This window comes from Salvelinus alpinus, chromosome 27 (assembly GCF_045679555.1).
Source record: "Salvelinus alpinus chromosome 27, SLU_Salpinus.1, whole genome shotgun sequence".
Taxonomy (NCBI): domain Eukaryota; kingdom Metazoa; phylum Chordata; class Actinopteri; order Salmoniformes; family Salmonidae; genus Salvelinus; species Salvelinus alpinus.
This window is the reverse complement of record NC_092112.1, coordinates 1,709,728-1,780,767: the sequence shown is the minus strand read 5'-3', so window position 1 is coordinate 1,780,767 and position 71,040 is coordinate 1,709,728.

Genomic DNA, 71,040 nt, shown 5'->3' with positions numbered 1-71,040 from the left:
TGGTAGTGGGGTGGTAGATGTCTAGTCTCCCTTATGGCTCTAATCTGATAGTGGGGTGGTAGATGTCTAGTCTCCCTTATGACTCTAATCTGATAGTGGTAGTGGGGTGGTAGATGTCTAGTCTCCCTTATGGCTCTAATCTGATAGTGGGGTGGTAGATGTCTAGTCTCCATTATGGCTCTAATCTGATAGTGGTAGTGGGGTGGTAGATGTCTAGGCTCCCTTATGGCTCGAAACTGATAGTGGTAGATGTCTAGTCTCCCTTATGGCTCTAATCTGATAATTGGGTGGTAGATGTCTAGTCTCCATTATGGCTCTAATCTGATAGTGGTAGTGGGGTGGTAGATGTCTAGTCTCCCTTATGACTCTAATCTGATAGTGGTAGTGGGGTGGTAGATGTCTAGTCTCCCGTTTGGCTCTAATCTGATAGTGGGGTGGTAGATGTCTAGTCTCCTTTATGACTCTAATCTGATAGTGGTAGTGGGGTGGTAGATGTCTAGTCTCCCTTATGACTCTAATCTGATAGTGGTAGTGGGGTGGTAGATGTCTAGTCTCCTTTATGACTCTAATCTGATAGTGGTAGTGGGGTGGTAGATGTCTAGGCTCCCTTATGGTTCTAATCTGATAGTGGGGTGGTAGATGTCTAGTCTCCATTATGGCTCTAATCTGATAGTGGTAGTGGGGTGGTAGATGTCTAGGCTCCCTTATGGCTCGAAACTGATAGTGGTAGATGTCTAGTCTCCCTTATGGCTCTAATCTGATAATGGGGTGGTAGATGTCTAGTCTCCATTATGGCTCTAATCTGATAGTGGTAGTGGGGTGGTAGATGTCTAGTCTCCCTTATGGCTCGAAACTGATAGTGGTAGTGGGGTGGTAGATGTCTAGTCTCCCGTTTGGCTCTAATCTGATAGTGGGGTGGTAGATGTCTAGTCTCCTTTATGACTCTAATCTGATAGTGGTAGTGGGGTGGTAGATGTCTAGTCTCCCTTATGGCTCTAATCTGATAGTGGTAGTGGGGTGGTAGATGTCTAGTCTCCCTTATGGCTCTAATCTGATAGTGGTAGTGGGGTGGTAGATGTCTAGTCTCCCTTATGGCTCTAATCTGACAGCGGTAGTGGGGTGGTAGATGTCTAGTCTCCCTTATGGCTCTAATCTGATAGTGGTAGTGAGGTGGTAGATGTCTAGTCTCCCTTATGGCTCTAATCTGATAGTGGTAGATGTCTAGACTCCCTTATGGCTCTAATCTGATAGTGGGGTGGTAGATGTCTAGTCTCCCTTATGACTCTAATCTGATAGTGGTAGTGGGGTGGTAGATGTCTAGTCTCCATTATGGCTCTAATCTGATAGTGGTAGTGGGGTGGTAGATGTCTAGGCTCCCTTATGGCTCGAAACTGATAGTGGTAGATGTCTAGTCTCCCTTATGGCTCTAATCTGATAATTGGGTGGTAGATGTCTAGTCTCCATTATGGCTCTAATCTGATAGTGGTAGTGGGGTGGTAGATGTCTAGTCTCCCTTATGACTCTAATCTGATAGTGGTAGTGGGGTGGTAGATGTCTAGTCTCCCGTTTGGCTCTAATCTGATAGTGGGGTGGTAGATGTCTAGTCTCCTTTATGACTCTAATCTGATAGTGGTAGTGGGGTGGTAGATGTCTAGTCTCCCTTATGACTCTAATCTGATAGTGGTAGTGGGGTGGTAGATGTCTAGGCTCCCTTATGGTTCTAATCTGATAGTGGGGTGGTAGATGTCTAGTCTCCATTATGGCTCTAATCTGATAGTGGTAGTGGGGTGGTAGATGTCTAGGCTCCCTTATGGCTCGAAACTGATAGTGGTAGATGTCTAGTCTCCCTTATGGCTCTAATCTGATAATGGGGTGGTAGATGTCTAGTCTCCATTATGGCTCTAATCTGATAGTGGTAGTGGGGTGGTAGATGTCTAGTCTCCCTTATGGCTCGAAACTGATAGTGGTAGTGGGGTGGTAGAAGTCTAGTCTCCCTTATGGCTCTAATCTGATAGTGGTAGTGGGGTGGTAGATGTCTAGTCTCCCTTATGGCTCTAATCTGATAGTGGTAGTGGGGTGGTAGATGTCTAGTCTCCCTTATGGCTCTAATCTGATAGTGGTAGTGGGGTGGTAGATGTCTAGTCTCCCTTATGGCTCTAATCTGACAGCGGTAGTGGGGTGGTAGATGTCTAGTCTCCCTTATGGCTCTAATCTGATAGTGGTAGTGAGGTGGTAGATGTCTAGTCTCCCTTATGGCTCTAATCTGATAGTGGTAGATGTCTAGTCTCCCTTATGGCTCTAATCTGATAGTGGGGTGGTAGATGTCTAGTCTCCCTTATGACTCTAATCTGATAGTGGTAGTGGGGTGGTAGATGTCTAGTCTCCCTTATGGATCTAATCTGATAGTGGGGTGGTAGATGTCTAGTCTCCATTATGGCTCTAATCTGATAGTGGTAGTGGGGTGGTAGATGTCTAGTCTCCCTTATGGCTCCAATCTGATAGTGGGGTGGTAGATGTCTAGTCTCCTTTATGACTCTAATCTGATAGTGGTAGTGGGGTGGTAGATGTCTAGTCTCCCTTATGACTCTAATCTGATAGTGGTAGTGGGGTGGTAGATGTCTAGTCTCCCTTATGGTTCTAATCTGATAGTGGGGTGGTAGATGTCTAGTCTCCCTTATGACTCTAATCTGATAGTGGTAGTGGGGTGGTAGATGTCTAGTCTCCCTTATGGCTCTAATCTGATAGTGGGGTGGTAGATGTCTAGTCTCCATTATGGCTCTAATCTGATAGTGGTAGTGGGGTGGTAGATGTCTAGGCTCCCTTATGGCTCGAAACTGATAGTGGTAGATGTCTAGTCTCCCTTATGGCTCTAATCTGATAATGGGGTGGTAGATGTCTAGTCTCCATTATGGCTCTAATCTGATAGTGGTAGTGGGGTGGTAGATGTCTAGTCTCCCTTATGACTCTAATCTGATAGTGGTAGTGGGGTGGTAGATGTCTAGTCTCCCGTTTGGCTCTAATCTGATAGTGGGGTGGTAGATGTCTAGTCTCCTTTATGACTCTAATCTGATAGTGGTAGTGGGGTGGTAGATGTCTAGTCTCCCTTATGACTCTAATCTGATAGTGGTAGTGGGGTGGTAGATGTCTAGTCTCCTTTATGACTCTAATCTGATAGTGGTAGTGGGGTGGTAGATGTCTAGGCTCCCTTATGGTTCTAATCTGATAGTGGGGTGGTAGATGTCTAGTCTCCATTATGGCTCTAATCTGATAGTGGTAGTGGGGTGGTAGATGTCTAGGCTCCCTTATGGCTCGAAACTGATAGTGGTAGATGTCTAGTCTCCCTTATGGCTCTAATCTGATAATGGGGTGGTAGATGTCTAGTCTCCATTATGGCTCTAATCTGATAGTGGTAGTGGGGTGGTAGATGTCTAGTCTCCCTTATGGCTCGAAACTGATAGTGGTAGTGGGGTGGTAGATGTCTAGTCTCCCTTATGGCTCTAATCTGATAGTGGTAGTGGGGTGGTAGATGTCTAGTCTCCCTTATGGCTCTAATCTGATAGTGGTAGTGGGGTGGTAGATGTCTAGTCTCCCTTATGGCTCTAATCTGATAGTGGTAGTGGGGTGGTAGATGTCTAGTCTCCCTTATGGCTCTAATCTGACAGCGGTAGTGGGGTGGTAGATGTCTAGTCTCCCTTATGGCTCTAATCTGATAGTGGTAGTGAGGTGGTAGATGTCTAGTCTCCCTTATGGCTCTAATCTGACAGCGGTAGTGGGGTGGTAAATGTCTAGTCTCCCTTATGGCTCTAATCTGACAGCGGTAGTGGGGTGGTAGATGTCTAGTCTCCCTTATGGCTCTAATCTGATAGTGGGGTGGTAGATGTCTAGTCTCCTTTATGACTCTAATCTGATAGTGGTAGTGGGGTGGTAGATGTCTAGTCTACCTTATGACTCTAATCTGATAGTGGTAGTGGGGTGGTAGATGTCTAGTCTCCCTTATGGCTCTAATCTGATAGTGGTAGTGGGGTGGTAGATGTCTAGTCCCTTTATGACTCTATTCTGTTAGTGGTAGATGGGTGGTAGATGTCTAGTCTCCCTTATGGCTCTAATCTGATAGTGGTAGTGGGGTGGTAGATGTCTAGTCTCCCTTATGGCTCTAATCTGACAGCGGTAGTGGGGTGGTAGATGTCTAGTCTCCCTTATGGCTCTAATCTGATAGTGGTAGATGTCTAGTCTCCCTTATGGCTCTAATCTGATAGTGGGGTGGTAGATGTCTAGTCTCCCTCATGGCTCTAATCTGATAGTGGTAGTGGGGTGGTAGATGTCTAGTCTCCCTTATGGCTCTAATCTGATAGTGGGGTGGTAGATGTCTAGTCTCCCTTATGGCTCTAATCTGATAGTGGGGTGGTAGATGTCTAGTCTCCCTTATGGCTCTAATCTGATAGTGGTAGAGGGGTGGTAGATGTCTAGTCTCCCTTATGACTCTAATCTGATAGTGGTAGTGGGTTGGTAGATGTGTAGTCTCCCTTATGGCTCTAATATGATAGTGGTAGTGGGGTGGTAGATGTCTAGTCTCATTTATGACTCTAATCTGTTAGTGGTAGTGGGGTGGTAGATGTCTAGTCTCCCTTATGGCTCTAATCTGATAGTGGTAGTGGGGTGGTAGATGTCTAGTCTCCCTTATGGCTCTAATTTGATAGTGGTAGTGGGGTGGTAGATGTCTAGTCTCCCATATGGCTCTAATCTGACAGCGGTAGTGGGGTGGTGGATGTCTAGTCTCCCTTATGGCTCTAATCTGATAGTGGGGTGGTAGATGTCTAGTCTCCTTTATGACTCTAATCTGATAGTGGTAGTGGGGTGGTAGATGTCTAGTCTACCTTATGACTCTAATCTGATAGTGGTAGTGGGGTGGTAGATGTCTAGTCTCCCTTATGGCTCTAATCTGATAGTGGTAGTGGGGTGGTAGATGTCTACTCCCTTTATGACTCTAATCTGTTAGTGGTAGTGGGGTGGTAGATGTCTAGTCTCCCTTATGGCTCTAATCTGATAGTGGTAGTGGGGTGGTAGATGTCTAGTCTCCCTTATGGCTCTAATCTGACAGCGGTAGTGGGGTGGTAGATGTCTAGTCTCCCTTATGGCTCTAATCTGATAGTGGTAGATGTCTAGTCTCCCTTATGGCTCTAATCTGATAGTGGGGTGGTAGATGTCTAGTCTCCCGTATGGCTCTAATCTGATAGTGGTAGTGGGGTGGTAGATGTCTAGTCTCCCTTATGGCTCTAATCTGATAGTGGGGTGGTAGATGTCTAGTCTCCCTTATGGCTCTAATCTGATAGTGGTAGATGTCTAGTCTCCCTTATCAATCAATCAATCAATTTTATTTTATATAGCCCTTCGTACATCAGCTAATATCTCGAAGTGCTGTACAGACACCCAGCCTAAAACCCCAAACAGCTAGTAATGCAGGTGTAGAAGCACGGTGGCTAGGAAAAACTCCCTAGAAAGGCCAAAACCTAGGAAGAAACCTAGAGAGGAACCAGGCTATGAGGGGTGGCCAGTCCTCTTCTGGCTGTGCCGGGTGGAGATTATAACAGAACTATGCCAAGATGTTCAAAAATGTTCATAAGTGACAAGCATGGTCAAATAATAATCATGAATAATTTTCAGTTGGCTTTTCATAGCCGATCATCAAGAGTTGAAAAACAACAGGTCTGGGACAGGTGGCGGTTCCATAACCGCAGGCAGAACAGCTGAAACTGGAATAGCAGCAAGGCCAGGCGGACTGGGGACAGCAAGGAGTCACCACGGGCGGCAGTCCCGACGCATGGTCCTAGGGCCCAGGTCCTCCGAGAGAAAGAAAGAGAGAAGGAGAAAATTAGAGAGAGCCAAGATTTTCAAAATTTCCATAAATGACAAGCATGGTCAAATAATAATCAGGAATAAATCTCAGTTGGCTTTTCATAGCCGATCATTAAGAGTTGAAAACAGCAGGTCTGGGACAGGTAGGGGTTCCATAACCGCAGGCAGAACAGTTGAAACTGGAATAGCAGCAAGGCCAGGCGGACTGGGGACAGCAAGGAGTCACCACGGCCGGTAGTCCCGACGTATGGTCCTAGGGCTCAGGTCCTCCGAGAGAAAGAAAGAGAGAAGGAGAAAATTAGAGAGAGCCAAGATTTTCAAAATGTTCATAAATGACAAGCATGGTCAAATAATAATCAGGAATAAATCTCAGTTTGCTTTTCATAGCCGATCATTAAGAGTTGAAAACAGCAGGTCTGGGACAGGTAGGGGTTCCGTAACCACAGGCAGAACAGTTGAAACTGGAATAGCAGCAAGGCCAGGCGGACTGGGGACAGCAAGGTGTCATCATGCCCGGTAGTCCTGACGTATGGTCCTAGGGCTCAGGTTCTCAGAGAGAAAGAGAGAACGAGAGAATTAGAGAGAGCATACTTAAATTCACACAGGACACTGGATAAGACAGGAGAAGTACTCCAGGTAACCAACTGACCCTAGCCCCCCGACACAAACTACTGCAGCATAAATACTGGAGGCTGAGACAGGAGCGGTCAGGAGACACTGTGGCCCCATCCGAAGAAACCCCCGGACAGGGCCAAATAGGATGGATATAACCCCACCCACTTTGCCAAAGCACAGCCCCCGCACCACTAGAGGGAAATCCTCAACCACCAACTTACAATCCTGAGACAAGGCCGAGTATAGCCCACAAAGGTCTCCACCACAGCACAAACCAAGGGGGGGCGCCAACCCAGACAGGAAGATCACGTCAGTAACTCAACCCACTCAAGTGACGCACCCCTCCTAGGGACGGCATGAAAGAGCACCAGCAAGCCAGTGACTCAGCCCCTGTAACAGGGTTAGAGGCAGAGAATCCCAGTGGAGAGAGGGGAACCGGCCTGGCAGAGACAGCAAGGGCGGTTCGTTGCTCCAGAGCCTTTCCGTTCACCTTCACACTCCTGGGCCAGGCTACACTCAATCATATGACCTACTGAAGAGATAAGTCTTCAGTAAAGACTTAAAGGTTGAGACCGAGTCTGCGTCTCTCACATGGGTAGGCAGACTGTTCCATAAAAATGGAGATCTATAGGAGAAAGCCCTGCCTCCCGCTGTTTGCTTAGAAATTCTAGGGACAATTAGGAGGCCTGCGTCTTGTGACCGTAGCGTACGTATTGGTATGTACGGCAGGACCAACTCGGAAAGATAGGTAGGAGCAAGCCCATGTAACGCTTTATAGGTTAACAGTAAAACCTTGAAATCAGCCCTTGCCTTAACAGGAAGCCAGTGTAGGGAAGCTAGCACTGGAGTAATATGATCAAATTTCTTGGTTCTAGTCAGGATTCTAGCAGCCGTATTTAGCACTAACTGAAGTTTATTTAGTGCTTTATCCGGGTAGCCGGAAAGTAGAGCATTGCAGTAGTCTAACCTAGAAGTAACAAATGCATGGATTAATTTTTCTGCATCATTTTTGGACAGAAAATTTCAGATTTTTGCAATGTTACGTAGATGGAAAAAAGCTGTCCTTGAAACAGTCTTGATATGTTCGTCAAAAGAGAGATCAGGGTCAAGAGTAACGCCGAGGTCCTTCACAGTTTTATTTGAGACGACTTTACAACCATCAAGATGAATTGTCAGATTTAACAGAAGATCTCTTTGTTTCTTGGGACCTAGAACAAGCATCTCTGTTTTGTCCGAGTTTAAAAGTAGAAAGTTTTCAGCCATCCACTTCCTTATGTCTGAAACACAGGCTTCTAGCGAGGGCAATTTTGGGGCTTCACCATGTTTCATTGAAATGTACAGCTGTGTGTCATCCGCATAGCAGTGAAAGTTAACATTATGTTTTCGAATAACATCCCCAAGAGGTAAAATATATAGTGAAAACAATAGTGGTCCTAAAACGGAACCTTGAGGAACACCGAAATGTACAGTTGATTTGTCAGAGGACAGACCATTCACAGAGACAAACTGATATCTTTCCGACAGGTAAGATCTAAACCAGGCCAGAACTTGTCCGTGTAGACCAATTTGGGTTTCCAGTCTCTCCAAAAGAATGTGGTGATCGATGGTGTCAAAGGCAGCACTAAGGTCTAGTAGCACGAGGACAGATGCAGAGCCTCGGTCTGACGCCATTAAAAGGTCATTTACCACCTTCACAAGTGCAGTCTCAGTGCTATGATGGGGTCTAAAACCAGACTGAAGCATTTCGTATACATTATTTGTCTTCAGAAAGGCAGTGAGTTGCTGCGCAACAGCTTTTTCTAAAATCTTTGAGAGGAATGGAAGATTCGATATAGGCCGATAGTTTTTTATATTTTCCGGGTCAAGGTTTGGCTTTTTCAAGAGAGGCTTTATCACTGCCACTTTTAGTGAGTTTGGTACACATCCGGTGGATAGAGAGCTGTTTATTATGTTCAACATAGGAGGGCCAAGCACAGGAAGCAGCTCCTTCAGCAGTTTAGTAGGAATAGGATCCAGTATGCAGCTTGAAGGTTTAGAGGCCATGATTATTTTCATCATTGTGTCAAGAGATATAGTACTAAAACACTTAAGTGTCTCTCCCGATCCCAGGCCCTCGCAGAGCTGTGCAGATCCAGGACAGCTAAGCCCTGGAGGAATACGCAGATTCAAAGAGGAGTCCGTAATTTGCTTTCTAATGGTCATGATCTTTTCCTCAAAGAAGTTCATGAATTTATTACTGCTGAAGTGAAAGCCATCCTCTCTTGGGGAATGCTGCTTTTTAGTTAGTTTCGCAACAGTATCAAAAAGAAATTTTGGATTGTTCTTATTTTCCTCGATTAAGTTGGAAAAGTAGGATGAGCGAGCAGCAGTGAGGGCTCTTCGGTACTGCACGGTACTGTCTTTCCAAGCTAGTCGGAAGACTTCCAGTTTGGTGTGGCGCCATTTCCGTTCCAATTTCCTGGAAGCTTGCTTCAAAGCTCGGGTATTTTCTGTATACCAGGGAGCTAGTTTCTTATGACAAATGTTTTTCGTTTTTAGGGGTGCAACTGCATCTAGGGTATTGCGCAAGGTTAAATTGAGTTCCTCAGTTAGGTGGTTAACTGATTTTTGTCCTCTGACGTCCTTGGGTAGGCAGAAGGAGTCTGGAAGGGCATCAAGGAATTTTTGTGTTGTCTGAGAATTTATAGCACGACTTTTGATGCTCCTTGGTTGGGGTCTGAGCAGATTATTTGTTGCGATTGCAAACGTAATAAAATGGTGGTCCGATAGTCCAGGATTATGTGGAAAAACATTAAGATCTACAACATTTATTCCATGGGACAAAACTAGGTCCAGAGTATGACTGTGGCAGTGAGTAGGTCCAGAGACATGTTGGACAAAACCCACTGAGTCGATAATGGCTCCGAAAGACTTTTGGAGTGGGTCTGTGGACTTCTCCATGTGAATATTAAAATCACCAAAAATTAGAATATGATCTGCTATGACTACAAGGTCTGATAGGAATTCAGGAAACTCAGAGAGGAACGCTGTATATGGCCCAGGAGGCCTGTAAACAGTAGCTATAAAAAGTGATTGAGTAGGCTGCATAGATTTCATGACTAGAAGCTCAAAAGACGAAAACGCCATTTTTTTTTTTGTAAATTGAAATTTGCTATCGTAAATGTTAGCAACACCTCCGCCTTTGCGGGATGTACGGGGGATATGGTCACTAGTGTAACCAGGAGGTGAGGCCTCATTTAACACAGTAAATTCATCAGGCTTAAGCCATGTTTCAGTCAGGCCAATCACATCAAGATTATGATCAGTGATTAGTTCATTGACTATGACTGCCTTTGAAGTGAGGGATCTAACATTAAGTAACCCTATTTTGAGATGTGAGGTATCACGATCTCTTTCAATGATGGCAGGAATGGAGGAGGTCTTTATCCTAATAAGATTGCTAAGGCGAACACCGCCATGTTTAGTTTTGCCCAACCTAGGTCGAGGCACAGACACAGTCTCAATGGGTATGGCTGAGCTGACTACACTGACTGTGCTATTGGCAGACTCCACTAAGCTGGCAGGTTGGCTAACAGCCTGCTGCCTGGCCTGCACCCTATTTCATTGTGGGGCTAGAGGAGTTAGAGCCCTGTCTATGTTGGTAGATAAGATGAGAGCACCCCTCCAGCTAGGATGGAGTCCGTCACTCCTCAGCAGGTCAGGCTTGGTCCTGTTTGTGGGTGAGTCCCAGAAAGAGGGCCAATTATCTACAAATTCTATCTTTTGGGAGGGGCAGAAAACAGTTTTCAACCAGCGATTGAGTGCTGAGACTCTGCTGTAGAGCTCGTCACTCCCCCTAACTGGGAGGGGGCCAGAGACAATTACTCGATGCCGACACATCTTTCTAGCTGATTTACACGCTGAAGCTATGTTGCACTTGGTGACCTCTGACTGTTTCATCCTAACATCGTTGGTGCCGACGTGGATAACAATATCTCTATACTCTCTACACTCGCCAGATTTAGCTTTAGCCAGCACCATCTTTAGATTAGCCTTAACGTCGGTAGCCCTGCCCCCTGGTAAACAGTGTATGATCGCTGGGTGATTCGCTTTAAGTCTAATACTGCGGGTAATGGAGTCGCCAATGACTAGGGTTTTCAATTTGTCAGAGCTAATGGTGGGAGCCTTCGGCGTCTCAGACCCCGTAACGGGAGGAGTAGAGACAAGAGAAGACTCAGACTCAGACTCCGACTCGCTACATAATGGGGAGAACCGGTTGAAAGTTTCTGTCGGCTGAATGAGCGACACCGGTTGAGCATTCCAACAGCATTTCCCTCCAGAAGCCATGAGAAAGTTGTCCGGCTGCGGGGACTGTGCGGGGGGATTTATACTAACGTTACTATCTGTACTTACTGGTGGCACAGACGCTGTTTCTTCCTTTCCTACACTGAAATTACCCTTGCCTAACGATTGCGTCTGAAGCTGGGCTTGTAGCACAGCTATTCTCGCCGTAAGGCGATCGTTCTCCTGTATATTATGAGTACAGCGACTGCAATTAGAAGACATCATGTTAATGTTACTACTTAGCTTCGGCTGTTGAAGGTGTTGACGAACCATGTCCAGATAAAGCGTCCGGAGTGAAAAAGTTGAATGAGGGAAAAAAGTTGCGATGGAAAAAAACTAAAAATATAAACGGTAATTAAAAACAAAAACAAAACAAAAAAACGTAAAGTTGTCAGCTAGCAAAGTAAAGTTGGCAGCAAAACGCACAGCAACAAAACGCACAGCAACACGTCTGCAGATTCAACAGGAAGTGACGCAATCTCCCTCTAGTCTCCCTTATGGCTCTAATCTGATAGTGGTAGTGGGGTGGTAGATGTCTAGTCTCCTTTATGACTCTAATCTGTTAGTGGTAGTGGGGTGGTAGATGTCTAGTCTCCCTTATGGCTCTAATCTGACAGCGGTAGTGGGGTGGTAGATGTCTAGTCACCCTTATGGCTCTAATCTGATAGTGGCAGATGTCTAGTCTCCCTTATGGCTCTAATCTGATAGTGGGGTGGTAGATGTCTAGTCTCCCTTATGACTCTAATCTGATAGTGGTAGTGGGGTGGTAGATGTCTAGTCTCCCTTATGGATCTAATCTGATAGTGGGGTGGTAGATGTCTAGTCTCCATTATGGCTCTAATCTGATAGTGGTAGTGGGGTGGTAGATGTCTAGTCTCCCTTATGGCTCTAATCTGATAGTGGTAGTGGGGTGGTAGATGTCTAGTCTCCCTTATGGCTCCAATCTGATAGTGGGGTGGTAGATGTCTAGTCTCCTTTATGGCTCTAATCTGATAGTGGTAGTGGGGTGGTAGATGTCTAGTCTCCCTTATGACTCTAATCTGATAGTGGTAGTGGGGTGGTAGATGTCTAGTCTCCCTTATGGCTCTAATCTGACAGCGGTAGTGGGGTGGTAGATGTCTAGTCTCCCTTATGGCTCTAATCTGATAGTGGTAGTGGGGTGGTAGATGTCTAGCCTCCCTTATGGCTCTAATCTGATAGTGGTAGTGGGGTGGTAGATGTCTAGTCTCCCTTATGGCTCTAATCTGACAGCGGTAGTGGGGTGGTAGATGTCTAGTCTCCCTTATGGCTCTAATCTGATTGTGGTAGATGTCTAGTCTCCCTTATGGCTCTAATCTGATAGTGGTGGTGGGGTGGTAGATGGCTAGTCTCCCTTATGGCTCTAATCTGATAGTGGTAGTGGGGTGGTAGATGTCTAGTCTCCTTTATGACTCTAATCTGTTAGTGGTAGTGGGGTGGTAGATGTCTACTCTCCCTTATGGCTCTAATCTGATAGTGGTAGTGGGGTGGTAGATGTCTAGTCTCCCTTATGGCTCTAATCTGATAGTGGTAGTGGGGTGGTAGATGTCTAGTCTCCCTTATGGCTCTAATCTGACAGCGGTAGTGGGGTGGTAGATGTCTAGTCTCCCTTATGACTCTAATCTGATAGTGGCAGTGGGGTGGTAGATGTCTAGTCTCCCTTATGGCTCTAATCTGATAGTGGGGTGGTAGATGTCTAGTCTCCATTATGGCTCTAATCTGATAGTGGTAGTGGGGTGGTAGATGTCTAGTCTCCCTTATGGCTCTAATCTGATAGTGGTAGATGTCTAGTCTCCCTTATGGCTCTAATCTGATAGTGGTAGTGAGGTGTTAGATATCTAGTCTCCCTTATGGCTCTAATCTGATAGTGGTAGTGGGGTGGTAGATGTCTAGTCTCCTTTATGACTCTAATCTGTTAGTGGTAGTGGGGTGGTAGATGTCTAGTCTCCCTTATGGCTCTAATCTGACAGCGGTAGTGGGGTGGTAGATGTCTAGTCTCCCTTATGGCTCTAATCTGATAGTGGTAGATGTCTAGTCTCCCTTATGGCTCTAATCTGATAGTGGGGTGGTAGATGTCTAGTCTCCCTTATGACTCTAATCTGATAGTGGTAGTGGGGTGGTAGATGTCTAGTCTCCCTTATGGCTCTAATCTGATAGTGGTAGTGGGGTGTTAGATATCTAGTCTCCCTTATAGCTCTAATCTGATAGTGGTAGTGGGGTGGTAGATGTCTATTCTCCCTTATGGCTCTAATCTGATAGTGGGGTGGTAGATGTCTAGTCTCCCTTATGACTCTAATCTGATAGTGGTAGTGGGGTGGTAGATGTCTAGTCTCCCTTATGGCTCTAATCTGATAGTGGGGTGGTAGATGTCTAGTCTCCATTATGGCTCTAATCTGATAGTGGTAGTGGGGTGGTAGATGTCTATTCTCCCTTATGACTCTAATCTGATAGTGGTAGTGGGGTGGTAGATGTCTAGTCTCCCTTATGGCTCTAATCTGATAGTGGTAGTGGGGTGGTAGATGTCTAGGCTCGCTTATGGCTCTAATCTGATAGTGGGGTGGTAGATGTCTAGTCTCCCTTATGACTCTAATCTGATAGTGGTAGTGGGGTGGTAGACGTCTAGTCTCCCTTATGGCTCTAATCTGATAGTGGGGTGGTAGATGTCTAGTCTCCCTTGTGGCTCGAAACTGATAGTGGTAGTGGGGTGGTAGATGTCTAGTCTCCCTTATGGCTCTAATCTGATAGTGGTAGATGTCTAGTCTCCCTTATGGCTCTAATCTGATCGTGTGGTGGAAGATGTCTAGGCTCCCTTATGGCTCTAATCTGATAGTGGGGTGGTAGATGTCTAGTCTCCCTTATGGCTCTAATCTGATAGTGGGGTGGTAGATGTCTAGTCTCCTTTATGACTCTAATCTGATAGTGGTAGTGGGGTGGTCGATGTCTAGTCTCCCTTATGGCTCTAATCTGATAGTGGTAGTGGGGTGGTAGATGTCTAGTCTCCCTTATGGCTCTAATCTGACAGCGGTAATGGGGTGGTAGATGTCTAGTCTCCCTTATGGCTCTAATCTGATAGTGGTAGTGGGGTGGTAGATGTCTAGTCTCCCTTATGGCTCTAATCTGACAGCGGTAGTGGGGTGGTAGATGTCTAGTCTCCCTTATGGCTCTAATCTGATAGTGGTAGTGGGGTGGTAGATGTCTATTCTCCCTTATGGCTCTAATCTGATAGTGGTAGTGGGGTGGTAGATGTCTAGTCTCCCTTATGGCTCTAATCTGACAGTGGTAGTGGGGTGGTAGATGTCTAGTCTCCCTTATGGCTCTAATCTGATAGTGGTAGATGTCTAGTCTCCCTTATGGCTCTAATCTGATAGTGGTAGTGGGGTGGTAGATGGCTAGTCTCCCTTATGGCTCTAATCTGATAGTGGTAATGGGGTGGTAGATGTCTAGTCTCCTTTATGACTCTAATCTGATAGTGGGGTGGTAGATGTCTAGTCTCCATTATGGCTCTAATCTGATAGTGGTAGTGGGGTGGTAGATGTCTAGTCTCCCTTATGGCTCGAAACTGATGTTGGTAGTGGGGTGGTAGATGTCTAGTCTCCCTTATGGCTCTAATCTGATAGTGGGGTGGTAGATGTCTAGTCTCCCTTATGACTCTAATCTGATAGTGGTAGTGGGGTGGTAGATGTCTAGTCTCCCTTATGGCTCTAATCTGATAGTGGTAGTGGGGTGGTAGATGTCTAGGCTCGCTTATGGCTCTAATCTGATAGTGGGGTGGTAGATGTCTAGTCTCCCTTATGACTCTAATCTGATAGTGGTAGTGGGGTGGTAGACGTCTAGTCTCCCTTATGGCTCTAATCTGATAGTGGGGTGGTAGATGTCTAGTCTCCCTTGTGGCTCGAAACTGATAGTGGTAGTGGGGTGGTAGATGTCTAGTCTCCCTTATGGCTCTAATCTGATAGTGGTAGATGTCTAGTCTCCCTTATGGCTCTAATCTGATCGTGTGGTGGAAGATGTCTAGGCTCCCTTATGGCTCTAATCTGATAGTGGGGTGGTAGATGTCTAGTCTCCCTTATGGCTCTAATCTGATAGTGGGGTGGTAGATGTCTAGTCTCCTTTATGACTCTAATCTGTTAGTGGTAGTGGGGTGGTCGATGTCTAGTCTCCCTTATGGCTCTAATCTGATAGTGGTAGTGGGGTGGTAGATGTCTAGTCTCCCTTATGGCTCTAATCTGACAGCGGTAGTGGGGTGGTAGATGTCTAGTCTCCCTTATGGCTCTAATCTGATAGTGGTAGTGGGGTGGTAGATGTCTAGTCTCCCTTATGGCTCTAATCTGACAGCGGTAGTGGGGTGGTAGATGTCTAGTCTCCCTTATGGCTCTAATCTGATAGTGGTAGTGGGATGGTAGATGTCTATTCTCCCTTATGGCTCTAATCTGATAGTGGTAGTGGGGTGGTAGATGTCTAGTCTCCCTTATGGCTCTAATCTGACAGTGGTAGTGGGGTGGTAGATGTCTAGTCTCCCTTATGGCTCTAATCTGATAGTGGTAGATGTCTAGTCTCCCTTATGGCTCTAATCTGATAGTGGTAGTGGGGTGGTAGATGGCTAGTCTCCCTTATGGCTCTAATCTGATAGTGGTAATGGGGTGGTAGATGTCTAGTCTCCTTTATGACTCTAATCTGATAGTGGGGTGGTAGATGTCTAGTCTCCATTATGGCTCTAATCTGATAGTGGTAGTGGGGTGGTAGATATCTAGTCTCCCTTATGGCTCGAAACTGATGTTGGTAGTGGGGTGGTAGATGTCTAGTCTCCCTTATGGCTCTAATCTGATAGTGGTAGTGGGGTGGTAGATGTCTAGTCTCCCTTATGGCTCTAATCTGATAGTGGCAGTGGGGTGGTAGATGTCTAGTCTCCCTTATGGCTCTAATCTGATAGTGGGGTGGTATATGTCTAGTCTCCATTATGGCTCTAATCTGATAGTGGTAGTGGGGTGGTAGATGTCTAGTCTACCTTATGGCTCGAAACTGATAGTGGTAGTGGGGTGGTAGATGTCTAGTCTCCCTTATGGCTCTAATCTGATAGTGGTAGATGTCTAGTCTACCTTATGGCTCTAATCTGATAGTGGTAGTGAGGTGTTAGATATCTAGTCTCCCTTATGGCTCTAATCTGATAGTGGTAGTGGGGTGGTAGATGTCTAGTCTCCTTTATGACTCTAATCTGTTAGTGGTAGTGGGGTGGTAGATGTCTAGTCTCCCTTATGGCTCTAATCTGACAGCGGTAGTGGGGTGGTAGATGTCTAGTCACCCTTATGGCTCTAATCTGATAGTGGCAGATGTCTAGTCTCCCTTATGGCTCTAATCTGATAGTGGAGTGGTAGATGTCTAGTCTCCCTTATGGCTCTAATCTGATAGTGGTAGTGGGGTGGTAGATGTCTAGTCTCCCTTATGGCTCTAATCTGATAGTGGTAGGTGGTAGATGTCTAGTCTCCCTTATGGCTCTAATCTGATAGTGGTAGTGGGGTGGTAGATGTCTAGTCTCCCTTATGGCTCGAAACTGATAGTGGTAGTGGGGTGGTAGATGTCTAGTCTCCCTTATGGCTCCAATCTGATAGTGGGGTAGTAGATGTCTAGTCTCCTTTATGACTCTAATCTGATAGTGGTAGTGGGGTGGTAGATGTCTAGTCTCCCTTATGACTCTAATCTGATAGTGGTAGTGGGGTGGTAGATGTCTAGTCTCCCTTATGGCTCTAATCTGATAGTGGTAGTGAGGTGGTAGATGTCTAGTCTCCCTTATGGCTCTAATCTGATAGTGGTAGATGTCTAGTCTCCCTTATGGCTCTAATCTGATAGTGGGGTGGTAGATGTCTAGTCTCCCTTATGACTCTAATCTGATAGTGGTAGTGGGGTGGTAGATGTCTAGTCTCCCTTATGGCTCTAATCTGATAGTGGGGTGGTAGATGTCTAGTCTCCATTATGGCTCTAATCTGATAGTGGTAGTGGGGTGGTAGATGTCTAGTCTCCCTTATGGCTCTAATCTGATAGTGGTAGTGGGGTGGTAGATGTCTAGTCTCCCCTATGGCTCTAATCTGATAGTGGTAGTGGGGTGGTAGATGTCTAGTCTCCCTTATGGCTCTAATCTGATAGTGGTAGTGGGGTGGTAGATGTCTAGTCTCCCTTATGGCTCGAAACTGATAGTGGTAGTGGGGTGGTAGATGTCTAGTCTCCCTTATGGCTCTAATCTGATAGTGGTAGTGGGGTGGTAGATGTCTAGTCTCCCTTATGGCTCTAATCTGATAGTGGTAGTGGGGTGGTAGATGTCTAGTCTCCCTTATGGCTCTAATCTGATAGTGGTAGTGGGGTGGTAGATGTCTAGTCTCCCTTATGGCTCTAATCTGATAGTGGTAGTGGGGTGGTAGATGTCTAGTCTCCCTTATGGCTATAATCTGATAGTGGTAGTGAGGTGGTAGATGTCTAGTCTCCCTTATGGCTCTAATCTGATAGTGGTAGATGTCTATTCTCCCTTATGGCTCTAATCTGATAGTGGGGTGGTAGATGTCTAGTCTCCCTTATGACTCTAATCTGATAGTGGTAGTGGGGTGGTAGATGTCTAGTCTACCTTATGGCTCGAAACTGATAGTGGTAGTGGGGTGGTAGATGTCTAGTCTCCCTTATGGCTCTAATCTGATAGTGGTAGATGTCTAGTCTACCTTATGGCTCTAATCTGATAGTGGTAGTGAGGTGTTAGATATCTAGTCTCCCTTATGGCTCTAATCTGATAGTGGTAGTGGGGTGGTAGATGTCTAGTCTCCTTTATGACTCTAATCTGTTAGTGGTAGTGGGGTGGTAGATGTCTAGTCTCCCTTATGGCTCTAATCTGACAGCGGTAGTGGGGTGGTAGATGTCTAGTCACCCTTATGGCTCTAATCTGATAGTGGCAGATGTCTAGTCTCCCTTATGGCTCTAATCTGATAGTGGAGTGGTAGATGTCTAGTCTCCCTTATGACTCTAATCTGATAGTGGTAGTGGGGTGGTAGATGTCTAGTCTCCCTTATGGATCTAATCTGATAGTGGGGTGGTAGATGTCTAGTCTCCATTATGGCTCTAATCTGATAGTGGTAGTGGGGTGGTAGATGTCTAGTCTCCCTTATGGCTCGAAACTGATAGTGGTAGTGGGGTGGTAGATGTCTAGTCTCCCTTATGGCTCCAATCTGATAGTGGGGTAGTAGATGTCTAGTCTCCTTTATGACTCTAATCTGATAGTGGTAGTGGGGTGGTAGATGTCTAGTCTCCCTTATGGCTCTAATCTGATAGTGGTAGTGAGGTGGTAGATGTCTAGTCTCCCTTATGGCTCTAATCTGATAGTGGTAGATGTCTAGTCTCCCTTATGGCTCTAATCTGATAGTGGGGTGGTAGATGTCTAGTCTCCCTTATGACTCTAATCTGATAGTGGTAGTGGGGTGGTAGATGTCTAGTCTCCCTTATGGCTCTAATCTGATAGTGGGGTGGTAGATGTCTAGTCTCCATTATGGCTCTAATCTGATAGTGGTAGTGGGGTGGTAGATGTCTAGTCTCCCTTATGACTCTAATCTGATAGTGGTAGTGTGGTGGTAGATGTCTAGTCTCCCCTATGGCTCTAATCTGATAGTGGGGTGGTAGATGTCTAGTCTCCATTATGGCTCTAATCTGATAGTGGTAGTGGGGTGGTAGATGTCTAGTCTCCCTTATGCCTCGAAACTGATAGTGGTAGTGGGGTGGTAGATGTCTAGTCTCCCTTATGGCTCTAATCTGATAGTGGTAGTGGGGTGGTAGATGTCTAGTCTCCCTTATGGCTCTAATCTGATAGTGGTAGTGGGGTGGTAGATGTCTAGTCTCCCTTATGGCTCTAATCTGATAGTGGTAGTGGGGTGGTAGATGTCTAGTCTCCCTTATGGCTCTAATCTGACAGCGGTAGTGGGGTGGTAGATGTCTAGTCTCCCTTATGGCTATAATCTGATAGTGGTAGTGAGGTGGTAGATGTCTAGTCTCCCTTGTGGCTCTAATCTGATAGTGGTAGATGTCTATTCTCCCTTATGGCTCTAATCTGATAGTGGGGTGGTAGATGTCTAGTCTCCCTTATGACTCTAATCTGATAGTGGTAGTGGGGTGGTAGATGTCTAGTCTCCCTTATGGCTCTAATCTGATAGTGGGGTGGTAGATGTCTAGTCTCCATTATGGCTCTAATCTGATAGTGGTAGTGGGGTGGTAGATGTCTAGTCTCCCTTATGGCTCTAATCTGATAGTGGTAGTGGGGTGGTAGATGTCTAGTCTCCCTTATGGCTCTAATCTGACAGCGGTAGTGGGGTGGTAGATGTCTAGTCTCCCTTATGGCTCTAATCTGATAGTGGGGTGGTAGATGTCTAGTCTCCCTTATGGCTCTAATCTGATAGTGGTAGTGGGGTGGTAGATGTTTAGTCTCCCTTATGGCTCTAATCTGATAGTGGTAGTGGGGTGGTAGATGTCTAGTCTCCCTTATGGCTCTAATCTGATAGTGGTAGATGTCTAGTCTCCCTTATGGCTCTAATCTGATAGTGGTAGTGGCGTGGTAGATGTCTAGTCTCCCTTATGGCTCTAATCTGATAGTGGGGTGGTAGATGTCTAGTCTCCCTTAAGACTCTAATCTGATAGTGGTAGTGGGGTGGTAGACGTCTAGTCTCCCTTATGGCTCTAATCTGATAGTGGGGTGGTAGATGTCTAGTCTCCATTATGGCTCTAATCTGATAGTGGTAGTGGGGTGGTAGATGTCTAGTCTCCCTTGTGGCTCGAAACTGATAGTGGTAGTGGGGTGGTAGATGTCTAGTCTCCCTTATGGCTCTAATCTGATAGTGGTAGATGTCTATTCTCCCTTATGGCTCTAATCTGATCGTGTGGTGGAAGATGTCTAGGCTCCCTTATGGCTCTAATCTGATAGTGGGGTGGTAGATGTCTAGTCTCCCTTATGGCTCTAATCTGATAGTGGGGTGGTAGATGTCTAGTCTCCTTTATGACTCTAATCTGTTAGTGGTAGTGGGGTGGTCGATGTCTAGTCTCCCTTATGGCTCTAATCTGATAGTGGTAGTGGGGTGGTAGATGTCTAGTCTCCCTTATGGCTCTAATCTGACAGCGGTAGTGGGGTGGTAGATGTCTAGTCTCCCTTATGGCTCTAATCTGATAGTGGTAGTGGGGTGGTAGATGTCTAGTCTCCCTTATGGCTCTAATCTGACAGCGGTAGTGGGGTGGTAGATGTCTAGTCTCCCTTATGGCTCTAATCTGATAGTGGTAGTGGGGTGGTAGATGTCTAGCCTCCCTTATGGCTCTAATCTGATAGTGGTAGTGGGGTGGTAGATGTCTAGTCTCCCTTATGGCTCTAATCTGATAGTGGTAGTGGGGTGGTAGATGTCTAGTCTCCCTTATGGCTCTAATCTGATAGTGGTAGAGATGTCTAGTCTCCCTTATGGCTCTAATCTGATAGTGGTAGTGGGGTGGTAGATGGCTAGTCTCCCTTATGGCTCTAATCTGATAGTGGTAGTGGGGTGGTAGATGTCTAGTCTCCTTTATGACTCTAATCTGATAGTGGGGTGGTAGATGTCTAGTCTCCATTATGGCTCTAATCTGATAGTGGTAGTGGGGTGGTAGATGTCTAGTCTCCCTTATGGCTCGAAACTGATAGTGGTAGTGGGGTGGTAGATGTCTAGTCTCCCTTATGGCTCTAATCTGATAGTGGTAGTGGGGTGGTAGATGTCTAGTCTCCCTTATGGCTCTAATCTGATAGTGGTAGTGGGGTGGTAGATGTCTAGTCTCCCTTATGACTCTAATCTGATAGTGGCAGTGGGGTGGTAGATGTCTAGTCTCCCTTATGGCTCTAATCTGATAGTGGGGTGGTAGATGTCTAGTCTCCATTATGGCTCTAATCTGATAGTGGTAGTGGGGTGGTAGATGTCTAGTCTACCTTATGGCTCGAAACTGATAGTGGTAGTGGGGTGGTAGATGTCTAGTCTCCCTTATGGCTCTAATCTGATAGTGGTAGATGTCTAGTCTACCTTATGGCTCTAATCTGATAGTGGTAGTGAGGTGTTAGATATCTAGTCTCCCTTATGGCTCTAATCTGATAGTGGTAGTGGGGTGGTAGATGTCTAGTCTCCTTTATGACTCTAATCTGTTAGTGGTAGTGGGGTGGTAGATGTCTAGTCTCCCTTATGGCTCTAATCTGACAGCGGTAGTGGGGTGGTAGATGTCTAGTCACTCTTATGGCTCTAATCTGATAGTGGCAGATGTCTAGTCTCCCTTATGGCTCTAATCTGATAGTGGGGTGGTAGATGTCTAGTCTCCCTTATGACTCTAATCTGATAGTGGTAGTGGGGTGGTAGATGTCTAGTCTCCCTTATGGATCTAATCTGATAGTGGGGTGGTAGATGTCTAGTCTCCATTATGGCTCTAATCTGATAGTGGTAGTGTGGTGGTAGATGTCTAGTCTCCCTTATGGCTCGAAACTGATAGTGGTAGTGGGGTGGTAGATGTCTAGTCTCCCTTATGGCTCCAATCTGATAGTGGGGTAGTAGATGTCTAGTCTCCTTTATGACTCTAATCTGATAGTGGTAGTGGGGTGGTAGATGTCTAGTCTCCCTTATGACTCTAATCTGATAGTGGTAGTGGGGTGGTAGATGTCTAGTCTCCCTTATGGCTCTAATCTGATAGTGGTAGTGAGGTGGTAGATGTCTAGTCTCCCTTATGGCTCTAATCTGATAGTGGTAGATGTCTAGTCTCCCTTATGGCTCTAATCTGATAGTGGGGTGGTAGATGTCTAGTCTCCCTTATGACTCTAATCTGATAGTGGTAGTGGGGTGGTAGATGTCTAGTCTCCCTTATGGCTCTAATCTGATAGTGGGGTGGTAGATGTCTAGTCTCCCTTATGACTCTAATCTGATAGTGGTAGTGGGGTGGTAGATGTCTAGGCTCCCTTATGGCTCTAATCTGATAGTGGGGTGGTAGATGTCTAGTCTCCATTATGGCTCTAATCTGATAGTGGTAGTGGGGTGGTAGATGTCTATTCTCCCTTATGACTATAATCTGATAGTGGTAGTGGGGTGGTAGATGTCTAGTCTCCCCTATGGCTCTAATCTGATAGTGGGGTGGTAGATGTCTAGTCTCCATTATGGCTCTAATCTGATAGTGGTAGTGGGGTGGTAGATGTCTAGTCTCCCTTATGGCTAGAAACTGATAGTGGTAGTGGGGTGGTAGATGTCTAGTCTCCCTTATGGCTCTAATCTGATAGTGGTAGTGGGGTGGTAGATGTCTAGTCTCCCTTATGGCTCTAATCTGATAGTGGTAGTGGGGTGGTAGATGTCTAGTCTCCCTTATGGCTCTAATCTGATAGTGGTAGTGGGGTGGTAGATGTCTAGTCTCCCTTATGGCTCTAATCTGACAGCGGTAGTGGGGTGGTAGATGTCTAGTCTCCCTTATGGCTCTAATCTGATAGTGGTAGTGAGGTGGTAGATGTCTAGTCTCCCTTATGGCTCTAATCTGATAGTGGTAGATGTCTAGTCTCCCTTATGGCTCTAATCTGATAGTGGTAGTGGGGTGGTAGACGTCTAGTCTCCCTTATGGCTCTAATCTGATAGTGGGGTGGTAGATGTCTAGTCTCCATTATGGCTCTAATCTGATAGTGGTAGTGGGGTGGTAGATGTCTAGTCTCCCTTATGGCTCGAAACTGATAGTGGTAGTGGGGTGGTAGATGTCTAGTCTCCCTTATGGCTCTAATCTGATAGTGGTAGATGTCTAGTCTCCCTTATGGCTCTAATCTGATAGTGGTAGTGGGGTGTTAGATATCTAGTCTCCCTTATAGCTCTAATCTGATAGTGGTAGTGGGGTGGTAGATGTCTAGTCTCCCTTATGGCTCTAATCTGATAGAGGGGTGGTAGATGTCTAGTCTCCCTTATGACTCTAATCTGATAGTGGTAGTGGGGTGGTAGATGTCTAGGCTCCCTTATGGCTCTAATCTGATAGTGGGGTGGTAGATGTCTAGTCTCCATTATGGCTCTAATCTGATAGTGGTAGTGGGGTGGTAGATGTCTATTCTCCCTTATGACTCTAATCTGATAGTGGTAGTGGGGTGGTAGATGTCTAGTCTCCCTTAAGGCTCTAATCTGATAGTGGTAGTGGGGTGGTAGATGTCTAGGCTCGCTTATGCCTCTAATCTGATAGTGGGGTGGTAGATGTCTAGTCTCCCTTATGACTCTAATCTGATAGTGGTAGTGGGGTGGTAGACGTCTAGTCTCCCTTATGGCTCTAATCTGATAGTGGGGTGGTAGATGTCTAGTCTCCTTTATGACTCTAATCTGATAGTGGTAGTGGGGTGGTAGATGTCTAGTCTCCCTTATGACTCTAATCTGATAGTGGTAGTGGGGTGGTAGATGTCTAGTCTCCCTTTTGGCTCTAATCTGATAGTGGGGTGGTAGATGTCTAGTCTCCCTTATGACTCTAATCTGATAGTGGTAGTGGGGTGGTAGATGTCTAGTCTCCCTTATGGCTCGAAACTGATAGTGGTAGTGGGGTGGTAGATGTCTAGTCTCCCTTATGGCTCTAATCTGATAGTGGTAGATGTCTAGTCTCCCTTATGGCTCTAATCTGATAGTGGTAGTGGGGTGGTAGATGTCTAGGCTCGCTTATGGCTCTAATCTGATAGTGGGGTGGTAGATGTCTAGTCTCCCTTATGACTCTAATCTGATAGTGGTAGTGGGGTGGTAGACGTCTAGTCTCCCTTATGGCTCTAATCTGATAGTGGGGTGGTAGATGTCTAGTCTCCTTTATGACTCTAATCTGATAGTGGTAGTGGGGTGGTAGATGTCTAGTCTCCCTTATGGCTCGAAACTGATAGTGGTAGTGGGGTGGTAGATGTCTAGTCTCCCTTATGGCTCTAATCTGATAGTGGTAGATGTCTAGTCTCCCTTATGGCTCTAATCTGATAGTGGTAGTGGGGTGTTAGATATCTAGTCTCCCTTATAGCTCTAATCTGATAGTGGTAGTGGGGTGGTAGATGTCTAGGCTCGCTTATGGCTCTAATCTGATAGTGGGGTGGTAGATGTCTAGTCTCCCTTATGACTCTAATCTGATAGTGGTAGTGGGGTGGTAGACGTCTAGTCTCCCTTATGGCTCTAATCTGATAGTGGGGTGGTAGATGTCTAGTCTCCTTTATGACTCTAATCTGATAGTGGTAGTGGGGTGGTAGATGTCTAGTCTCCCTTATGACTCTAATCTGATAGTGGTAGTGGGGTGGTAGATCTCTAGTCTCCCTTTTGGCTCTAATCTGATAGTGGGGTGGTAGATGTCTAGTCTCCCTTATGACTCTAATCTGATAGTGGTAGTGGGGTGGTAGATGTCTAGTCTCCCTTATGGCTCGAAACTGATAGTGGTAGTGGGGTGGTAGATGTCTAGTCTCCCTTATGGCTCTAATCTGATAGTGGTAGATGTCTAGTCTCCCTTATGGCTCTAATCTGATAGTGGTAGTGGGGTGGTAGATGTCTAGGCTCGCTTATGGCTCTAATCTGATAGTGGGGTGGTAGATGTCTAGTCTCCCTTATGACTCTAATCTGATAGTGGTAGTGGGGTGGTAGACGTCTAGTCTCCCTTATGGCTCTAATCTGATAGTGGGGTGGTAGATGTCTAGTCTCCTTTATGACTCTAATCTGATAGTGGTAGTGGGGTGGTAGATGTCTAGTCTCCCTTATGGCTCGAAACTGATAGTGGTAGTGGGGTGGTAGATGTCTAGTCTCCCTTATGGCTCTAATCTGATAGTGGTAGATGTCTAGTCTCCCGTATGGCTCTAATCTGATAGTGGTAGTGGGGTGTTAGATATCTAGTCTCCCTTATAGCTCTAATCTGATAGTGGTAGTGGGGTGGTAGATGTCTAGTCTCCCTTATGGCTCTAATCTGATAGTGGGGTGGTAGATGTCTAGTCTCCCTTATGACTCTAATCTGATAGTGGTAGTGGGGTGGTAGATGTCTAGTCTCCCTTATGGCTCTAATCTGATAGTGGGGTGGTAGATGTCTAGTCTCCATTATGGCTCTAATCTGATAGTAGTAGTGGGGTGGTAGATGTCTATTCTCCCTTATGACTCTAATCTGATAGTGGTAGTGGGGTGGTAGATGTCTAGTCTCCCTTATGGCTCTAATCTGATAGTGGTAGTGGGGTGGTAAATGTCTAGGCTCGCTTATGGCTCTAATCTGATAGTGGGGTGGTAGATGTCTAGTCTCCATTATGGCTCTAATCTGATAGTGGTAGTGGGGTGGTAGATGTCTATTCTCCCTTATGACTCTAATCTGATAGTGGTAGTGCGGTGGTAGATATCTAGTCTCCCTTATAGCTCTAATCTGATAGTGGTAGTGGGGTGGTAGATGTCTAGTCTCCCTTATGGCTCTAATCTGATAGTGGGGTGGTAGATGTCTAGTCTCCCTTATGACTCTAATCTGATAGTGGTAGTGGGGTGGTAGATGTCTAGTCTCCCTTATGGCTCTAATCTGATAGTGGGGTGGTAGATGTCTAGTCTCCATTATGGCTCTAATCTGATAGTGGTAGTGGGGTGGTAGATGTCTATTCTCCCTTATGACTCTAATCTGATAGTGGTAGTGGGGTGGTAGATGTCTAGTCTCCCTTATGGCTCTAATCTGATAGTGGTAGTGGGGTGGTAGATGTCTAGGCTCGCTTATGGCTCTAATCTGATAGTGGGGTGGTAGATGTCTAGTCTCCCTTATGACGCTAATCTGATAGTGGTAGTGGGGTGGTAGACGTCTAGTCTCCCTTATGGCTCTATTCTGATAGTGGGGTGGTAGATGTCTAGTCTCCTTTATGACTCTAATCTGATAGTGGTAGTGGGGTGGTAGATGTCTAGTCTCCCTTATGACTCTAATCTGATAGTGGTAGTGGGGTGGTAGATGTCTAGTCTCCCTTATGGCTCTAATCTGATAGTGGGGTGGTAGATGTCTAGTCTCCCTTATGACTCTAATCTGATAGTGGTAGTGGGGTGGTAGATGTCTAGTCTCCCTTATGGCTCTAATCTGATAGTGTAGTGGGGTGGTAGATGTCTAGTCTCCATTATGGCTCTAATCTGATAGTGGTAGTGGGGTGGTAGATGTCTAGTCTCCCTTATGGCTCGAATCTGATAGTGGTAGTGGGGTGGTAGATGTCTAGTCTCCCTTATGGCTCTAATCTGATAGTGGTAGATGTCTAGTCTCCCTTATGGCTCTAATCTGATAGTGGTAGTGGGGTGTTAGATATCTAGTCTCCCTTATAGCTCTAATCTGATAGTGGTAGTGGGGTGGTAGATGTCTAGTCTCCCTTATGGCTCTAATCTGATAGTGGGGTGGTAGATGTCTAGTCTCCCTTATGACTCTAATCTGATAGTGGTAGTGGGGTGGTAGATGTCTAGTCTCCCTTATGGCTCTAATCTGATAGTGGGGTGGTAGATGTCTAGTCTCCATTATGGCTCTAATCTGATAGTGGTAGTGGGGTGGTAGATGTCTATTCTCCCTTATGACTCTAATCTGATAGTGGTAGTGGGGTGGTAGATGTCTAGTCTCCCTTATGGCTCTAATCTGATAGTGGGGTGGTAGATGTCTAGTCTCCCTTATGACTCTAATCTGATAGTGGTAGTGGGGTGGTAGATGTCTAGTCTCCCTTATGGCTCTAATCTGATAGTGGGGTGGTAGATGTCTAGTCTCCATTATGGCTCTAATCTGATAGTGGTAGTGGGGTGGTAGATGTCTAGTCTCCCTTATGGCTCGAAACTGATAGTGGTAGTGGGGTGGTAGATGTCTAGTCTCCCTTATGGCTCTAATCTGATAGTGGTAGATGTTGTCTCCCTTATGGGTGGTAGATGTCTAGTCTCCCTTATGGCTCTAATCTGATAGTGGGGTGGTAGATGTCTAGTCTCCCTTATGACTCTAATCTGATAGTGGTAGTGGGGTGGTAGATGTCTAGTCTCCCTTATGGCTCTAATCTGATAGTGGGGTGGTAGATGTCTATCCTCCATTATGGCTCTAATCTGATAGTGGTAGTGGGGTGGTAGATGTCTATTCTCCCTTATGACTCTAATCTGATAGTGGTAGTGGGGTGGTAGATGTCTAGTCTCCCTTATGGCTCTAATCTGATAGTGGTAGTGGGGTGGTAGATGTCTAGGCTCGCTTATGGCTCTAATCTGATAGTGGGGTGGTAGATGTCTAGTCTCCCTTATGACACTAATCTGATAGTGGTAGTGGGGTGGTAGACGTCTAGTCTCCCTTATGGCTCTAATCTGATAGTGGGGTGGTAGATGTCTAGTCTCCTTTATGACTCTAATCTGATAGTGGTAGTGGGGTGGTAGATGTCTATTCTCCCTTATGGCTCTAATCTGATAGTGGGGTGGTAGATGTCTAGTCTCCTTTATGACTCTAATCTGATAGTGGTAGTGGGGTGGTAGATGTCTAGTCTCCCTTATGACTCTAATCTGATAGTGGTAGTGGGGTGGTAGATGTCTAGTCTCCCTTATGGCTCTAATCTGATAGTGGGGTGGTAGATGTCTAGTCTCCATTATGGCTCTAATCTGATAGTGGTAGTGGGGTGGTAGATGTCTATTCTCCCTTATGGCTCTAATCTGATAGTGGGGTGGTAGATGTCTAGTCTCCATTATGGCTCTAATCTGATAGTGGTAGTGGGGTGGTAGATGTCTAGTCTCCCTTATGGCTCGAAACTGATAGTGGTAGTGGGGTGGTAGATGTCTAGTCTCCCTTATGGCTCTAATCTGATAGTGGTAGATGTCTAGTCTCCCTTATGGCTCTAATCTGATAGTGGTAGTGGGGTGTTAGATATCTAGTCTCCCTTATAGCTCTAATCTGATAGTGGTAGTGGGGTGGTAGATGTCTAGTCTCCCTTATGGCTCTAATCTGATAGTGGGGTGGTAGATGTCTAGTCTCCCTTATGACTCTAATCTGATAGTGGTAGTGGGGTGGTAGATGTCTAGTCTCCCTTATGGCTCTAATCTGATAGTGGGGTGGTAGATGTCTAGTCTCCATTATGGCTCTAATCTGATAGTGGTAGTGGGGTGGTAGATGTCTATTCTCCCTTATGACTCTAATCTGATAGTGGTAGTGGGGTGGTAGATGTCTATTCTCCCTTATGGCTCTAATCTGATAGTGGTAGTGGGGTGGTAGATGTCTAGGCTCGCTTATGGCTCTAATCTGATAGTGGGGTGGTAGATGTCTAGTCTCCCTTATGACTCTAATCTGATAGTGGTAGTGGGGTGGTAGATGTCTAGTCTCCCTTATGGCTCTAATCTGATAGTGGGGTGGTAGATGTCTAGTCTCCCTTATGACTCTAATCTGATAGTGGTAGTGGGGTGGTAGATGTCTAGTCTCCCTTATGGCTCTAATCTGATAGTGGGGTGGTAGATGTCTAGTCTCCATTATGGCTCTAATCTGATAGTGGTAGTGGGGTGGTAGATGTCTAGTCTCCCTTATGGCTCGAAACTGGTAGTGGGGTGGTAGATGTCTAGTCTCCCTGATGGCTCTAATCTGATAGTGGTAGATGTCTAGTCTCCCTTATGGCTCTAATCTGATAGTGGTAGTGGGGTGTTAGATATCTAGTCTCCCTTATAGCTCTAATCTGATAGTGGTAGTGGGGTGGTAGATGTCTAGTCTCCCTTATGGCTCTAATCTGATAGTGGGGTGGTAGATGTCTAGTCTCCCTTATGACTCTAATCTGATAGTGGTAGTGGGGTGGTAGATGTCTAGTCTCCCTTATGGCTCTAATCTGATAGTGGGGTGGTAGATGTCTAGTCTCCATTATGGCTCTAATCTGATAGTGGTAGTGGGGTGGTAGATGTCTATTCTCCCTTATGACTCTAATCTGATAGTGGTAGTGGGGTGGTAGATGTCTAGTCTCCCTTATGGCTCTAATCTGATAGTGGTAGTGGGGTGGTAGATGTCTAGGCTCGCTTATGGCTCTAATCTGATAGTGGGGTGGTAGATGTCTAGTCTCCCTTATGACTCTAATCTGATAGTGGTAGTGGGGTGGTAGACGTCTAGTCTCCCTTATGGCTCTAATCTGATAGTGGGGTGGTAGATGTCTAGTCTCCCTTATGGCTCTAATCTGATAGTGGTAGTGGGGTGGTAGATGTCTAGTCTCCCTTATGGCTCGAAACTGATAGTGGTAGTGGGGTGGTAGATGTCTAGTCTCCCTTATGGCTCTAATCTGATAGTGGTAGATGTCTAGTCTCCCTTATGGCTCTAATCTGATAGTGGTAGTGGGGTGTTAGATATCTAGTCTCCCTTATAGCTCTAATCTGATAGTGGTAGTGGGGTGGTAGATGTCTAGTCTCCCTTATGGCTCTAATCTGATAGTGGGGTGGTAGATGTCTAGTCTCCCTTATGACTCTAATCTGATAGTGGTAGTGGGGTGGTAGATGTCTAGTCTCCCTTATGGCTCTAATCTGATAGTGGGGTGGTAGATGTCTAGTCTCCATTATGGCTCTAATCTGATAGTGGTAGTGGGGTGGTAGATGTCTATTCTCCCTTATGACTCTAATCTGATAGTGGTAGTGGGGTGGTAGATGTCTAGTCTCCCTTATGGCTCTAATCTGATAGTGGGGTGGTAGATGTCTAGTCTCCCTTATGACTCTAATCTGATAGTGGTAGTGGGGTGGTAGATGTCTAGTCTCCCTTATGGCTCTAATCTGATAGTGGGGTGGTAGATGTCTAGTCTCCATTATGGCTCTAATCTGATAGTGGTAGTGGGGTGGTAGATGTCTAGTCTCCCTTATGGCTCGAAACTGATAGTGGTAGTGGGGTGGTAGATGTCTAGTCTCCCTTATGGCTCTAATCTGATAGTGGTAGATGTCTAGTCTCCCTTATGGCTCTAATCTGATAGTGGTAGTGGGGTGTTAGATATCTAGTCTCCCTTATAGCTCTAATCTGATAGTGGTAGTGGGGTGGTAGATGTCTAGTCTCCCTTATGGCTCTAATCTGATAGTGGGGTGGTAGATGTCTAGTCTCCCTTATGACTCTAATCTGATAGTGGTAGTGGGGTGGTAGATGTCTAGTCTCCCTTATGGCTCTAATCTGATAGTGGGGTGGTAGATGTCTATCCTCCATTATGGCTCTAATCTGATAGTGGTAGTGGGGTGGTAGATGTCTATTCTCCCTTATGACTCTAATCTGATAGTGGTAGTGGGGTGGTAGATGTCTAGTCTCCCTTATGGCTCTAATCTGATAGTGGTAGTGGGGTGGTAGATGTCTAGGCTCGCTTATGGCTCTAATCTGATAGTGGGTTGGTAGATGTCTAGTCTCCCTTATGACACTAATCTGATAGTGGTAGTGGGGTGGTAGACGTCTAGTCTCCCTTATGGCTCTAATCTGATAGTGGGGTGGTAGATGTCTAGTCTCCTTTATGACTCTAATCTGATAGTGGTAGTGGGGTGGTAGATGTCTAGTCTCCCTTATGACTCTAATCTGATAGTGGTAGTGGGGTGGTAGATGTCTAGTCTCCCTTATGGCTCTAATCTGATAGTGGGGTGGTAGATGTCTAGTCTCCATTATGGCTCTAATCTGATAGTGGTAGTGGGGTGGTAGATGTCTAGTCTCCCTTAAGGCTCGAAACTGATAGTGGTAGTGGGGTGGTAGATGTCTAGTCTCCCTTATGGCTCTAATCTGATAGTGGTAGATGTCTAGTCTCCCTTATGGCTCTAATCTGATAGTGGTAGTGGGGTGTTAGATATCTAGTCTCCCTTATAGCTCTAATCTGATAGTGGTAGTGGGGTGTTAGATATCTAGTCTCCCTTATGGCTCTAATCTGATAGTGGGGTGGTAGATGTCTAGTCTCCCTTATGACTCTAATCTGATAGTGGTAGTGGGGTGGTAGATGTCTAGTCTCCCTTATGGCTCTAATCTGATAGTGGGGTGGTAGATGTCTAGTCTCCATTATGGCTCTAATCTGATAGTGGTAGTGGGGTGGTAGATGTCTATTCTCCCTTATGACTCTAATCTGATAGTGGTAGTGGGGTGGTAGATGTCTATTCTCCCTTATGGCTCTAATCTGATAGTGGTAGTGGGGTGGTAGATGTCTAGGCTCGCTTATGGCTCTAATCTGATTGTGGGGTGGTAGATGTCTAGTCTCCCTTATGACTCTAATCTGATAGTGGTAGTGGGGTGGTAGATGTCTAGTCTCCCTTATGGCTCTAATCTGATAGTGGGGTGGTAGATGTCTAGTCTCCCTTATGACTCTAATCTGATAGTGGTAGTGGGGTGGTAGATGTCTAGTCTCCCTTATGGCTCTAATCTGATAGTGGGGTGGTAGATGTCTAGTCTCCATTATGGCTCTAATCTGATAGTGGTAGTGGGGTGGTAGATGTCTAGTCTCCCTTATGGCTCGAAACTGGTAGTGGGGTGGTAGATGTCTAGTCTCCCTGATGGCTCTAATCTGATAGTGGTAGATGTCTAGTCTCCCTTATGGCTCTAATCTGATAGTGGTAGTGGGGTGTTAGATATCTAGTCTCCCTTATAGCTCTAATGTGATAGTGGTAGTGGGGTGGTAGATGTCTAGTCTCCCTTATGGCTCTAATCTGATAGTGGTAGTGGGGTGGTAGATGTCTAGTCTCCCTTATGGCTCTAATCTGATAGTGGTAGATGTCTAGTCTCCCTTATGGCTCTAATCTGATAGTGGTAGTGGGGTGTTAGATATCTAGTCTCCCTTATAGCTCTAATCTGATAGTGGTAGTGGGGTGGTAGATGTCTAGTCTCCCTTATGGCTCTAATCTGATAGTGGGGTGGTAGATGTCTAGTCTCCCTTATGACTCTAATCTGATAGTGGTAGTGGGGTGGTAGATGTCTAGTCTCCCTTATGGCTCTAATCTGATAGTGGGGTGGTAGATGTCTAGTCTCCATTATGGCTCTAATCTGATAGTGGTAGTGGGGTGGTAGATGTCTATTCTCCCTTATGACTCTAATCTGATAGTGGTAGTGGGGTGGTAGATGTCTATTCTCCCTTATGGCTCTAATCTGATAGTGGTAGTGGGGTGGTAGATGTCTAGGCTCGCTTATGGCTCTAATCTGATAGTGGGGTGGTAGATGTCTAGTCTCCCTTATGACTCTAATCTGATAGTGGTAGTGGGGTGGTAGATGTCTAGTCTCCCTTATGGCTCTAATCTGATAGTGGGGTGGTAGATGTCTAGTCTCCCTTATGACTCTAATCTGATAGTGGTAGTGGGGTGGTAGATGTCTAGTCTCCCTTATGGCTCGAAACTGGTAGTGGGGTGGTAGATGTCTAGTCTCCCTGATGGCTCTAATCTGATAGTGGTAGATGTCTAGTCTCCCTTATGGCTCTAATCTGATAGTGGTAGTGGGGTGTTAGATATCTAGTCTCCCTTATAGCTCTAATCTGATAGTGGTAGTGGGGTGGTAGATGTCTAGTCTCCCTTATGGCTCTAATCTGATAGTGGGGTGGTAGATGTCTAGTCTCCCTTATGACTCTAATCTGATAGTGGTAGTGGGGTGGTAGATGTCTAGTCTCCCTTATGGCTCTAATCTGATAGTGGGGTGGTAGATGTCTAGTCTCCATTATGGCTCTAATCTGATAGTGGTAGTGGGGTGGTAGATGTCTATTCTCCCTTATGACTCTAATCTGATAGTGGTAGTGGGGTGGTAGATGTCTAGTCTCCCTTATGGCTCTAATCTGATAGTGGTAGTGGGGTGGTAGATGTCTAGGCTCGCTTATGGCTCTAATCTGATAGTGGGGTGGTAGATGTCTAGTCTCCCTTATGACTCTAATCTGATAGTGGTAGTGGGGTGGTAGACGTCTAGTCTCCCTTATGGCTCTAATCTGATAGTGGGGTGGTAGATGTCTAGTCTCCTTTATGACTCTAATCTGATAGTGGTAGTGGGGTGGTAGATGTCTAGTCTCCCTTATGACTCTAATCTGATAGTGGTAGTGGGGTGGTAGATGTCTAGTCTCCCTTATGACTCTAATCTGATAGTGGTAGTGGGGTGTTAGATATCTAGTCTCCCTTATAGCTCTAATCTGATAGTGGTAGTGGGGTGGTAGATGTCTAGTCTCCCTTATGACTTTAATCTGATAGTGGTAGTGGGGTGGTAGATGTCTAGTCTCCCTTATGGCTCTAATCTGATAGTGGGGTGGTAGATGTCTAGTCTCCCTTATGACTCTAATCTGATAGTGGTAGTGGGGTGGTAGATGTCTAGTCTCCCTTATGGCTCTAATCTGATAGTGGGGTGGTAGATGTCTAGTCTCCATTATGGCTCTAATCTGATAGTGGTAGTGGGGTGTTAGATATCTAGTCTCCCTTATAGCTCTAATCTGATAGTGGTAGTGGGGTGGTAGATGTCTAGTCTCCCTTATGACTTTAATCTGATAGTGGTAGTGGGGTGGTAGATGTCTAGTCTCCCTTATGGCTCTAATCTGATAGTGGGGTGGTAGATGTCTAGTCTCCCTTATGGCTCTAATCTGATAGTGGTAGTGGGGTGGTAGATGTCTAGTCTCCTTATGGCTCTAATCTGATAGTGGGGTGGTAGATGTCTAGTCTCCCTTATGGCTCTAATCTGATAGTGGTAGTGGGGTGGTAGATGTCTAGTCTCCCTTATGGCTCGAAACTGGTAGTGGGGTGGTAGATGTCTAGTCTCCCTTATGGCTCTAATCTGATAGTGGTAGTGGGGTGGTAGATGTCTAGTCTCCCTTATGGCTCTAATCTGATAGTGGTAGTGGGGTGTTAGATATCTAGTCTCCCTTATAGCTCTAATCTGATAGTGGTAGTGGGGTGGTAGATGTCTAGTCTCCCTTATGGCTCTAATCTGATAGTGGGGTGGTAGATGTCTAGTCTCCCTTATGACTCTAATCTGATAGTGGTAGTGGGGTGGTAGATGTCTAGTCTCCCTTATGGCTCTAATCTGATAGTGGGGTGGTAGATGTCTAGTCTCCATTATGGCTCTAATCTGATAGTGGTAGTGGGGTGGTAGATGTCTATTCTCCCTTATGACTCTAATCTGATAGTGGTAGTGGGGTGGTAGATGTCTAGTCTCCCTTATGGCTCTAATCTGATAGTGGTAGTGGGGTGGTAGATGTCTAGGCTCGCTTATGGCTCTAATCTGATAGTGGGGTGGTAGATGTCTAGTCTCCCTTATGACTCTAATCTGATAGTGGTAGTGGGGTGGTAGACGTCTAGTCTCCCTTATGGCTCTAATCTGATAGTGGGGTGGTAGATGTCTAGTCTCCCTTATGACTCTAATCTGATAGTGGTAGTGGGGTGGTAGATGTCTAGTCTCCCTTATGGCTCTAATCTGATAGTGGTAGTGGGGTGGTGGATGTCTAGTCTCCCTTATGGCTCTAATCTGATAGTGGTGGGGTGGTAGATGTCTAGTCTCCCTTATGACTCTAATCTGATAGTGGTAGTGGGGTGGTAGATGTCTAGTCTCCCTTATGGCTCTAATCTGATAGTGGGGTGGTAGATGTCTAGTCTCCATTATGGCTCTAATCTGATAGTGGTAGTGGGGTGGTAGATGTCTAGTCTCCCTTATGGCTCGAATCTGGTAGTGGGGTGGTAGATGTCTAGTCTCCCTGATGGCTCTAATCTGATAGTGGTAGTGGGGTGGTAGATGTCTAGTCTCCTTTATGGCTCTAATCTGATAGTGGTAGTGGGGTGGTAGATGTCTAGTCTCCCTTATGGCTCTAATCTGATAGTGGTAGTGGGGTGGTAGATGTCTAGTCTCCCTTATGGCTCTAATCTGATAGTGGGGTGGTAGATGTCTAGTCTCCCTTATGACTCTAATCTGATAGTGGTAGTGGGGTGGTAGATGTCTAGTCTCCCTTATGGCTCTAATCTGATAGTGGGGTGGTAGATGTCTAGTCTCCATTATGGCTCTAATCTGATAGTGGTAGTGGGGTGGTAGATGTCTATTCTCCCTTATGACTCTAATCTGATAGTGGTAGTGGGGTGGTAGATGTCTAGGCTCGCTTATGGCTCTAATCTGATAGTGGGGTGGTAGATGTCTAGTCTCCCTTATGACTCTAATCTGATAGTGGTAGTGGGGTGGTAGACGTCTAGTCTCCCTTATGGCTCTAATCTGATAGTGGGGTGGTAGATGTCTAGTCTCCTTTATGACTCTAATCTGATAGTGGTAGTGGGGTGGTAGATGTCTAGTCTCCCTTATGACTCTAATCTGATAGTGGTAGTGGGGTGGTAGATGTCTAGTCTCCCTTATGGCTCTAATCTGATAGTGGGGTGGTAGATGTCTAGTCTCCCTTATGACTCTAATCTGATAGTGGTAGTGGGGTGGTAGATGTCTAGTCTCCCTTATGGCTCTAATCTGATAGTGGGGTGGTAGATGTCTAGTCTCCATTATGGCTCTAATCTGATAGTGGTAGTGGGGTGGTAGATGTCTAGTCTCCCTTATGGCTCGAAACTGATAGTGGTAGTGGGGTGGTAGATGTCTAGTCTCCCTTATGGCTCTAATCTGATAGTGGTAGTGGGGTGTTAGATATCTAGTCTCCCTTATAGCTCTAATCTGATAGTGGTAGTGGGGTGGTAGATGTCTAGTCTCCCTTATGGCTCTAATCTGATAGTGGGGTGGTAGATGTCTAGTCTCCCTTATGACTCTAATCTGATAGTGGTAGTGGGGTGGTAGATGTCTAGTCTCCCTTATGGCTCTAATCTGATAGTGGGGTGGTAGATGTCTAGTCTCCATTATGGCTCTAATCTGATAGTGGTAGTGGGGTGGTAGATGTCTATTCTCCCTTATGACTCTAATCTGATAGTGGTAGTGGGGTGGTAGATATCTAGTCTCCCTTATAGCTCTAATCTGATAGTGGTAGTGGGGTGGTAGATGTCTAGTCTCCCTTATGGCTCTAATCTGATAGTGGGGTGGTAGATGTCTAGTCTCCCTTATGACTCTAATCTGATAGTGGTAGTGGGGTGGTAGATGTCTAGTCTCCCTTATGGCTCTAATCTGATAGTGGGGTGGTAGATGTCTAGTCTCCCTTATGACTCTAATCTGATAGTGGTAGTGGGGTGGTAGATGTCTAGTCTCCCTTATGGCTCTAATCTGATAGTGGTAGATGTCTAGTCTCCTTTATGGCTCTAATCTGATAGTGGTAGTGGGGTGTTAGATATCTAGTCTCCCTTATAGCTCTAATCTGATAGTGGTAGTGGGGTGGTAGATGTCTAGTCTCCCTTATGGCTCTAATCTGATAGTGGGGTGGTAGATGTCTAGTCTCCCTTATGACTCTAATCTGATAGTGGTAGTGGGGTGGTAGATGTCTAGTCTCCCTTATGGCTCTAATCTGATAGTGGGGTGGTAGATGTCTAGTCTCCATTATGGCTCTACTCTGATAGTGGTAGTGGGGTGGTAGATGTCTATTCTCCCTTATGACTCTAATCTGATAGTGGTAGTGGGGTGGTAGATGTCTAGTCTCCCTTATGGCTCTAATCTGATAGTGGTAGTGGGGTGGTAGATGTCTATTCTCCCTTATGACTCTAATCTGATAGTGGTAGTGGGGTGGTAGATGTCTAGTCTCCCTTATGGCTCTAATCTGATAGTGGGGTGGTAGATGTCTAGTCTCCCTTATGACTCTAATCTGATAGTGGTAGTGGGGTGGTAGATGTCTAGTCTCCCTTATGGCTCTAATCTGATAGTGGGGTGGTAGATGTCTAGTCTCCATTATGGCTCTAATCTGATAGTGGTAGTGGGGTGGTAGATGTCTATTCTCCCTTATGACTCTAATCTGATAGTGGTAGTGGGGTGGTAGATGTCTAGTCTCCCTTATGGCTCTAATCTGATAGTGGTAGTGGGGTGGTAGATGTCTAGGCTCGCTTATGGCTCTAATCTGATAGTGGGGTGGTAGATGTCTAGTCTCCCTTATGACTCTAATCTGATAGTGGTAGTGGGGTGGTAGATGTCTAGTCTCCCTTATGGCTCTAATCTGATAGTGGGGTGGTAGATGTCTAGTCTCCCTTATGGCTCTAATCTGATAGTGGTAGTGGGGTGGTAGACGTCTAGTCTCCCTTATGGCTCTAATCTGATAGTGGGGTGGTAGATGTCTAGTCTCCTTTATGACTCTAATCTGATAGTGGTAGTGGGGTGGTAGATGTCTAGTCTCCCTTATGACTCTAATCTGATAGTGGTAGTGGGGTGGTAGATGTCTAGTCTCCCTTATGGCTCTAATCTGATAGTGGGGTGGTAGATGTCTAGTCTCCCTTATGACTCTAATCTGATAGTGGTAGTGGGGTGGTAGATGTCTAGTCTCCCTTATGGCTCTAATCTGATAGTGGGGTGGTAGATGTCTAGTCTCCATTATGGCTCTAATCTGATAGTGGTAGTGGGGTGGTAGATGTCTAGTCTCCCTTATGGCTCGAAACTGATAGTGGTAGTGGGGTGGTAGATGTCTAGTCTCCCTTATGGCTCTAATCTGATAGTGGTAGTGGGGTGTTAGATATCTAGTCTCCCTTATAGCTCTAATCTGATAGTGGTAGTGGGGTGGTAGATGTCTAGTCTCCCTTATGGCTCTAATCTGATAGTGGGGTGGTAGATGTCTAGTCTCCCTTATGACTCTAATCTGATAGTGGTAGTGGGGTGGTAGATGTCTAGTCTCCCTTATGGCTCTAATCTGATAGTGGGGTGGTAGATGTCTAGTCTCCATTATGGCTCTAATCTGATAGTGGTAGTGGGGTGGTAGATGTCTATTCTCCCTTATGACTCTAATCTGATAGTGGTAGTGGGGTGGTAGATATCTAGTCTCCCTTATAGCTCTAATCTGATAGTGGTAGTGGGGTGGTAGATGTCTAGTCTCCCTTATGGCTCTAATCTGATAGTGGGGTGGTAGATGTCTAGTCTCCCTTATGACTCTAATCTGATAGTGGTAGTGGGGTGGTAGATGTCTAGTCTCCCTTATGGCTCTAATCTGATAGTGGGGTGGTAGATGTCTAGTCTCCCTTATGACTCTAATCTGATAGTGGTAGTGGGGTGGTAGATGTCTAGTCTCCCTTATGGCTCTAATCTGATAGTGGTAGATGTCTAGTCTCCTTTATGGCTCTAATCTGATAGTGGTAGTGGGGTGTTAGATATCTAGTCTCCCTTATAGCTCTAATCTGATAGTGGTAGTGGGGTGGTAGATGTCTAGTCTCCCTTATGGCTCTAATCTGATAGTGGGATGGTAGATGTCTCCTCTCCCTTATGACTCTAATCTGATAGTTTTAGTGGGGTGGTAGATGTCTAGTCTCCCTTATGGCTCTAATCTGATAGTGGGGTGGTAGATGTCTATCCTCCATTATGGCTCTAATCTGATAGTGGTAGTGGGGTGGTAGATGTCTATTCTCCCTTATGACTCTAATCTGATAGTGGTAGTGGGGTGGTAGATGTCTAGTCTCCCTTATGGCTCTAATCTGATAGTGGTAGTGGGGTGGTAGATGTCTATTCTCCCTTATGACTCTAATCTGATAGTGGTAGTGGGGTGGTAGATGTCTAGTCTCCCTTATGGCTCTAATCTGATAGTGGGGTGGTAGATGTCTAGTCTCCCTTATGACTCTAATCTGATAGTGGTAGTGGGGTGGTAGATGTCTAGTCTCCCTTATGGCTCTAATCTGATAGTGGGGTGGTAGATGTCTAGTCTCCATTATGGCTCTAATCTGATAGTGGTAGTGGGGTGGTAGATGTCTATTCTCCCTTATGACTCTAATCTGATAGTGGTAGTGGGGTGGTAGATGTCTAGTCTCCCTTATGGCTCTAATCTGATAGTGGTAGTGGGGTGGTAGATGTCTAGGCTCGCTTATGGCTCTAATCTGATAGTGGGGTGGTAGATGTCTAGTCTCCCTTATGACTCTAATCTGATAGTGGTAGTGGGGTGGTAGATGTCTAGTCTCCCTTATGGCTCTAATCTGATAGTGGGGTGGTAGATGTCTAGTCTCCCTTATGACTCTAATCTGATAGTGGTAGTGGGGTGGTAGATGTCTAGTCTCCCTTATGGCTCTAATCTGATAGTGGGGTGGTAGATGTCTAGTCTCCATTATGGCTCTAATCTGATAGTGGTAGTGGGGTGGTAGATGTCTAGTCTCCCTTATGGCTCGAAACTGGTAGTGGGGTGGTAGATGTCTAGTCTCCCTGATGGCTCTAATCTGATAGTGGTAGATGTCTAGTCTCCCTTATGGCTCTAATCTGATAGTGGTAGTGGGGTGTTAGATATCTAGTCTCCCTTATAGCTCTAATCTGATAGTGGTAGTGGGGTGGTAGATGTCTAGTCTCCCTTATGGCTCTAATCTGATAGTGGGGTGGTAGATGTCTAGTCTCCCTTATGACTCTAATCTGATAGTGGTAGTGGGGTGGTAGATGTCTAGTCTCCCTTATGGCTCTAATCTGATAGTGGGGTGGTAGATGTCTAGTCTCCATTATGGCTCTAATCTGATAGTGGTAGTGGGGTGGTAGATGTCTATTCTCCCTTATGACTCTAATCTGATAGTGGTAGTGGGGTGGTAGATGTCTAGTCTCCCTTATGGCTCTAATCTGATAGTGGTAGTGGGGTGGTAGATGTCTAGGCTCGCTTATGGCTCTAATCTGATAGTGGGGTGGTAGATGTCTAGTCTCCCTTATGACTCTAATCTGATAGTGGTAGTGGGGTGGTAGACGTCTAGTCTCCCTTATGGCTCTAATCTGATAGTGGGGTGGTAGATGTCTAGTCTCCTTTATGACTCTAATCTGATAGTGGTAGTGGGGTGGTAGATGTCTAGTCTCCCTTATGACTCTAATCTGATAGTGGTAGTGGGGTGGTAGATGTCTAGTCTCCCTTATGGCTCTAATCTGATAGTGGGGTGGTAGATGTCTAGTCTCCCTTATGACTCTAATCTGATAGTGGTAGTGGGGTGGTAGATGTCTAGTCTCCCTTATGGCTCTAATCTGATAGTGGGGTGGTAGATGTCTAGTCTCCATTATGGCTCTAATCTGATAGTGGTAGTGGGGTGGTAGATGTCTAGTCTCCCTTATGGCTCGAAACTGATAGTGGTAGTGGGGTGGTAGATGTCTAGTCTCCCTTATGGCTCTAATCTGATAGTGGTAGATGTCTAGTCTCCCTTATGGCTCTAATCTGATAGTGGTAGTGGGGTGTTAGATATCTAGTCTCCCTTATAGCTCTAATCTGATAGTGGTAGTGGGGTGGTAGATGTCTAGTCTCCCTTATGGCTCTAATCTGATAGTGGGGTGGTAGATGTCTAGTCTCCCTTATGACTCTAATCTGATAGTGGTAGTGGGGTGGTAGATGTCTAGTCTCCCTTATGGCTCTAATCTGATAGTGGGGTGGTAGATGTCTAGTCTCCATTATGGCTCTAATCTGATAGTGGTAGTGGGGTGGTAGATGTCTATTCTCCCTTATGACTCTAATCTGATAGTGGTAGTGGGGTGGTAGATGTCTAGTCTCCCTTATGGCTCTAATCTGATAGTGGTAGTGGGGTGGTAGATGTCTAGGCTCGCTTATGGCTCTAATCTGATAGTGGGGTGGTAGATGTCTAGTCTCCCTTATGACTCTAATCTGATAGTGGTAGTGGGGTGGTAGACGTCTAGTCTCCCTTATGGCTCTAATCTGATAGTGGGGTGGTAGATGTCTAGTCTCCTTTATGACTCTAATCTGATAGTGGTAGTGGGGTGGTAGATGTCTAGTCTCCCTTATGACTCTAATCTGATAGTGGTAGTGGGGTGGTAGATGTCTAGTCTCCCTTATGGCTCTAATCTGATAGTGGGGTGGTAGATGTCTAGTCTCCCTTATGACTCTAATCTGATAGTGGTAGTGGGGTGGTAGATGTCTAGTCTCCCTTATGGCTCTAATCTGATAGTGGGGTGGTAGATGTCTAGTCTCCATTATGGCTCTAATCTGATAGTGGTAGTGGGGTGGTAGATGTCTAGTCTCCCTTATGGCTCGAAACTGATAGTGGTAGTGGGGTGGTAGATGTCTAGTCTCCCTTATGGCTCTAATCTGATAGTGGTAGATGTCTAGTCTCCCTTATGGCTCTAATCTGATAGTGGTAGTGGGGTGTTAGATATCTAGTCTCCCTTATAGCTCTAATCTGATAGTGGTAGTGGGGTGGTAGATGTCTAGTCTCCCTTATGTCTCTAATCTGATAGTGGGGTGGTAGATGTCTAGTCTCCCTTATGACTCTAATCTGATAGTGGTAGTGGGGTGGTAGATGTCTAGTCTCCCTTATGGCTCTAATCTGATAGTGGGGTGGTAGATGTCTATCCTCCATTATGGCTCTAATCTGATAGTGGTAGTGGGGTGGTAGATGTCTATTCTCCCTTATGACTCTAATCTGATAGTGGTAGTGGGGTGGTAGATGTCTAGGCTCGCTTATGGCTCTAATCTGATAGTGGGTTGGTAGATGTCTAGTCTCCCTTATGACTCTAATCTGATAGTGGTAGTGGGGTGGTAGACGTCTAGTCTCCCTTATGGCTCTAATCTGATAGTGGGGTGGTAGATGTCTAGTCTCCTTTATGACTCTAATCTGATAGTGGTAGTGGGGTGGTAGATGTCTAGTCTCCCTTATGACTCTAATCTGATAGTGGTAGTGGGGTGGTAGATGTCTAGTCTCCCTTATGACTCTAATCTGATAGTGGCAGTGGGGTGGTAGATGTCTAGTCTCCCTTATGGCTCTAATCTGATAGTGGGGTGGTAGATGTCTAGTCTCCCTTATGACTCTAATCTGATAGTGGTAGTGGGGTGGTAGACGTCTAGTCTCCCTTATGGCTCTAATCTGATAGTGGGGTGGTAGATGTCTAGTCTCCTTTATGACTCTAATCTGATAGTGGTAGTGGGGTGGTAGATGTCTAGTCTCCCTTATGACTCTAATCTGATAGTGGTAGTGGGGTGGTAGATGTCTAGTCTCCCTTATGACTCTAATCTGATAGTGGTAGTGGGGTGGTAGATGTCTAGTCTACCTTATGGCTCGAAACTGATAGTGGTAGTGGGGTGGTAGATGTCTAGTCTCCCTTATGGCTCTAATCTGATAGTGGTAGATGTCTAGTCTACCTTATGGCTCTAATCTGATAGTGGTAGTGAGGTGTTAGATATCTAGTCTCCCTTATGGCTCTAATCTGATAGTGGTAGTGGGGTGGTAGATGTCTAGTCTCCTTTATGACTCTAATCTGTTAGTGGTAGTGGGGTGGTAGATGTCTAGTCTCCCTTATGGCTCTAATCTGACAGCGGTAGTGGGGTGGTAGATGTCTAGTCTCCCTTATGGCTCTAATCTGATAGTGGCAGATGTCTAGTCTCCCTTATGGCTCTAATCTGATAGTGGGGTGGTAGATGTCTAGTCTCCCTTATGACTCTAATCTGATAGTGGTAGTGGGGTGGTAGATGTCTAGTCCCCCTTATGGATCTAATCTGATAGTGGGGTGGTAGATGTCTAGTCTCCATTATGGCTCTAATCTGATAGTGGTAGTGGGGTGGTAGATGTCTAGTCTCCCTTATGGCTCGAAACTGATAGTGGTAGTGGGGTGGTAGATGTCTAGTCTCCCTTATGGCTCCAATCTGATAGTGGGGTAGTAGATGTCTAGTCTCCTTTATGACTCTAATCTGATAGTGGTAGTGGGGTGGTAGATGTCTAGTCTCCCTTATGACTCTAATCTGATAGTGGTAGTGGGGTGGTAGATGTCTAGTCTCCCTTATGGCTCTAATCTGATAGTGGTAGTGAGGTGGTAGATGTCTAGTCTCCCTTATGGCTATAATCTGATAGTGGTAGATGTCTAGTCTCCCTTATGGCTCTAATCTGATAGTGGGGTGGTAGATGTCTAGTCTCCCTTATGACTCTAATCTGATAGTGGTAGTGGGGTGGTAGATGTCTAGTCTCCCTTATGGCTCTAATCTGATAGTGGGGTGGTAGATGTCTAGTCTCCATTATGGCTCTAATCTGATAGTGGTAGTGGGGTGGTAGATGTCTAGTCTCCCTTATGGCTCTAATCTGATAGTGGTAGTGGGGTGGTAGATGTCTAGTCTCCCCTATGGCTCTAATCTGATAGTGGTAGTGGGGTGGTAGATGTCTAGTCTCCCTTATGGCTCTAATCTGATAGTGGTAGTGGGGTGGTAGATGTCTAGTCTCCCTTATGGCTCGAAACTGATAGTGGTAGTGGGGTGGTAGATGTCTAGTCTCCCTTATGGCTCTAATCTGATAGTGGTAGTGGGGTGGTAGATGTCTAGTCTCCCTTATGGCTCTAATCTGATAGTGGTAGTGGGGTGGTAGATGTCTAGTCTCCCTTATGGCTCTAATCTGATAGTGGTAGTGGGGTGGTAGATGTCTAGTCTCCCTTATGGCTCTAATCTGACAGCGGTAGTGGGGTGGTAGATGTCTAGTCTCCCTTATGGCTCTAAACTGATAGTGGTAGTGAGGTGGTAGATGTCTAGTCTCCCTTATGGCTCTAATCTGATAGTGGTAGATGTCTAGTCTCCCTTATGGCTCTAATCTGATAGTGGGGTGGTAGATGTCTAGTCTCCCTTATGACTCTAATCTTATAGTGGTAGATGTCTAGTCTCCCTTATGGCTCTAATCTGATAGTGGGGTGGTAGATGTCTAGTCTCCATTATGGCTCTAATCTGATAGTGGTAGTGGGGTGGTAGATGTCTAGTCTCCCTTGTGGCTCGAAACTGATAGTGGTAGTGGGGTGGTAGATGTCTAGGCTCCTTTATGGCTCTAATCTGATAGTGGTAGATGTCTAGTCTCCCTTGTGGCTCGAAACTGATAGTGGTAGTGGGGTGGTAGATGTCTAGGCTCCCTTATGGTTCTAATCTGATAGTGGGGTGGTAGATGTCTAGTCTCCCTTATGACTCTAATCTGATAGTGGTAATGGGGTGGTAGACGTCTAGTCTCCCTTATGGCGCTAATCTGATAGTGGGGTGGTAGATGTCTTGTCTCCTTTATGACTCTAATCTGATAGTGGTAGTGGGGTGGTAGATGTCTAGTCTCCCTTATGACTCTAATCTGATAGTGGTAGTGGGGTGGTTGATGTCTAGTCTCCCTTATGGCTCTAATCTGATAGTGGGGTGGTAGATGTCTAGTCTCCCTTATGACTCTAATCTGATAGTGGTAGTGGGGTGGTAGATGTCTAGTCTCCCTTATGGCTCTAATCTGATAGTGGGGTGGTAGATGTCTAGTCTCCATTATGGCTCTAATCTGATAGTGGTAGTGGGGTGGTAGATGTCTAGTCTCCCTTATGGCTCTAATCTGATAGTGGTAGTGGGGTGGTAGATGTCTAGTCTCCCTTATGGCTCTAATCTGATAGTGGTAGTGGGGTGGTAGATGTCTAGTCTCCCATATGGCTCTAATCTGACAGCGGTAGTGGGGTGGTAGATGTCTAGTCTCCCTTATGGCTCTAATCTGATAGTGGGGTGGTAGATGTCTAGTCTCCCTTATGACTCTAATCTGATAGTGGTAGTGGGGTGGTAGATGTCTAGTCTCCCTTATGACTCTAATCTGATAGTGGCAGTGGGGTGGTAGATGTCTAGTCTCCCTTATGGCTCTAATCTGATAGTGGGGTGGTAGATGTCTAGTCTCCATTATGGCTCTAATCTGATAGTGGTAGTGGGGTGGTAGATGTCTAGTCTACCCTATGGCTTGAAACTGATAGTGGTAGTGGGGTGGTAGATGTCTAGTCTCCCTTATGGCTCTAATCTGATAGTGGTAGATGTCTAGTCTCCCTTATGGCTCTAATCTGATAGTGGTAGTGAGGTGTTAGATATCTAGTCTCCCTTATGGCTCTAGTCTGATAGTGGTAGTGGGGTGGTAGATGTCTAGTCTCCTTTATGACTCTAATCTGTTAGTGGTAGTGGGGTGGTAGATGTCTAGTCTCCCTTATGGCTCTAATCTGACAGCGGTAGTGTGGTGGTAGATGTCTAGTCTCCCTTATGGCTCTAATCTGATAGTGGTAGTGGGGTGGTAGACGTCTAGTCTCCCTTATGGCTCTAATCTGATAGTGGTAGATGTCTAGTCTCCCTTATGGCTCTAATCAAATAGTGGTAGTGGGGTGTTAGATATCTAGTCTCCCTTATAGCTCTAATCTGATAGTGGTAGTGGGGTGGTAGATGTCTAGTCTCCCTTATGGCTCTAATCTGATAGTGGGGTGGTAGATGTCTAGTCTCCCTTATGACTCTAATCTGATAGTGGTAGTGGGGTGGTAGATGTCTAGTCTCCCTTATGGCTCTAATCTGATAGTGGGGTGGTAGATGTCTAGTCTCCCTTATGGCTCTAATCTGATAGTGGTAGTGGGGTGGTAGATGTCTATTCTCCCTTATGACTCTAATCTGATAGTGGTAGTGGGGTGGTAGATGTCTAGTCTCCCTTAAGGCTCTAATCTGATAGTGGTAGTGGGGTGGTAGATGTCTAGGCTCGCTTATGGCTCTAATCTGATAGTGGGGTGGTAGATGTCTAGTCTCCCTTATGGCTCTAATCTGATAGTGGTAGTGGGGTGGTAGACGTCTAGTCTCCCTTATGGCTCTAATCTGATAGTGGGGTGGTAGATGTCTAGTCTCCCTTATGACTCTAATCTGATAGTGGTAGTGGGGTGGTAGATGTCTAGTCTCCCTTATGACTCTAATCTGATAGTGGTAGTGGGGTGGTAGATGTCTAGTCTCCCTTATGGCTCTAATCTGATAGTGGTAGTGAGGTGGTAGATGTCTAGTCTCCCTTATGGCTCTAATCTGATAGTGGTAGATGTCTAGTCTCCCTTATGGCTCTAATCTGATAGTGGGGTGGTAGATGTCTAGTCTCCCTTATGACTCTAATCTGATAGTGGTAGTGGGGTGGTAGATGTCTAGTCTCCCTTATGGCTCTAATCTGATAGTGGGGTGGTAGATGTCTAGTCTCCATTATGGCTCTAATCTGATAGTGGTAGTGGGGTGGTAGATGTCTAGTCTCCCTTATGGCTCTAATCTGATAGTGGTAGTGGGGTGGTAGATGTCTAGTCTCCCTTATGGCTCTAATCTGATAGCGGTAGTGGGGTGGTAGATGTCTAGTCTCCCTTATGGCTCTAATCTGACAGCGGTAGTGGGGTGGTAGATGTCTCCCTTATGGCTCTAATCTGACAGCGGTAGTGGGGTGGTAGATGTCTAGTCTCCCTTATGGCTCTAATCTGATAGTGGTAGATGTCTAGTCTCCCTTATGGCTCTAATCTGATAGTGGGGTGGTAGATGTCTAGTCTCCCTTATGACTCTAATCTGATAGTGGTAGTGGGGTGGTAGATGTCTAGTCTCCCTTATGGCTCTAATCTGATAGTGGGGTGGTAGATGTCTAGTCTCCATTATGGCTCTAATCTGATAGTGGTAGTGGGGTGGTAGATGTCTAGTCTCCCTTGTGGCTCGAAACTGATAGTGGTAGTGGGGTGGTAGATGTCTAGGCTCCCTTATGGCTCTAATCTGATAGTGGTAGATGTCTAGTCTCCCTTGTGGCTCGAAACTGATAGTGGTAGTGGGGTGGTAGATGTCTAGGCTCCCTTATGGTTCTAATCTGATAGTGGGGTGGTAGATGTCTAGTCTCCCTTATGGCTCTAATCTGATAGTGGTAATGGGGTGGTAGACGTCTAGTCTCCCTTATGGCTCTAATCTGATAGTGGGGTGGTAGATGTCTTGTCTCCTTTATGACTCTAATCTGATAGTGGTAGTGGGGTGGTAGATGTCTAGTCTCCCTTATGACTCTAATCTGATAGTGGTAGTGGGGTGGTTGATGTCTAGTCTCCCTTATGGCTCTAATCTGATAGTGGGGTGGTAGATGTCTAGTCTCCCTTATGACTCTAATCTGATAGTGGTAGTGGGGTGGTAGATGTCTAGTCTCCCTTATGGCTCTAATCTGATAGTGGGGTGGTAGATGTCTAGTCTCCATTATGGCTCTAATCTGATAGTGGTAGTGGGGTGGTAGATGTCTAGTCTCCCTTATGGCTCTAATCTGATAGTGGTAGTGGGGTGGTAGATGTCTAGTCTCCCTTATGGCTCTAATCTGATAGTGGTAGTGGGGTGGTAGATGTCTAGTCTCCCTTATGGCTCTAATCTGACAGCGGTAGTGGGGTGGTAGATGTCTAGTCTCCCTTATGGCTCTAATCTGATAGTGGGGTGGTAGATGTCTAGTCTCCCTTATGACTCTAATCTGATAGTGGTAGTGGGGTGGTAGATGTCTAGTCTCCCTTATGACTCTAATCTGATAGTGGCAGTGGGGTGGTAGATGTCTAGTCTCCCTTATGGCTCTAATCTGATAGTGGGGTGGTAGATGTCTAGTCTCCATTATGGCTCTAATCTGATAGTGGTAGTGGGGTGGTAGATGTCTAGTCTACCCTATGGCTCGAAACTGATAGTGGTAGTGGGGTGGTAGATGTCTAGTCTCCCTTATGGCTCTAATCTGATAGTGGTAGATGTCTAGTCTCCCTTATGGCTCTAATCTGATAGTGGTAGTGAGGTGTTAGATATCTAGTCTCCCTTATGGCTCTAGTCTGATAGTGGTAGTGGGGTGGTAGATGTCTAGTCTCCTTTATGACTCTAATCTGTTAGTGGTAGATGTCTAGTCTCCCTTATGGCTCTAATCAAATAGTGGTAGTGGGGTGTTAGATATCTAGTCTCCCTTATAGCTCTAATCTGATAGTGGTAGTGGGGTGGTAGATGTCTAGTCTCCCTTATGGCTCTAATCTGATAGTGGTAGTGGGGTGGTAGATGTCTAGTCTCCCTTATGGCTCTAATCTGACAGCGGTAGTGGGGTGGTAGATGTCTAGTCTCCCTTATGGCTCTAATCTGATAGTGGGGTGGTAGATGTCTAGTCTCCCTTATGACTCTAATCTGATAGTGGTAGTGGGGTGGTAGATGTCTAGTCTCCCTTATGACTCTAATCTGATAGTGGCAGTGGGGTGGTAGATGTCTAGTCTCCCTTATGGCTCTAATCTGATAGTGGGGTGGTAGATGTCTAGTCTCCATTATGGCTCTAATCTGATAGTGGTAGTGGGGTGGTAGATGTCTAGTCTACCCTATGGCTCGAAACTGATAGTGGTAGTGGGGTGGTAGATGTCTAGTCTCCCTTATGGCTCTAATCTGATAGTGGTAGATGTCTAGTCTCCCTTATGGCTCTAATCTGATAGTGGTAGTGAGGTGTTAGATATCTAGTCTCCCTTATGGCTCTAATCTGATAGTGGTAGTGGGGTGGTAGACGTCTAGTCTCCCTTATGGCTCTAATCTGATAGTGGTAGATGTCTAGTCTCCCTTATGGCTCTAATCAAATAGTGGTAGTGGGGTGTTAGATATCTAGTCTCCCTTATAGCTCTAATCTGATAGTGGTAGTGGGGTGGTAGATGTCTAGTCTCCCTTATGGCTCTAATCTGATAGTGGGGTGGTAGATGTCTAGTCTCCCTTATGACTCTAATCTGATAGTGGTATTGGGGTGGTAGATGTCTAGTCTCCCTTATGGCTCTAATCTGATAGTGGGGTGGTAGATGTCTAGTCTCCATTATGGCTCTAATCTGATAGTGGTAGTGGGGTGGTAGATGTCTAGTCTCCCTTATGGCTCTAATCTGATAGTGGTAGTGGGGTGGTAGATGTCTAGTCTCCCTTATGGCTCTAATCTGATAGTGGTAGTGGGGTGGTAGTTGTCTAGTCTCCCTTATGGCTCTAATCTGACAGCGGTAGTGGGGTGGTAGATGTCTAGTCTCCCTTATGGCTCTAATCTGATAGTGGGGTGGTAGATGTCTAGTCTCCCTTATGACTCTAATCTGATAGTGGTAGTGGGGTGGTAGATGTCTAGTCTCCCTTATGACTCTAATCTGATAGTGGCAGTGGGGTGGTAGATGTCTAGTCTCCCTTATGGCTCTAATCTGATAGTGGGGTGGTAGATGTCTAGTCTCCATTATGGCTCTAATCTGATAGTGGTAGTGGGGTGGTAGATGTCTAGTCTACCCTATGGCTCGAAACTGATAGTGGTAGTGGGGTGGTAGATGTCTAGTCTCCCTTATGGCTCTAATCTGATAGTGGTAGATGTCTAGTCTCCCTTATGGCTCTAATCTGATAGTGGTAGTGAGGTGTTAGATATCTAGTCTCCCTTATGGCTCTAATCTGATAGTGGTAGTGGGGTGGTAGATGTCTAGGCTCGCTTATGGCTCTAATCTGATAGTGGTAGTGGGGTGGTAGATGTCTAGTCTACCCTATGGCTCGAAACTGATAGTGGTAGTGGGGTGGTAGATGTCTAGTCTCCCTTATGGCTCTAATCTGATAGTGGTAGATGTCTAGTCTCCCTTATGGCTCTAATCTGATAGTGGTAGTGGGGTGGTAGATGTCTAGTCTCCCTTAAGGCTCTAATCTGATAGTGGTAGTGGGGTGGTAGATGTCTAGGCTCGCTTATGGCTCTAATCTGATAGTGGGGTGGTAGATGTCTAGTCTCCCTTATGACTCTAATCTGATAGTGGTAGTGGGGTGGTAGACGTCTAGTCTCCCTTATGGCTCTAATCTGATAGTGGGGTGGTAGATGTCTAGTCTCCCTTATGACTCTAATCTGATAGTGGTAGTGGGGTGGTAGATGTCTAGTCTCCCTTATGGCTCTAATCTGATAGTGGGGTGGTAGATGTCTAGTCTCCATTACGGCTCTAATCTGATAGTGGTAGTGGGGTGGTAGATGTCTAGTCTCCCTTATGGCTCTAATCTGATAGTGGTAGTGGGGTGGTAGATGTCTAGTCTCCCTTATGGCTCTAATCTGATAGTGGTAGTGGGGTGGTAGTTGTCTAGTCTCCCTTATGGCTCTAATCTGACAGTGGTAGTGGGGTGGTAGATGTCTAGTCTCCCTTATGGCTCTAATCTGATAGTGGGGTGGTAGATGTCTAGTCTCCCTTATGACTCTAATCTGATAGTGGTAGTGGGGTGGTAGATGTCTAGTCTCCCTTATGACTCTAATCTGATAGTGGCAGTGGGGTGGTAGATGTCTAGTCTCCCTTATGGCTCTAATCTGATAGTGGGGTGGTAGATGTCTAGTCTCCATTATGGCTCTAATCTGATAGTGGTAGTGGGGTGGTAGATGTCTAGTCTACCCTATGGCTCGAAACTGATAGTGGTAGTGGGGTGGTAGATGTCTAGTCTCCCTTATGGCTCTAATCTGATAGTGGTAGATGTAGATGTCTAGTCTCCCTTATGGCTCTAATCTGATAGTGGTAGTGGGGTGGTAGATGTCTAGTCTCCCTTATGGCTCTAGTCTGATAGTGGTAGTGGGGTGGTAGATGTCTAGTCTCCTTTATGACTCTAATCTGTTAGTGGTAGTGGGGTGGTAGATGTCTAGTCTCCCTTATGGCTCTAATCTGACAGCGGTAGTGGGGTGGTAGATGTCTATTCTCCCTTATGGCTCTAATCTGATAGTGGTAGTGGGGTGGTAGACGTCTAGTCTCCCTTATGGCTCTAATCTGATAGTGGTAGATGTCTAGTCTCCCTTATGGCTCTAATCAAATAGTGGTAGTGGGGTGGTAGATGTCTAGTCTCCCTTATAGCTCTAATCTGAAAGTGGGGTGGTAGATGTCTAGTCTCCTTTATGGCTCTAATCTGATAGTGGGGTGGTAGATGTCTAGTCTCCCTTATGGCTCTAATCTGATAGTGGTAGTGGGGTGGTAGATGTCTAGTCTCCCTTATGGCTCTAATCTGATAGTGGGGTGGTAGATGTCTAGTCTCCATTATGGCTCTAATCTGATAGTGGTAGTGGGGTGGTAGATGTCTATTCTCCCTTATGACTCTAATCTGATAGTGGTAGTGGGGTGGTAGATGTCTAGTCTCCCTTAAGGCTCTAATCTGATAGTGGTAGTGGGGTGGTAGATGTCTAGGCTCGCTTATGGCTCTAATCTGATAGTGGGGTGGTAGATGTCTAGTCTCCCTTATGACTCTAATCTGATAGTGGTAGTGGGGTGGTAGATGTCTAGTCTCCCTTATGGCTCTAATCTGATAGTGGGGTGGTAGATGTCTAGTCTCCTTTATGACTCTCATCTGATAGTGGTAGTGGGGTGGTAGATGTCTAGTCTCCCTTATGACTCTAATCTGATAGTGGTAGTGGGGTGGTAGATGTCTAGTCTCCCTTATGGATCTAATCTGATAGTGGGGTGGTAGATGTCTAGTCTCCAGTATGGCTCTAATCTGATAGTGGTATTGGGGTGGTAGATGTCTAGTCTCCCTTATGGCTCGAAACTGATAGTGGTAGTGGGGAGGTAGATGTCTAGTCTCCCTTATGGCTCCAATCTGATAGTGGGGTAGTAGATGTCTAGTCTCCTTTATGACTCTAATCTGATAGTGGTAGTGGGGTGGTAGATGTCTAGTCTCCCTTATGACTCTAATCTGATAGTGGTAGTGGGGTGGTAGATGTCTAGTCTCCCTTATGGCTCTAATCTGATAGTGGTAGTGAGGTGGTAGATGTCTAGTCTCCCTTATGGCTATAATCTGATAGTGGTAGATGTCTAGTCTCCCTTATGGCTCTAATCTGATAGTGGGGTGGTAGATGTCTAGTCTCCCTTATGACTCTAATCTGATAGTGGTAGTGGGGTGGTAGATGTCTAGTCTCCCTTATGGCTCTAATCTGATAGTGGGGTGGTAGATGTCTAGTCTCCATTATGGCTCTAATCTGATAGTGGTAGTGGGGTGGTAGAAGGCTAGTCTCCCTTATGACTCTAATCTGATAGTGGTAGTGGGGTGGTAGATGTCTAGTCTCCCCTATGGCTCTAATCTGATAGTGGGGTGGTAGATGTCTAGTCTCCATTATGGCTCTAATCTGATAGTGGTAGTGGGGTGGTAGATGTCTAGTCTCCCTTATGGCTCGAAACTGATAGTGGTAGTGGGGTGGTAGATGTCTAGTCTCCCTTATGGCTCTAATCTGATAGTGGTAGTGGGGTGGTAGATGTCTAGTCTCCCTTATGGCTCTAATCTGATAGTGGTAGTGGGGTGGTAGATGTCTAGTCTCCCTTATGGCTCTAATCTGATAGTGGTAGTGGGGTGGTAGATGTCTAGTCTCCCTTATGGCTCTAATCTGACAGCGGTAGTGGGGTGGTAGATGTCTAGTCTCCCTTATGGCTCTAATCTGATAGTGGTAGATGTCTAGTCTCCCTTATGGCTCTAATCTGATAGTGGGGTGGTAGATGTCTAGTCTCCCTTATGACTCTAATCTTATAGTGGTAGATGTCTAGTCTCCCTTATGGCTCTAATCTGATAGTGGGGTGGTAGATGTCTAGTCTCCATTATGGCTCTAATCTGATAGTGGTAGTGGGGTGGTAGATGTCTAGTCTCCCTTGTGGCTCGAAACTGATAGTGGTAGTGGGGTGGTAGATGTCTAGGCTCCCTTATGGCTCTAATCTGATAGTGGTAGATGTCTAGTCTCCCTTGTGGCTCGAAACTGATAGTGGTAGTGGGGTGGTAGATGTCTAGGCTCCCTTATGGTTCTAATCTGATAGTGGGGTGGTAGATGTCTAGTCTCCCTTATGACTCTAATCTGATAGTGGTAATGGGGTGGTAGACGTCTAGTCTCCCTTATGGCTCTAATCTGATAGTGGGGTGGTAGATGTCTTGTCTCCTTTATGACTCTAATCTGATAGTGGTAGTGGGGTGGTAGATGTCTAGTCTCCCTTATGACTCTAATCTGATAGTGGTAGTGGGGTGGTTGATGTCTAGTCTCCCTTATGGCTCTAATCTGATAGTGGGGTGGTAGATGTCTAGTCTCCCTTATGACTCTAATCTGATAGTGGTAGTGGGGTGGTAGATGTCTAGTCTCCCTTATGGCTCTAATCTGATAGTGGGGTGGTAGATGTCTAGTCTCCATTATGGCTCTAATCTGATAGTGGTAGTGGGGTGGTAGATGTCTAGTCTCCCTTATGGCTCTAATCTGATAGTGGTAGTGGGGTGGTAGATGTCTAGTCTCCCTTATGGCTCTAATCTGATAGTGGTAGTGGGGTGGTAGATGTCTAGTCTCCCTTATGGCTCTAATCTGACAGCGGTAGTGGGGTGGTAGATGTCTAGTCTCCCTTATGGCTCTAATCTGATAGTGGGGTGGTAGATGTCTAGTCTCCCTTATGACTCTAATCTGATAGTGGTAGTGGGGTGGTAGATGTCTAGTCTCCCTTATGACTCTAATCTGATAGTGGCAGTGGGGTGGTAGATGTCTAGTCTCCCTTATGGCTCTAATCTGATAGTGGGGTGGTAGATGTCTAGTCTCCATTATGGCTCTAATCTGATAGTGGTAGTGGGGTGGTAGATGTCTAGTCTACCCTATGGCTCGAAACTGATAGTGGTAGTGGGGTGGTAGATGTCTAGTCTCCCTTATGGCTCTAATCTGATAGTGGTAGATGTCTAGTCTCCCTTATGGCTCTAATCTGATAGTGGTAGTGAGGTGTTAGATATCTAGTCTCCCTTATGGCTCTAGTCTGATAGTGGTAGTGGGGTGGTAGATGTCTAGTCTCCTTTATGACTCTAATCTGTTAGTGGTAGTGGGGTGGTAGATGTCTAGTCTCCCTTATGGCTCTAATCTGACAGCGGTAGTGTGGTGGTAGATGTCTAGTCTCCCTTATGGCTCTAATCTGATAGTGGTAGTGGGGTGGTAGACGTCTAGTCTCCCTTATGGCTCTAATCTGATAGTGGTAGATGTCTAGTCTCCCTTATGGCTCTAATCAAATAGTGGAAGTGGGGTGTTAGATATCTAGTCTCCCTTATAGCTCTAATCTGATAGTGGTAGTGGGGTGGTAGATGTCTAGTCTCCCTTATGGCTCTAATCTGATAGTGGGGTGGTAGATGTCTAGTCTCCCTTATGACTCTAATCTGATAGTGGTAGTGGGGTGGTAGATGTCTAGTCTCCCTTATGGCTCTAATCTGATAGTGGGGTGGTAGATGTCTAGTCTCCATTATGGCTCTAATCTGATAGTGGTAGTGGGGTGGTAGATGTCTATTCTCCCTTATGACTCTAATCTGATAGTGGTAGATGTCTAGTCTCCCTTGTGGCTCGAAACTGATAGTGGTAGTGGGGTGGTAGATGTCTAGTCTCCTTTATGACTCTAATCTGTTAGTGGTAGTGGGTGGTAGATGTCTAGTCTCCCTTATGACTCTAATCTGATAGTGGTAGTGGGGTGATAGATGTCTAGTCTCCCTTATGGCTCTAATCTGATAGTGGTAGTGGGGTGGTAGATGTCTAGTCTCCCTTATGGCTCTAATCTGACAGCGGTAGTGGGGTGGTAGATGTCTAGTCTCCCTTATGGCTCTAATCTGATAGTGGTAGTGAGGTGGTAGATGTCTAGTCTCCCTTATGGCTCTAATCTGATAGTGGTAGATGTCTAGCCTCCCTTATGGCTCTAATCTGATAGTGGGGTGGTAGATGTCTAGTCTCCCTTATGGCTCTAATCTGATAGTGGTAGAGGGGTGGTAGATGTCTAGTCTCCCTTATGGCTCTAATCTGATAGTGGTAGTGAGGTGGTAGATGTCTAGTCTCCCTTATGGCTCAAATCTGATAGTGGGGTGGTAGATGTCTAGTCTCCCTTATGGCTCTAATCTGATAGTGGTAGAGGGGTGGTAGATGTCTAGTCTCCCTTATGACTCTAATCTGATAGTGGTAGTGGGTTGGTAGATGTGTAGTCTCCCTTATGGCTCTAATATGATAGTGGTAGTGGGGTGGTAGATGTCTAGTCTCCCTTATGGCTCTAATCTGATAGTGGGGTGGTAGTGGGGTGGTAGATGTCTAGTCTCCCTTATGGCTCTAATCTGATAGTGGTAGATGGCTAGTCTCCCTTATGGCTCTAATCTGATAATGGGGTGGTAGATGTCTAGTCTCCCTTATGGCTCTAATCCGATAGTGGTAGTGGGGTGGTAGATGTCTAGTCTCCCTTATGGCTCTAATCTGATAGTGGTAGTGGGGTGGTAGATGTCTAGTCTCCCTTATGGCTCTAATGTGATAGTGGGGTGGTAGATGTCTAGTCTCCTTTATGACTCTAATCTGATAGTGGTAGTGGGGTGGTAGAAGTCTAGTCTACCTTATGACTCTAATCTGATAGTGGTAGTGGGGTGGTAGATGTCTAGTCTCCCTTATGGCTCTAATCTGATAGTGGTAGTGGGGTGGTAGATGTCTAGTCTCCCTTATGGCTCTAATCGGATAGTGGGGTGGTAGATGTCTAGTCTCCCTTATGGCTCTAATCTGATAGTGGGGTGGTAGATGTCTAGTCTCCCTTATGGCTCTAATCTGATAGTGGTAGAGGGGTGGTAGATGTCTAGTCTCCCTTATGACTCTAATCTGATAGTGGTAGTGGGTTGGTAGATGTCTAGTCTCCCTTATGGCTCTAATCTGATAGTGGTAGTGGGGTGATAGATGTCTAGTATCCCTTATGGCTCTAATCTGATAGTGGTAGTGGGGTGGTAGATGTCTAGTCTCCCTTATGGCTCTAATCTGATAGTGGTAGTGTGGTGGTAGATGTCTAGTCTCCCTTATGGCTCTAATTTGATAGTGGGGTGGTAGATGTCTAGTCTCCCTTATGGCTCTAATCTGATAGTGGTAGATGTCTAGTCTCCCTTATGGCTCTAATCTGATAGTGGTAGTGGGGTGGTAGATGTCTAGTCTCCCTTATGGCTCTAATCTGATAGTGGTAGTGGGGTGGTAGATGTCTAGTCTCCCTTATGGCTCTAATCTGATAGTGGGGTGGTAGATGTCTAGTCTCCCTTATGGCTCTAATTTGATAGTGGGGTGGTAGATGTCTAGTCTCCCTTATGGCTCTAATCTGATAGTGGTAGTGGGTTGGTAGATGTCTAGTCTCCCTTATGGCTCTAATATGATAGTGGTAGTGGGGTGGTAGATGTCTAGTCTCACTTATGGCTCTAATATGATAGTGGTAGTGGGGTGGTAGATGTCTAGTCTCCCTTATGGCTCTAATATGATAGTGGTAGTGGGGTGGTAGATGTCTAGTCTCCCTTATGGCTCTAATCTGGTAGTGGGTGGTAGATGTCTAGTCTTCTTTATGGCTCTAATCTGATAGTGGGGTGGTAGATGTCTAGTCTCCCTTATGGCTCTAATCTGGTAGTGGTAGTGGGGTGGTAGATGTCTAGTCTCCCTTATGGCTCTAATCTGATAGTGGTAGTGGGGTGGTAGATGTCTAGTCTCCCTTATGGCTCTAATCTGATAGTGGGGTGGTAGATGTCTAGTCTCCTTTATGACTCTAATCTGATAGTGGTAGTGGGGTGGTAGATGTCTAGTCTACCTTATGACTCTAATCTGATAGTGGTAGTGGGGTGGTAGATGTCTAGTCTCCCTTATGGCTCTAATCTGATAGTGGTAGTGGGGTGGTAGATGTCTTGTCTCCTTTATGGCTCTAATCTGATAGTGGGGTGGTAGATGTCTAGACTCCCTTATGGCTCTAATCTGATAGTGGTAGTGGGGTGGTAGATGTCTAGTCTCCCTTATGGCTCTAATCTGATAGTGGTAGATGTCTAGTCTCCCTTATGGCTCTAATCTGATAGTTGGGTGGTAGATGTCTAGTATCCCTTATGGCTCTAATCTGATAGTGGTAGTGGGGTGGTAGATGCCTAGTCTCCCTTATGACTCTAATCTGATAGTGGTAGTGGGTTGGTAGATGTGTAGTCTCCCTTATGGCTCTAATATGATAGTGGTAGTGGGGTGGTAGATGTCTAGTCTCCTTTATGACTCTAATCTGTTAGTGGTAGTGGGTGGTAAATGTCTAGTCTCCCTTATGGCTCTAATCTGGTAGTGGTAGTGGGGTGGTAGATGTCTAGTCTCCCTTATGGCTCTAATCTGATAGTGGTAGTGGGGTGGTAGATGTCTAGTCTCCCTTATGGCTCTAATCTGATAGTGGGGTGGTAGATGTCTAGTCTCCTTTATGACTCTAATCTGATAGTGGTAGTGGGGTGGTAGATGTCTAGTCTACCTTATGACTCTAATCTGATAGTGGTAGTGGGGTGGTAGATGTCTAGTCTCCCTTATGGCTCTAATCTGATAGTGGTAGTGGGGTGGTAGATGTCTTGTCTCCTTTATGGCTCTAATCTGATAGTGGGGTGGTAGATGTCTAGACTCCCTTATGGCTCTAATCTGATAGTGGTAGTGGGGTGGTAGATGTCTAGTCTCCCTTATGGCTCTAATCTGATAGTGGTAGATGTCTAGTCTCCCTTATGGCTCTAATCTGATAGTTGGGTGGTAGATGTCTAGTATCCCTTATGGCTCTAATCTGATAGTGGTAGTGGGGTGGTAGATGCCTAGTCTCCCTTATGACTCTAATCTGATAGTGGTAGTGGGTTGGTAGATGTGTAGTCTCCCTTATGGCTCTAATATGATAGTGGTAGTGGGGTGGTAGATGTCTAGTCTCCTTTATGACTCTAATCTGTTAGTGGTAGTGGGTGGTAAATGTCTAGTCTCCCTTATGACTCTAATCTGATAGTGGTAGTGGGGTGGTAGATGTCTAGTCTCCCTTATGGATCTAATCTGATAGTGGTAGTGGGGTGGTAGATGTCTAGTCTCCCTTATGGCTCTAATCTGACAGCGGTAGTGGGGTGGTAGATGTCTAGTCTCCGTTATGGCTCTAATCTGATAGTGGTAGTGAGGTGGTAGATGTTTAGTCTCCCTTATGGCTCTAATCTGATAGTGGTAGATGTCTAGTCTCCCTTATGGCTCTAATCTGATAGTGGGGTGGTAGATGTCTAGTGTCCCTTATGGCTCTAATCTGATAGCGGTAGAGGGGTGGTAGATGTCTAGTCTCCCTTATGACTCTAATCTGATAGTGGTAGTGGGGTGGTAGATGTCTAGTCTCACTTATGGCTCTAATATGATAGTGGTAGTGGGGTGGTAGATGTCTAGTCTCCCTTATGGCTCTAATATGATAGTGGTAGTGGGGTGGTAGATGTCTAGTCTCCCTTATGGCTCTAATCTGGTAGTGGGTGGTAGATGTCTAGTCTTCTTTATGGCTCTAATCTGATAGTGGGGTGGTAGATGTCTAGTCTCCCTTATGGCTCTAATCTGGTAGTGGTAGTGGGGTGGTAGATGTCTAGTCTCCCTTATGGCTCTAATCTGATAGTGGTAATGGGGTGGTAGATGTCTAGTCTCCCTTATGGCTCTAATCTGATAGTGGGCTGGTAGATGTCTAGTCTCCTTTATGACTCTAATCTGATAGTGGTAGTGGGGTGGTAGATGTCTAGTCTACCTTATGACTCTAATCTGATAGTGGTAGTGGGGTGGTAGATGTCTAGCCTCCCTTATGGCTCTAATCTGATAGTGGTAGTGGGTTGGTAGATGTGTAGTCTACCTTATGGCTCTAATATGATAGTGGTAGTGGGGTGGTAGATGTCTAGTCTCCTTTATGACTCTAATCTGTTAGTGGTAGTGGGTGGTAGATGTCTAGTCTCCCTTATGACTCTAATCTGATAGTGGTAGTGGGGTGATAGATGTCTAGTCTCCCTTATGGCTCTAATCTGATAGTGGTAGTGGGGTGGTAGATGTCTAGTCTCCCTTATGGCTCTAATCTGACAGCGGTAGTGGGGTGGTAGATGTCTAGTCTCCCTTATGGCTCTAATCTGATAGTGGTAGTGAGGTGGTAGATGTCTAGTCTCCCTTATGGCTCTAATCTGATAGTGGTAGATGTCTAGCCTCCCTTATGGCTCTAATCTGATAGTGGGGTGGTAGATGTCTAGTCTCCCTTATGGCTCTAATCTGATAGTGGTAGAGGGGTGGTAGATGTCTAGTCTCCCTTATGGCTCTAATCTGATAGTGGTAGTGAGGTGGTAGATGTCTAGTCTCCCTTATGGCTCAAATCTGATAGTGGGGTGGTAGATGTCTAGTCTCCCTTATGGCTCTAATCTGATAGTGGTAGAGGGGTGGTAGATGTCTAGTCTCCCTTATGACTCTAATCTGATAGTGGTAGTGGGTTGGTAGATGTGTAGTCTCCCTTATGGCTCTAATATGATAGTGGTAGTGGGGTGGTAGATGTCTAGTCTCCTTTATGACTCTAATCTGTTAGTGTTAGTGGGTGGTAAATGTCTAGTTTCCCTTATGACTCTAATCTGATAGTGGTAGTGGGGTGGTAGATGTCTAGGCTCCCTTATGGCTCTAATCTGATAGTGGTAGTGGGGTGGTAGATGTCTAGTCTCCCTTATGGCTCTAATCTGACAGCGGTAGTGGGGTGGTAGATGTCTAGTCTCCCTTATGGCTCTAATCTGATAGTGGTAGTGAGGTGGTAGATGTTTAGTCTCCCTTATGGCTCTAATCTGATAGTGGTAGATGTCTAGTCTCCCTTATGGCTCTAATCTGATAGTGGGGTGGTAGATGTCTAGTCTCCCTTATGGCTCTAATCTGATAGTGGTAGAGGGGTGGTAGATGTCTAGTCTCCCTTATGACTCTAATCTGATAGTGGTAGTGGGGTGGTAGATGTCTAGTCTCACTTATGGCTCTAATATGATAGTGGTAGTGGGGTGGTAGATGTCTAGTCTCCCTTATGGCTCTAATATGATAGTGGTAGTGGGGTGGTAGATGTCTAGTCTCCCTTATGGCTCTAATCTGGTAGTGGGTGGTAGATGTCTAGTCTTCTTTATGGCTCTAATCTGATAGTGGGGTGGTAGATGTCTAGTCTCCCTTATGGCTCTAATCTGGTAGTGGTAGTGGGGTGGTAGATGTCTAGTCTCCCTTATGGCTCTAATCTGATAGTGGTAGTGGGGTGGTAGATGTCTAGTCTCCCTTATGGCTCTAATCTGATAGTGGTAGTGGGGTGGTAGATGTCTTGTCTCCTTTATGGCTCTAATCTGATAGTGGGGTGGTAGATGTCTAGACTCCCTTATGGCTCTAATCTGATAGTGGTAGTGGGGTGGTAGATGTCTAGTCTCCCTTATGGCTATAATCTGATAGTGGTAGATGTCTAGTTTCCCTTATGGCTCTAATCTGATAGTGGGGTGGTAGATGTCTAGTATCCCTTATGGCTCTAATCTGATAGTGGTAGTGGGGTGGTAGATGCCTAGTCTCCCTTATGGCTCTAATCTGATAGTGGTAGTGGGGTGGTAGATGTCTAGTCTCCCTTATGGCTCTAATCTGATAGTGGGGTGGTAGATGTCTAGACTCCCTTATGGCTCTAATCTGATAGTGGGGTGGTAGATGTCTAGTCTCCCTTATGGCTCTAATCTGATAGTGGTAGAGGGGTGGTAGATGTCAAGTCTCCCTTATGACTCTAATCTGATAGTGGTAGTGGGTTGGTAGATGTCTAGTCTCCCTTATGGCTCTAATATGATAGTGGTAGTGGGGTGGTAGATGTCTAGTCTCCTTTATGACTCTAATCTGTTAGTGGTAGTGGGGTGGTAGATGTCTAGTCTCCCTTATGGCTCTAATCTGATAGTGGTAGTGAGGTGGTAGATGTCTAGTCTCCCTTATGGCTCTAATCTGATAGTGGAAGTGGGGTGGTAGATGTCTAGTCTCCCTTATGGCTCTAATCTGATAGTGGTAGTGGGGTGGTAGATGTCTAGTCTCCCTTATGGCTCTAATCTGATAGTGGTAGTGGGGTGGTAGATGTCTTGTCTCCTTTATGGCTCTAATCTGATAGTGGGGTGGTAGATGTCTAGACTCCCTTATGGCTCTAATCTGATAGTGGTAGTGGGGCGGTAGATGTCAAGTCTCCCTTATGGCTCTAATCTGATAGTGGTAGTGGGGTGGTAGATGTCTAGTCTCCCTTATGGCTCTAATCTGATAGTGGTAGATGTCTAGTCTCCCTTATGGCTCTAATCTGATAGTGGTAGTGGGATGGTAGATGTCTAGTCTCCCTTATGGCTCTAATCTGATAGTGGTAGTGGGGTGGTAGATGTCTTCTCCCTTATGGCTCTAATCTGATAGTGGTAGTGGGGTGGTAGATGTCTTGTCTCCTTTATGGCTCTAATCTGATAGTGGGGTGGTAGATGTCTAGACTCCCTTATGGCTCTAATCTGATAGTGGTAGTGGGGTGGTAGATGTCTAGTCTCCCTTATGGCTCTAATATGATAGTGGTAGTGGGGTGGTAGATGTCTAGTCTCCCTTATGGCTCTAATCTGGTAGTGGGTGGTAGATGTCTAGTCTTCTTTATGGCTCTAATCTGATAGTGGGGTGGTAGATGTCTAGTCTCCCTTATGGCTCTAATCTGGTAGTGGTAGTGGGGTGGTAGATGTCTAGTCTCCCTTATGGCTCTAATCTGATAGTGGTAGTGGGGTGGTAGATGTCTAGTCTCCCTTATGGCTCTAATCTGATAGTGGGGTGGTAGATGTCTAATCTCCTTTATGACTCTAATCTGATAGTGGTAGTGGGGTGGTAGATGTCTAGTCTACCTTATGACTCTAATCTGATAGTGGTAGTGGGGTGGTAGATGTCTAGTCTCCCTTATGGCTCTAATCTGATAGTGGTAGATGTCTAGTCTCCCTTATGGCTCTAATCTGATAGTGGGGTGGTAGATGTCTAGTATCCCTTATGGCTCTAATCTGATAGTGGTAGAGGGGTGGTAGATGTCTAGTCTCCCTTATGGCTCTAATCTGATAGTGGGGTGGTAGATGTCTAGACTCCCTTATGGCGCTAATCTGATAGTGGGGTGGTAGATGTCTAGTCTCCCTTATGGCTCTAATCTGATAGTGGTAGAGGGGTGGTAGATGTCTAGTCTCCCTTATGACTCTAATCTGATAGTGGTAGTGGGTTGGTAGATGTCTAGTCTCCCTTATGGCTCTAATATGATAGTGGTAGTGGGGTGGTAGATGTCTAGTCTCCTTTATGACTCTAATCTGTTAGTGGTAGTGGGGTGGTAGATGTCTAGTCTCCCTTATGGCTCTAATCTGATAGTGGTAGTGGGGTGGTAGATGTCTAGTCTCCCTTATGGCTCTAATCTGATAGTGGTAGTGGGGTGGTAGATGTCTAGTCTCCCTTATGGCTCTAATCTGATAGTGTTAGTGGGGTGGTAGATGTCTTGTCTCCTTTATGGCTCTAATCTGATAGTGGGGTGGTAGATGTCTAGACTCCCTTATGGCTCTAATCTGATAGTGGTAGATGTCTAGTCTCCCTTATGGCTCTAATCTGATAGTGGGGTGGTAGATGTCTAGTCTCCCTTATGGCTCTAATCTGATAGTGGTAGATGTCTAGTCTCCCTTATGGCTCTAATCTGATAGTGGGGTGGTAGATGTCTAGTCTCCCTTATGGCTCTAATCTGATAGTGGTAGTGGGATGGTAGATGTCTAGTCTCCCTTATGGCTCTAATCTGATAGTGGTAGTGGGGTGGTAGATGTCTTGTCTCCTTTATGGCTCTAATCTGATAGTGGGGTGGTAGATGTCTAGACTCCCTTATGGCTCTAATCTGATAGTGGTAGTGGGGTGGTAGATGTCTAGTCTCCCTTATGGCTCTAATCTGATAGTGGTAGTGGGGTGGTAGATGTCTAGTCTCCCTTATGGCTCTAATCTGATAGTGGTAGATGTCTAGTCTCCCTTATGGCTCTAATCTGATAGTGGTAGTGGGATGGTAGATGTCTAGTCTCCCTTATGGCTCTAATCTGATAGTGGTAGTGGGGTGGTAGATGTCTAGTCTCCCTTATGGCTCTAATCTGATAGTGGTTATGGGGTGGTAGATGTCTTGTCTCCTTTATGGCTCTAATCTGATAGTGGGGTGGTAGATGTCTAGACTCCCTTATGGCTCTAATCTGATAGTGGTAGTGGGGTGGTAGATGTCTAGTCTCCCTTATGGCTCTAATATGATAGTGGTAGTGGGGTGGTAGATGTCTAGTCTCCCTTATGGCTCTAATCTGGTAGTGGGTGGTAGATGTCTAGTCTTCTTTATGGCTCTAATCTGATAGTGGGGTGGTAGATGTCTAGTCTCCCTTATGGCTCTAATCTGGTAGTGGTAGTGGGGTGGTAGATGTCTAGTCTCCCTTATGGCTCTAATCTGATAGTGGTAGTGGGGTGGTAGATGTCTAGTCTCCCTTATGGCTCTAATCTGATAGTGGGGTGGTAGATGTCTAATCTCCTTTATGACTCTAATCTGATAGTGGTAGTGGGGTGGTAGATGTCTAGTCTACCTTATGACTCTAATCTGATAGTGGTAGTGGGGTGGTAGATGTCTAGTCTCCCTTATGGCTCTAATCTGATAGTGGTAGATGTCTAGTCTCCCTTATGGCTCTAATCTGATAGTGGGGTGGTAGATGTCTAGTATCCCTTATGGCTCTAATCTGATAGTGGTAGAGGGGTGGTAGATGTCTAGTCTCCCTTATGGCTCTAATCTGATAGTGGGGTGGTAGATGTCTAGACTCCCTTATGGCGCTAATCTGATAGTGGGGTGGTAGATGTCTAGTCTCCCTTATGGCTCTAATCTGATAGTGGTAGAGGGGTGGTAGATGTCTAGTCTCCCTTATGACTCTAATCTGATAGTGGTAGTGGGTTGGTAGATGTCTAGTCTCCCTTATGGCTCTAATATGATAGTGGTAGTGGGGTGGTAGATGTCTAGTCTCCTTTATGACTCTAATCTGTTAGTGGTAGTGGGGTGGTAGATGTCTAGTCTCCCTTATGGCTCTAATCTGATAGTGGTAGTGGGGTGGTAGATGTCTAGTCTCCCTTATGGCTCTAATCTGATAGTGGTAGTGGGGTGGTAGATGTCTAGTCTCCCTTATGGCTCTAATCTGATAGTGGTAGTGGGGTGGTAGATGTCTTGTCTCCTTTATGGCTCTAATCTGATAGTGGGGTGGTAGATGTCTAGACTCCCTTATGGCTCTAATCTGATAGTGGTAGTGGGGCAGTAGATGTCAAGTCTCCCTTATGGCTCTAATCTGATAGTGGTAGTGGGGTGGTAGATGTCTAGTCTCCCTTATGGCTCTAATCTGATAGTGGTAGATGTCTAGTCTCCCTTATGGCTCTAATCTGATAGTGGGGTGGTAGATGTCTAGTCTCCCTTATGGCTCTAATCTGATAGTGGTAGTGGGATGGTAGATGTCTAGTCTCCCTTATGGCTCTAATCTGATAGTGGTAGTGGGGTGGTAGATGTCTTGTCTCCTTTATGGCTCTATTCTGATAGTGGGGTGGTAGATGTCTAGACTCCCTTATGGCTCTAATCTGATAGTGGTAGTGGGGTGGTAGATGTCTAGTCTCCCTTATAGCTCTAATATGATAGTGGTAGTGGGGTGGTAGATGTCTAGTCTCCCTTATGGCTCTAATCTGGTAGTGGGTGGTAGATGTATAGTCTTCTTTATGGCTCTAATCTGATAGTGGGGTGGTAGATGTCTAGTCTCCCTTATGGCTCTAATCTGGTAGTGGTAGTGGGGTGGTAGATGTCTAGTCTCCCTTATGGCTCTAATCTGATAGTGGTAGTGGGGTGGTAGATGTCTAGTCTCCCTTATGGCTCTAATCTGATAGTGGGGTGGTAGATGTCTAATCTCCTTTATGACTCTAATCTGATAGTGGTAGTGGGGTGGTAGATGTCTAGTCTACCTTATGACTCTAATCTGATAGTGGTAGTGGGGTGGTAGATGTCTAGTCTCCCTTATGGCTCTAATCTGATAGTGGTAGATGTCTAGTCTCCCTTATGGCTCTAATCTGATAGTGGGGTGGTAGATGTCTAGTATCCCTTATGGCTCTAATCTGATAGTGGTAGTGGGGTGGTAGATGCCTAGTCTCCCTTATGGCTCTAATCTGATAGTGGTAGTGGGGTGGTAGATGTCTAGTCTCCCTTATGGCTCTAATCTGATAGTGGGGTGGTAGATGTCTAGACTCCCTTATGGCTCTAATCTGATAGTGGGGTGGTAGATGTCTAGTCTCCCTTATGGCTCTAATCTGATAGTGGTAGAGGGGTGGTAGATGTCTAGTCCCCCTTATGACTCTAATCTGATAGTGGTAGTGGGTTGGTAGATGTCTAGTCTCCCTTATGGCTCTAATATGATAGTGGTAGTGGGGTGGTAGATGTCTAGACTCCTTTATGACTCTAATCTGTTAGTGGTAGTGGGGTGGTAGATGTCTAGACTCCCTTATGGCTCTAATCTGATAGTGGTAGTGGGGTGGTAGATGTCTAGTCTCCCTTATGGCTCTAATCTGATAGTGGTAGTGGGGTGGTAGATGTCTAGTCTCCCTTATGGCTCTAATCTGATAGTGGTAGTGGGGTGGTAGATGTCTTGTCTCCTTTATGGCTCTAATCTGATAGTGGGGTGGTAGATGTCTAGACTCCCTTATGGCTCTAATCTGATAGTGGTAGATGTGTAGTCTCCCTTATGGCTCTAATCTGATAGTGGGGTGGTAGATGTCTAGTATCCCTTATGGCTCTAATCTGATAGTGGTAGTGGGGTGGTAGATGCCTAGTCTCCCTTATGGCTCTAATCTGATAGTGGTAGTGGGGTGGTAGATGTCTAGTCTCCCTTATGGCTCTAATCTGATAGTGGGGTGGTAGATGTCTAGACTCCCTTATGGCTCTAATCTGATAGTGGGGTGGTAGATGTCTAGTCTCCCTTATGGCTCTAATCTGATAGTGGTAGAGGGGTGGTAGATGTCTAGTCTCCCTTATGACTCTAATCTGATAGTGGTAGTGGGTTGGTAGATGTCTAGTCTCCCTTATGGCTCTATTATGATAGTGGTAGTGGGGTGGTAGATGTCTAGTCTCCTTTATGACTCTAATCTGTTAGTGGTAGTGGGGTGGTAGATGTCTAGTCTCCCTTATGGCTCTAATCTGATAGTGGTAGTGGGGTGGTAGATGTCTAGTCTCCCTTATGGCTCTAATCTGATAGTGGTAGTGGGGTGGTAGATGTCTAGTCTCCCTTATGGCTCTAATCTGATAGTGGTAGTGGGGTGGTAGATGTCTTGTCTCCTTTATGGCTCTAATCTGATAGTGGGGTGGTAGATGTCTAGACTCCCTTATGGCTCTAATCTGATAGTGGTAGTGGGGCAGTAGATGTCAAGTCTCCCTTATGGCTCTAATCTGATAGTGGTAGTGGGGTGGTAGATGTCTAGTCTCCCTTATGGCTCTAATCTGATAGTGGTAGATGTCTAGTCTCCCTTATGGCTCTAATCTGATAGTGGGGTGGTAGATGTCTAGTCTCCCTTATGGCTCTAATCTGATAGTGGTAGTGGGATGGTAGATGTCTAGTCTCCCTTATGGCTCTAATCTGATAGTGGTAGTGGGGTGGTAGATGTCTAGTCTCCCTTATGGCTCTAATCTGATAGTGGTAGTGGGGTGGTAGATGTCTAGTCTCCCTTATGGTTCTAATCTGATAGTGGTAGTGGGGTGGTAGATGTCTAGTCTCCCTTATGGCTCTAATCTGATAGTGGTAGTGGGGTGGTAGATGTCTTGTCTCCTTTATGGCTCTAATCTGATAGTGGGGTGGTAGATGTCTAGACTCCCTTATGGCTCTAATCTGATAGTGGTAGTGGGATTGGTAGATGTCTAGTCTCCCTTATGGCTCTAATCTGATAGTGGTAGTGTGGTGGTAGATGTCTAGTCTCCCTTATGGCTCTAATCTGACAGCGGTAGTGGGGTGGTAGATGTCTAGTCTCCCTTATGGCTCTAATCTGATAGTGGTAGATGTCTAGTCTCCCTTATGGCTCTAATCTGATAGTGGTAGTGGGGTGGAAGATGTCTAGTCTTCCTTATGGCTCTAATCTGATAGTGGTAGTGGGTTGGTAGATGTGTAGTCTCCCTTATGGCTCTAATATGATATTGGTAGTGGGGTGGTAGATGTCTAGTCTCCTTTATGACTCTAATCTGTTAGTGGCAGTGGGGTGGTAGATGTCTAGTCTACCTTATGACTCTAATCTGATAGTGGTAGTGGGGTGGTAGATGTCTAGTCTCCCTTATGGCTCTAATCTGATAGTGGTAGTGGGGTGGTAGATGTCTTGTCTCTTTTATGGCTCTAATCTGATAGTGGGGTGGTAGATGTCTAGACTCCCTTATGGCTCTAATCTGATAGTGGTAGTGGGGTGGTAGATGTCTAGTCTCCCTTATGGCTCTAATCTGATAGTGGTAGATGTCTAGTCTCCCTTATGGCTCTAATCTGATAGTGGGGTGGTAGATGTCTAGTCTCCCTTATGGCTCTAATCTGATAGTGGTAGAGGGGTGGTAGATGTCTAGTCTCCCTTATGACTCTAATCTGATAGTGGTAGTGGGTTGGTAGATGTCTAGTCTCCCTTATGGCTCTAATATGATAGTGGTAGTGGGGTGGTAGATGTCTAGTCTCCTTTATGACTCTAATCTGTTAGTGGTAGTGGGGTGGTAGATGTCTAGACTCCCTTATGGCTCTAATCTGATAGTGGGGTGGTAGATGTCTAGTCTCCCTTATGGCTCTAATCTGATAGTGGTAGAGGGGTGGTAGATGTCTAGTCTCCCTTATGACTCTAATCTGATAGTGGTAGTGGGTTGGTAGATGTCTAGTCTCCCTTATGGCTCTAATATGATAGTGGTAGTGGGGTGGTAGATGTCTAGTCTCCTTTATGACTCTAATCTGTTAGTGGTAGTGGGGTGGTAGATGTCTAGACTCCCTTATGGCTCTAATCTGATAGTGGGGTGGTAGATGTCTAGTCTCCCTTATGGCTCTAATCTGATAGTGGTAGAGGGGTGGTAGATGTCTAGTCTCCCTTATGACTCTAATCTGATAGTGGTAGTGGGGTGGTAGATGTCTAGTCTCCTTTATGACTCTAATCTGTTAGTGGTAGTGGGGTGGTAGATGTCTAGTCTCCCTTATGGCTCTAATCTGATAGTGGTAGTGGGGTGGTAGATGTCTAGTCTCCCTTATGGCTCTAATCTGATAGTGGTAGTGGGGTGGTAGATGTCTAGTCTCCCTTATGGCTCTAATCTGATAGTGGTAGTGGGGTGGTAGATGTCTTGTCTCCTTTATGGCTCTAATCTGATAGTGGGGTGGTAGATGTCTAGACTCCCTTATGGCTCTAATCTGATAGTGGTAGTGGGGCAGTAGATGTCAAGTCTCCCTTATGGCTCTAATCTGATAGTGGTAGTGGGGTGGTAGATGTCTAGTCTCCCTTATGGCTCTAATCTGATAGTGGGGTGGTAGATGTCTAGACTCCCTGATGGCTCTAATCTGATAGTGGGGTGGTAGATGTCTAGTCTCCCTTATGGCTCTAATCTGATAGTGGTAGAGGGGTGGTAGATGTCTAGTCTCCCTTATGACTCTAATCTGATAGTGGTAGTGGGTTGGTAGATGTCTAGTCTCCCTTATGGCTCTAATATGATAGTGGTAGTGGGGTGGTAGATGTCTAGTCTCCTTTATGACTCTAATCTGTTAGTGGTAGTGGGGTGGTAGATGTCTAGACTCCCTTATGGCTCTAATCTGATAGTGGTAGTGGGGTGGTAGATGTCTAGTCTCCCTTATGGCTCTAATCTGATAGTGGTAGTGGGGTGGTAGATGTCTAGTCTCCCTTATGGCTCTAATCTGATAGTGGTAGTGGGGTGGTAGATGTCTTGTCTCCTTTATGGCTCTAATCTGATAGTGGGGTGGTAGATGTCTAGACTCCCTTATGGCTCTAATCTGATAGTGGTAGTGGGGCAGTAGATGTCAAGTCTCCCTTATGGCTCTAATCTGATAGTGGTAGTGGGGTGGTAGATGTCTAGTCTCCCTTATGGCTCTAATCTGATAGTGGTAGATGTGTAGTCTCCCTTATGGCTCTAATCTGATAGTGGGGTGGTAGATGTCTAGTCTCCCTTATGGCTCTAATATGATAGTGGTAGTGGGGTGGTAGATGTCTAGTCTCCTTTATGACTCTAATCTGTTAGTGGTAGTGGGGTGGTAGATGTCTAGACTCCCTTATGGCTCTAATCTGATAGTAGTAGTGGGGTGGTAGATGTCTAGTCTCCCTTATGGCTCTAATCTGATAGTGGTAGTGGGGTGGTAGATGTCTAGTCTCCCTTATGGCTCTAATCTGATAGTGGTAGTGGGGTGGTAGATGTCTTGTCTCCTTTATGGCTCTAATCTGATAGTGGGGTGGTAGATGTCTAGACTCCCTTATGGCTCTAATCTGATAGTGGTAGTGGGACAGTAGATGTCAAGTCTCCCTTATGGCTCTAATCTGATAGTGGTAGTGGGGTGGTAGATGTCTAGTCTCCCTTATGGCTCTAATCTGATAGTGGTAGATGTGTAGTCTCCCTTATGGCTCTAATCTGATTGTGGGGTGGTAGATGTCTAGTATCCCTTATGGCTCTAATCTGATAGTGGTAGTGGGGTGGTAGATGCCTAGTCTCCCTTATGGCTTTAATCTGATAGTGGTAGTGGGGTGGTAGATGTCTAGTCTCCCTTATGGCTCTAATCTGATAGTGGGGTGGTAGATGTCTAGACTCCCTTATGGCTCTAATCTGATAGTGGGGTGGTAGATGTCTAGTCTCCCTTATGGCTCTAATCTGATAGTGGTAGAGGGGTGGTAGATGTCTAGTCTCCCTTATGACTCTAATCTGATAGTGGTAGTGGGTTGGTAGATGTCTAGTCTCCCTTATGGCTCTAATATGATAGTGGTAGTGGGGTGGTAGATGTCTAGTCTCCTTTATGACTCTAATCTGTTAGTGGTAGTGGGGTGGTAGATGTCTAGTCTCCCTTATGGCTCTAATCTGATAGTGGTAGTGGGGTGGTAGATGTCTAGTCTCCCTTATGGCTCTAATCTGATAGTGGTAGTGGGGTGGTAGATGTCTAGTCTCCCTTATGGCTCTAATCTGATAGTGGTAGTGGGGTGGTAGATGTCTTGTCTCCTTTATGGCTCTAATCTGATAGTGGGGTGGTAGATGTCTAGACTCCCTTATGGCTCTAATCTGATAGTGGTAGTGGGGCAGTAGATGTCAAGTCTCCCTTATGGCTCTAATCTGATAGTGGTAGTGGGGTGGTAGATGTCTAGTCTCCCTTATGGCTCTAATCTGATAGTGGTAGATGTCTAGTCTCCCTTATGGCTCTAATCTGATAGTGGGGTGGTAGATGTCTAGTCTCCCTTATGGCTCTAATCTGATAGTGGTAGTGGGATGGTAGATGTCTAGTCTCCCTTATGGCTCTAATCTGATAGTGGTAGTGGGGTGGTAGATGTCTAGTCTCCCTTATGGCTCTAATCTGATAGTGGTAGTGGGGTGGTAGATGTCTAGTCTCCCTTATGGCTCTAATCTGATAGTGGTAGTGGGGTGGTAGATGTCTAGTCTCCCTTATGTCTCTAATCTGATAGTGGTAGTGGGGTGGTAGATGTCTTGTCTCCTTTATGGCTCTAATCTGATAGTGGGGTGGTAGATGTCTAGACTCCCTTATGGCTCTAATCTGATAGTGGTAGTGGGATTGGTAGATGTCTAGTCTCCCTTATGGCTCTAATCTGATAGTGGTAGTGGGGTGGGAGATGTCTAGTCTCCCTTATGGCTCTAATCTGACAGCGGTAGTGGGGTGGTAGATGTCTAGTCTCCCTTATGGCTCTAATCTGATAGTGGTAGATGTCTAGTCTCCCTTATGGCTCTAATCTGATAGTGGTAGTGGGGTGGAAGATGTCTAGTCTTCCTTATGGCTCTAATCTGATAGTGGTAGTGGGTTGGTAGATGTGTAGTCTCCCTTATGGCTCTAATATGATATTGGTAGTGGGGTGGTAGATGTCTAGTCTCCCTTATGGCTCTAATCTGATAGTGGTAGTGGGGTGGTAGATGTCTAGTCTACCTTATGACTCTAATCTGATAGTGGTAGTGGGGTGGTAGATGTCTAGTCTCCCTTATGGCTCTAATCTGATAGTGGTAGTGGGGTGGTAGATGTCTTGTCTCTTTTATGGCTCTAATCTGATAGTGGGGTGGTAGATGTCTAGACTCCCTTATGGCTCTAATCTGATAGTGGTAGTGGGGTGGTAGATGTCTAGTCTCCCTTATGGCTCTAATCTGATAGTGGTAGATGTCTAGTCTCCCTTATGGCTCTAATCTGATAGTGGGGTGGTAGATGTCTAGTCTCCCTTATGGCTCTAATCTGATAGTGGTAGAGGGGTGGTAGATGTCTAGTCTCCCTTATGACTCTAATCTGATAGTGGTAGTGGGTTGGTAGATGTCTAGTCTCCCTTATGGCTCTAATATGATAGTGGTAGTGGGGTGGTAGATGTCTAGTCTCCTTTATGACTCTAATCTGTTAGTGGTAGTGGGGTGGTAGATGTCTAGACTCCCTTATGGCTCTAATCTGATAGTGGGGTGGTAGATGTCTAGTCTCCCTTATGGCTCTAATCTGATAGTGGTAGAGGGGTGGTAGATGTCTAGTCTCCCTTATGACTCTAATCTGATAGTGGTAGTGGGTTGGTAGATGTCTAGTCTCCCTTATGGCTC